The 72,089-nt window shown below is 35.8% G+C and overlaps 5 protein-coding genes across 7 annotated transcripts in view; 3 read left to right on the top strand and 2 right to left on the bottom strand.

Annotated features, from left to right (window-relative positions):
- Window positions 1-27,060: 27,060 nt before the first annotated feature.
- Window positions 27,061-28,632, bottom strand: LOC145591841 (FBD-associated F-box protein At4g10400-like). The gene has a single exon (XM_081648332.1). The coding sequence runs from the start codon at window positions 28,630-28,632 to the stop codon at window positions 27,061-27,063; it is 1,572 nt and encodes a 523-aa protein (XP_081504458.1).
- Window positions 28,633-34,557: 5,925 nt separating this feature from the next.
- On the bottom strand, window positions 34,558-46,714 carry LOC145593126 (uncharacterized). The gene is made up of 8 exons (XM_081649637.1): window positions 46,532-46,714; window positions 46,155-46,434; window positions 45,862-45,924; window positions 44,903-44,942; window positions 37,248-37,312; window positions 36,710-36,820; window positions 35,994-36,122; window positions 34,558-35,497 (listed from the first exon to the last, which is right to left on the bottom strand). Exons 1-8 carry the CDS (start codon window positions 46,579-46,581, stop codon window positions 35,393-35,395), a joined length of 843 nt encoding a protein of 280 aa, XP_081505763.1. The 5' UTR covers window positions 46,582-46,714; the 3' UTR covers window positions 34,558-35,392.
- A 3,516-nt stretch (window positions 46,715-50,230) lies between these two features.
- On the top strand, window positions 50,231-63,378 carry LOC145591518 (DDB1- and CUL4-associated factor homolog 1-like). Of its 2 annotated transcripts, XM_081647995.1 has the most exons (14): window positions 50,231-50,583; window positions 54,182-54,263; window positions 54,400-54,516; window positions 54,607-54,788; window positions 54,874-55,777; window positions 55,887-55,984; window positions 56,103-56,523; window positions 56,679-57,281; window positions 57,354-57,533; window positions 57,641-58,168; window positions 58,415-58,525; window positions 60,182-60,300; window positions 60,410-62,012; window positions 62,322-63,378. In XM_081647995.1, the coding sequence occupies exons 1-14, from the start codon at window positions 50,309-50,311 to the stop codon at window positions 63,003-63,005; spliced, it is 5,907 nt and encodes a 1,968-aa protein (XP_081504121.1). In that variant the 5' UTR covers window positions 50,231-50,308; the 3' UTR covers window positions 63,006-63,378. The 2 variants fall into 2 exon arrangements, with proteins under 2 accessions (XP_081504121.1, XP_081504122.1); XM_081647996.1 differs by lacking the exon at window positions 50,231-50,583 and having other exon boundaries at window positions 54,230-54,297.
- A 407-nt stretch (window positions 63,379-63,785) lies between these two features.
- On the top strand, window positions 63,786-67,406 carry LOC145591517 (protein NRT1/ PTR FAMILY 6.4-like). The gene is made up of 6 exons (XM_081647994.1): window positions 63,786-63,953; window positions 64,044-64,161; window positions 64,257-64,474; window positions 64,899-65,446; window positions 66,162-66,736; window positions 66,834-67,406. Exons 1-6 carry the CDS (start codon window positions 63,951-63,953, stop codon window positions 67,109-67,111), a joined length of 1,740 nt encoding a protein of 579 aa, XP_081504120.1. The 5' UTR covers window positions 63,786-63,950; the 3' UTR covers window positions 67,112-67,406.
- A 2,574-nt stretch (window positions 67,407-69,980) lies between these two features.
- LOC145593125 (uncharacterized) overlaps window positions 69,981-72,089 on the top strand; it is a 7,595-nt gene continuing 5,486 nt past the window's right edge. For both annotated transcript variants that reach the window (XM_081649634.1, XM_081649636.1), the window contains exon 1: window positions 69,981-70,160. The gene's annotated coding sequence lies outside the window, so the exon portion shown is untranslated. The remainder of the gene's footprint in view (window positions 70,161-72,089) is intronic.

Genomic DNA, 72,089 nt, shown 5'->3' with positions numbered 1-72,089 from the left:
GTTAAACTACAATGTTTATACATTCTTAAATTTTTTTTTTTTTAAAAAAAAAATAGAGCAACTGGGTTTTGAAGGTTGAAGGTTGAACATTCAACTCGATTTCTGGGCGAAACTCAGGTCGGAAGGTCCAACTGAATTTCTCAAGGTAAAAACATGCAACTCGAAGAAGTTAATTAAACTGAATTTATAGCGAGGGTTTGTGATTCGAACTTGAACAAACGGAGGTCTGCGATTCAACCCCAAGAACACTACAGCAATTCGTTCAAACGGAGGTAAGTGAGATCTTTGGGAGCCATTAATCATTGTCATAGGTCGTGTTGGTACGAATTCCTAGTAATACAACCAATTTTCAAAAATTAACAAAAATCAATCAACACATTTTCAGAGAACAAAACTGCAAACCATTTTCAGAAATTATAAATTGCATTTTAAACAAAATGAATGAGCCATTCTCAGCAACCTCAAACCCATTTTTACAGAGGGATTCTAATAATCCCATTACTTACAAAAGTATTCTGAGTTCTATCGCAATTATGACTTCAATTTCATGAAATGTTTTCGCATTACAGAAAAACAAATCAAAAATCAAAAACCCTAGAACAGAACTTACGAATTGATTAAAGCGACGAAAAAAAAGACAACTTCACTAACTTGTCACACTTCAATGAAATTAGACAACTTCAATAGCCGATTATTTCATCTGGTCTGGAATTGTCTGGAATCTCTACGAGTTCAGAGAGACCGCCATTGATAGAGAGGAGAAGAGAAGAAAACATGTGTAATTTTTTTTACCGTTTGCTCAAACAGGGAATCGTCTACTAAAGTAACGCCATCCAAATTTACTCAAACAGCTGGACACATAAACTGTCCCCACGAAATCCGACTCAGCAGCTTAGGAAGTGAAAAACTTGACATTATATTCCAAAATGCCATTATGAGAAACGCAAGTGTTTCTCATGATGAGGAACTGGGGTGCCCTCGTTCGGGTTGGGTTATATAGTCTTTAAATATCAAATCTGCATCCATCAAACTTTGACAAGACCTAAATAGATTCCCCAAAAACTTATGAGGGACGCCAACGATATATTTCAGCCTAATCTTCCTCAAATTCGGAAGTTGAATATCTGTATTTTCTGGTGAATTAAACTTGATCATACCTTTTAATGTCAAAACTACCAGATTCTCGGAAGAAAACAGAAACGAAGGAATAGTAAAGCAATCCTTAGAATAAGGGAGATCCGATTCAATAATGATCTGCTCCACGTTTCGGCCATAAACTTCTCGGAAACATGCGTCTGCAACACTAGGTTTACATAAGTTGGACAGCGAACTTAACTTAAGTTTGAAGACATGGAGTTTCTGAGAGGTCAGTTGTCGAACAATGTCGACAACAACGGTGGAGAATTTGTTTGAGGCTAGTTCGGAAACGTAATGTCCATCATTATCGTATTTGAAAGTGGTGACACCAGTCCAAAGGTAGCACCATCGATGGGATAAGACGGAGGTGGCAACGACAGAATCGATTTGGAGACGAGAGAGTATATTGGCCAGAATATCATCTGGAAGAAAACTCAAACGATCTTCCTTGCTCTTTATTCTTTTGTAGGCTTTAGCAGTGCACATACTGCAAAATTGAGTAGGTTTATTCTCCTTGATCTAAGAGTTCTATTATATAAGTTGAGGGCTAAGGTGATGGTATTAATCCTGCCAAAAAAAAAGGTGATCGTATATATGGATGCTAATACTTGAAAAAATAATCAAGAATTATTCGAGATTAAATTTATAAAATTACTAGGTTAAGTCCCGTGCCATGCACGATCATAAATAAATTTTACAACAGATAAATAATAAATAATGATGTTAATTCAACGATAATTTATCCAAAAAAATTATTTTTAACAAAATAACTTGAATTTTAATTAGTTTATACCAACACTAAATACGTAAAGGTTATTGAATTAGATTGTATAAATAAATAAATAAATAAATAAATATAGTAATAGAAACTTAGAAGCTATAAGGTTTTATATGAGAAAATTAAAATATTAGCTTAGGTTAGTACCCATACACAAACTCATATACATTTTTCCTTAAATTGTTGATACATTCTGATCGACATAATATGAAAATTTAGTTGAGTTCATTTTACTTTAGGATAATTAGTATTCAATAATTAACTTTTTAAACATATCTTTATTGAGTAGTAGGGGTTTTTATTTTTTAAATAATCACATAAATGTTTAGAATGACTAAATAATTTCCAACATATGTTGTGTGTTGTGTACGAAGTATACTATAACAAACTTATTTTGTTCTTGTAAATGTTACGTATAATTTTAAAATTAATACAAAGTATGCTACCAAAACGATTTTTCTCTTTTAATTAAATTAAATTTTATTATCAAATGATAAAAGTTGGAGAAAAAAAATTGATATTGATAATATTATAATAATTTTGGAAAAGAATATATTCCAATACATTATTTTAAATTAATGTTAGTATTTTTGTAACTAAAAGTTTCCTAGTATATTTAATTGAATATAATTGGATAAAATATGTTGGCAAAATACTAAAAAGGAAAGGAAAAAAAAGGCGGGAAAATTTTTAACCAGGAAATGACAACTGTCATTCCTGGTTTCGCCTTTAGTATAGGTTTATTGATAAACGTTCTATACCGTGGTTAACATAATTATATTTATTGATATAAATAGAGAATATCTACAGATATTACAAAGATATTCTCATACAAATATATTCTAAACCTAGAAGGAAAATATTCTACGAAAATTAATTTTCTATTAACAAATAAATGACATTTTTTTTGTCAAAAATAAAATCGTCATAATATTCTAGATTTTTTATCCGATCAAAAATTAACAAATAAAGTAGTAGAATTAATCAAATAATTGAAAAAACTTAGCCTCAAAAGAAAAAAAAAATATTTTCCTAATAAGGAAAAAAAGATAGAACAAGTGAATTGCTATATACCGGCAACGTTTTTTATCAAATCGCCGACCAAAGTAATGAAGGGACAAAATTACCCTTACTCATTTATAAGTCCATCAAGCTTCAAACTCAATCGTCAACCACCCCAAAAGCAACCACCACCACCCAAGCCACCACCAGCACCTAAGCCGCCACCAGCCATGCAATGATGCAATAACAAGTACTGGAGTAATTATAATACAGAGCACTTTTTTTTACAAATAAATAATTTTAATGCTAATAAATAAAAAAAATAAAAATCAAGCAATGAAAACCAATGCCGATCGGCGCCCAAAATCGGTCGACCATGACCAACAATCGAAGCCCAAAACTGGTTGGCTAGGGTAACCATCGATTTTGAGCGCCGGTTACCGGCGACGTCTACCGGTTTTGAGCGCCGATAGTGAAAGTCGGAGGTGATAAAAAAAAGGGAAGACGAACTGGTTTTCCCGACCACCGCAATACCAGTCCGTCACCTTCGTCCGCCACCGCTGCTACCCTTCCCCCTCAAATGTGCGGTCGCCGCTGCCCTTCAAGTCCAGCGTACAATCACTGCTGTAGTGATAGGTGGTTGGGAAATAGGTGATGAGAGAGAAGGAACGGTGAGAAAAGTGGTGGTTGTGGGTGATGAGAGAGAAAAAATAGAGAAAGAGGAAGAAAGGTGGGGGTATAGTAAGGGCATTGGTGTCCAATCACCTTAAATGTTGGCATTGTTGATAAAAATTGTTGGCGGTGTTTAACACCCCCCTAAAAAAAAAGAAAAGATAGAACTCATCAAGATATCACGTACAAGAATATATCCTAAACAAACTTTTAAAAGTTTAATGCTTTGAGTGAAATAAAGTGAATTATTTTCTTGTACATTACCAAAGTATATCCGATCCCAAAAAAACCGTTTCGGATATCCGAAATTTCGGATCGGATCAACGGACATCCGATCCAAATATCTCATTAACGAAAACAAGTACAACATCCCCACGTTTATCAGAAAAATGTCACCTTATTTTTTTTAATAAATATTACTCCCTCCGTTTCATAATGTTAGTCCCATTTACTATTTTGGGCGTTTCAAAATGATCTACCCATATTGAATCTATTCCTTTTTTATTTTATTTTATTTTCCTAATCTACCCTTATTATTCCATTAAAATTACCAAATTTATCCTAGGATACTATTTAGATTATTTATGATTAATTCAACTTCACTAAATAAATTCTTTCCCAATACACTTTGATTTTAACGTCCCTATTTTTCCCTCTTTTCTCTTTCTTCAACCTTTCACCATGTCTCAATTTTTTGAAGAACCCTAGCTTTCTCTCTCCTCTAAAATTAGGTTTTGTTTTTACAATTTCGATTTCAAATCTTCCTCTTTGCACCTTATGTGTTCGAATTGGCCGAATTACTCCGTAGCAACATCATTTTGTGATCGAAATATGCGAAGTACGGTAATTTGATTATCGTGTCTTTTTGTTCGAATTATTATGCGATTTACGGTACTTGTACGATTAATGCTTCATAATTTGAATTATCATGCGATTTACAGTCCTTGTACCAGTATTGCTTCATAATTTGAATTATCTAATCTTTTTGTTCAATTTGTAACAATTAAAATTGTGCTTAGTACTACTGTAATTCGATTACCATTAGTGCTTCATAGTTTGTTTGTTTGTTTTTTTTTTTTTTTTTTGTTTGTTAATTTCGCTGATTCATTTCGATTATTTTTTGGTTAATTTCGCTTGTTCAAAGTTTTTTTTTTTTTGTTAATTTCGCTGATGCATTTTTTTATTGTTTGGTTAATTTCGCTTGTTCAAAGTTTTTTGTTGTTAATTTCGCTTATTCGATTACTAAGTGACTCTAAATGTTCCATGTCCCCTATTCATGGTTATGCTAGTGATTCAGCAGAATCGAAGAGCAAAGATTATTCTACATTACTTCTAATAAACAGTGGAGTAGTATTATTGCTCCCTTCTTTAATTCAACCAATTTAAACTACTTAGCTTTTTTTTTATTAGAAGCAACTACTTGTCCTACTTAACTACTTCAAACATATGCAAAAACTCCGTGCAATTCAACATGCAATTATTAACTAGTTTATACCATTAGAAGTCCCTTCTCCATGAGGTATAGCCACTTCCCAATCTTCATCAAAAAAATGATTATCTTCTTGCATTACTTGATCTTGTGAGTTTTCTTGATTTCCTGTCCCCTCATTGTCTGATTCCACATTGTCATCATCATATGCCGCATTCACTATGTCCCAGCACTCCTTTACTGCCCACTGTGGTACTGTAACTTGCCTGTCTAAAAGTCCTTGACTTTCTGTAGGGAATATTTCAAGCCATTAACCCCAAGCTTGAACCCCACTGTGATCATACACTTAAGCATGGTGGCGTCCAAAGGGAAAGAAGCTAGAGCAAAAGAGTCGCCAACAAGTTTTAGGAACTTGTAAACCGTTCACAAGGTGAAGATTACACCCCTTAACGATCCAGGAGATCGTCAACTCCAAAAGGTCTTGAACCAAATAGGGTTCGGGGATGAAGGTGCAAATCCAACCTAAAAGAGATTGAACCTGCCCTAATAATAGGCCTCTACTTCATTCTTCTCGTATTCATGTGCGCTTTCTGACTAACATGCGATCAACAGATTAACCCTAAACCTGTTTATCTATGTTGGTTGAACTTAATGCACAAGAAAAACTATTATTGGCGATCACTTGAATTATAATCATATTAGCCCTAAATAAGATTATTAATTATCTTATTAAGCGTGATTACAAGTAAAAATTCCCTTTAAACATGCATAAAAGGCGTGATCAAGCAATAACAATAATAATCATCAAGCCACATAATAATAATCATCATAATCATGTTAATAATAAAGCTTAAATATAATAGCAAGATCCTAGGCATGATACTAACAAGATTAATAACAAACCCTAGCATGTCACTAAGCAATAAAGATCAAAGCTTTAGCCCTAACATGATACTAATATGATATTAGAAAAGAGGAAGCACCCTAAACATGATACTAGAAAGCAATAAAGACATCCTAACATGATACTAGGAATTAAACAAATTTAAACATGCTTTCCACAAGAATAGAGCAATAAGATTACATACTTTGATGCCTCGTACCTCTTTCTAATGACAAAATACACGCGTTAGTAACTTCAAGGAAAATATAAATCAAACAATCAAATCAAATAATTGAAATAGAGATTAGGGACCAAACCCTCAGAAATTATAACCTTTCACGTCTAGGGCGAAGGCAACTTCGAACTTGGCTAGGTGTGTCTAGAGCTCGTGAATGCGGAATTTTTTTAGAGGGAAGGTTTAGAAAAAGAGAGAGAAAGCTTCTAGCTTTAGAGAGAAAGATGATTGTTGTAGATGATAGATGAGAATTAATTGATTGTGGATGAATAAAAACGGAGGTTCAGGACCCTATTTATAAGAAAAATTCCGAAAATAGGTAGAATTTGATAAGGAATAAAACTCCACGCTGTTGCTGCAGGCGACAGGGTCTGTCGCGTGGCGACAGCCTGGATTTCTACGCACTTTCAACACGGAGTCCACATATGAATCAAAATCGATTTGTAAAGTCCGTATGAAAACTAAAATCGTATTTTTCATAAAATAATATTTTATTCCGAATAAAAGTTATCAAAATATAATTATTAATTCTAATCTTATTAGGATTAAAGGGAACCTTTTAGAGAATTCTAGAAGACTATAATTAATTCTAATAACTTTATGAATAATAATTAACATTGGGCTCTCCCCTAGATCATTGGGCCGTATGTAAAGATCAAACCGGGCCCAGTTTAGTGTTTTGGCCATAACTTCCTCATTATTCATCGGAATTGGGCTTATAACATATCGTCGGAAAGCTCTTTGCAAGCCCCATACAACTACACTATTATTGGACTCTTGTCGTGGACCAAACTAAACTGGATTGGTTGTTTTCATAAAATAGAGTTGTTTTTCGAAAACAGAAAGAAAGAATTTTAATAAAAACCAACCGCAACACTAGACTTTTCACATTTTCACCTCATTCGATAATGATTCGACGCAAAAGGTATTCATCACCGGGTTTGATTTTGGGGAGACACATTTGGGTGTCTACAGAAGCCCCCACTTTGACTGAGTTTGGAGAAACGCAAGTTTCAAAAACGAAAGTCAAAGTAGCGATAGGGACGAAGAATGATTCAGATCGTTCTGCGATCCTAAATCATTCTTGTAATGCCGATACCTGCAAACTATCGTTAGTTAAAACAGATAAAAGAGTTAAGAAACGCGTATCTTGCACCATCGAGCACACGTCTCTGAAGTAACCGATTTGTTGCATTCTGTTTTGACGACCTTCCACAAGCTAGAGAACGTCATCCCGCCGTTGTTGATGTTGTGGTCGTGCTTCATCGCCGTTGATGTTCACTCGTCTCTGAACAAAAGAGCTTCTTTTTGAGGAATGTTCACTCGTCTCTGAACAATGGAGCTTTTAGAGGGATGTTCACTTGTCTCTGAACAATGGAGCTTTGATAGGATACTGATATGTCTAGTTTATGTAGTATTTTACCCCCGTCCCTTGGTCATTATTAGTAGTTTTTTTGGCTCTTTAGAGCCACTTTTATTACTAATATGTGTTTTCTAGTGTTTTCGTAGTTTTGGTTGAGTTTTGTAGGGAATTGCACCTTTGGAGTACTTTCTCGGGATTTTATGGAGCAACTACGAGCATTGGAGGAGCACGGCCATCTTTCGTAGCCCAGGATCGGTTAGAGTAATCAAACCGGTGAATAAGGGCTCGACTTGTGTGAAGACGAGGCATTTGGACCGAATGATTAAAGCCCCAAAGAGGATATTTGGTTTGGGCCAAGTTACTAGCCTAAACGAGGAGCCCGATGGTCCGCCCGATGGTCCGCCCGGTGGTCCGCCCGATGGTCTGCCCGATGGTCCGCCCGATGGTCCGCCCGGTTGTCTGCCCGATGGTCCGCCCGATGGTCTGCCCGATGGTCCGCCCGATGGTCCGCCCGGTTGTCCGCCCGATGGTCTGCCCGATGGTCCGCCCGGTGGTCCGCCCGATGGCGCGCCCGATCGGGCAAAGAAGACTTATATCGCAACAGCCCTTCGCCCGATCAAAAAGGCGCGCCCGGTCGGGCGCGTGTCTCTGATAGATCTTTTAAGCATCGTTTAGTTTGTTTTAGTTTAGGATTCTTGCTTATTATAAATATATTTTTGTTAAGCAAGTTTAGGATTCTTTTTACACTTCCTTATTCTCTCTTTACTTTTGTAATTCTTTCTCTTAGATTTTCTCTCTCTACTTAAGCTTATTTTCTCTCTACACTATATACTTTGTTGTTTACTCAACTCTTTATTCTGATTACTTTGGTAACGATTTCTTTTCTCTTAATCTCAGTTATTTATTTTATTCCTTCTATCATGTTTTATTTTATTGCTTTGATTAGTTTAGATTTAATTATGTGTGAGTAGTTCTCTTTCTAGGGTTTATGGGGATCCATAAATAATATGAAGGGGTAATTTATTGTTGTTAATTATCAATGCTATATTAATTTCCTATTGATTGATTTAATGCTCTGTGACTAGATTAGGCCTGATCTTTTATGCATGAGTTTGACAATATTGATTCGAGATTCGAGAGATGAGAATTGATGTTTAGGTCTAGTTTCAATAGGCAGGTTAATCTATAAATGGTTAAGTCGAGATTCGAGAGATGAGATTTAATACCGGTAGATTAATTCTGTGATTGTAATACGTAGCGAAAGCCCTTTATTATCTGGTTAATTGATGCATTAATGATTGGTTATTATGTTTTACCTTGGAATATTATTTATTGGTGAACCTATGCCCTAGGTCTTTAATTCATTGATTCCTCTTATTTTATTCTCCCTACTTATATTCTTCGTAGTATAATCTTTAAATCACAACAAATTATTACTAATAATTTAGATTGCTATTAATTAATTAGGAATAGAAAGACTAGTTTCCCTGTGGATTCGACCCTACTTCCCTATCTACTTTAGTTAGAGGACTTAGGTAATTACTTTTGATTAGGTGATACGACTTTAGCCTGTCAGATACCCACGCATCTTTGATCAAAAGAGCTTTGATAGGATGCCCACGCGTCTCTGAGCAAAAGAGCTTGAATAGGATGCCCACGCGTCTCTGAGCAAAAGAGCTTGAAAAGAAATGTCCACGCGTCTTTTAACAAAACAGCTTGAAAAGAAATGTCCACGCGTCTCTGAACAAAAGAGCTTTGATAGGATGCCCACGCGTCTCTGAGCAAAAGAGCTTGAATAGGATGCCCACGCGTCTCTGAGAAAAAGAGCTTGAAAAGAAATGTCCACGCGTCTCTGAACAAAAGAGCTTGAAAAGAAATGTCCACGCGTCTCTGAACAAAAGAGCTTGAAAAGAAATGTCCACGCGTCTCTAAACAAAAGAGCTTTGAATGAAATGTCCACGCGTCTCTGAACAAAAGAGCTTTGAATGAAATGTCCACGTGTCTCTGAATAATAGAGCTTTGAAAAGAAATGTCCACGCGTCTCTGAACAAAAGAGCTTGAAAAGAAATGTCCACGCGTCTCTGAACAAAAGAGCTTGAAAGAAATGTCCACGCGTCTCTGAACAAAAGAGCTTGAAAGAAATGTCCACGCGTCTCTGAACAAAAGAGCTTCTTTTTGATACTTGAATGTTTGTTGCGATAATATTCCGAAGAAAACTTCTGAAGACCAACGCTTGTCGATCTTTAAAGCTCGCTTTGAACTTTTTCTTCCGCTATGCCAGTACGTCGGCGCTTTTGCTGCTTGTGAACCATTATGTCGGTGCCTCTGTTGTTTATGAACCAGTATGTCGGTGTCTTGCGATGAGCCAATGTTTAGGCGCTTTAAGCTAAGTGAGACGATCTTTCGTCAGGTCAATCACTTATTGCGATTGTAATCAAGCCGACTACTTAATCATGTCAAATTGCTTATAGGGGCTAACTGGCGTACCAAGGAACTCGAAATTGCTGAAAGAGGTTGAAATAATTGCTCTGAGTGGTTGAGCATTCTGTCGCCACTGCAATGCCTCTGGCGCCGCGATTTGGCTCTGTCGCTAGACGCTGGAATCTAGCTCCAGGCGCTGAAATCTGTTGCCAGACGCTAGATGTTGTCGTCTGGCGCTGGAGTAGGGTCTTCCCTATTCTACTCTTGTTGCCGCTGGGATGCACTTGTATTTATCTTTGACTATAGGACTTTGCTAATTTCTTTAATTATTTTAGGGTTGACCTAAGGTTTAATGTCGCTTGACTCATTGACTTGACAAGACTCAAGGTATAAACTTGACTTGCTGTGATTGAATCGACTCGGAGTGAAATGACACGTGTGACTCATGACCCGTGTGTGCATTGTATTGTGAAAAGCAAAAAATTTCCGTCATTTTTGTGGAGGGTACCGACTTTCTCCCGAAAAAGAAAGACACAAAAAAGAAAGAAGTTTTTGATGGTGCATGTTGAATGAGCTTAGTCCGTTAATGTTGTCTCTCACAGTACAAGGATTGTAACATATTAGACTATCCTAGTTGACTCGATAATGAAAGTATTTAGGTAACTTAGGCGCGGAGGCTAAGTACTTCATACTTTGTGATGCAATGATGATTGATCTTGATTTTGACATGACAAGGCATGCTCCAACGTTGTGTTAAGATTTCATGACAAAGGGTTCCTAAAGGTAGGATTATTTGGTCATGTATCTGTGATGTGTGTGATAGTGACACTAAAATTAGGCCGCAAGAGCTAAGTGTGTGGAAAGATATTATTTCAAGAAGAGTCAAATGATGGTGACTCTTAGGCTATGTAATCTAATGATATAGGGATCAAGCCCCCAAGTCTAGCTCTAAATGAATAGGGATGAGCATTGGAAATCCTTTGATATGATCATGGTGTGAGTGTGTGAATGTGAATATGAATGCGTGTTTATTACGGCCGCACCTCAATGTGAGGTTGCCTACGTATCCGTTAAGAATTAGGCCGAACGTAGCTCTAGCCAAACCTCGCACAAGTGTGTATACCTCAAAAAGGTCTTTTAAGGGTTGTAACGTGGTTAGGCTAAAGGTTGAAGAAGAAAGGGATAAAGGCTCAAGACCCTACATAAGCCCCCCCCCCCCCCCCCCCAAGGTGTGCAACCTTACTTTTGAATCTTTATATTATTATGCTTGAGGTTTCTCACTTTTGAACTCTTTATATTTTACTCTCTCTTTTTTGCTTTATCATTTTTCAAATTCAAATCTCTTTTTTATAAGCGTGGGCAATCCCGATCATGCAGTCTATCACTCACTTGGCATTCATGTTTCTCAGGCACGGTACCGAGCACTCGATAAGAAACGCAATCTGAGACGTGTTCATATCAAAGACATGTTCATGTCAATGACATTGGAACACTTGCCCTTTTGTACACTTTTATCATTTTTTCTTTTTGAATTTTTGAGTTTTATGTAAAATCACTCAAGCTTTCGTTCTTTGAAAATTGCATAAGTTGCACACCATCACATCCCAAGGTTAGGTAGATATGGGTTGAAAAATGAAAGGTCTATCGTTAGACGAGGCTCAAAGTGGTTTATCAAAAAAGGATTGCATATTTGGAGGGTGAAAGGTGATATGATGTGGCTACAAGGGGTGCCTCAAATCATTGGTATACCTTATGCGTAGTTTGACATGGATTTTTTTTTTTTTTTTTTTTTATGAATGCAATGCAATGCGATGATCATATGCAAGAAAATAAATGCTCATTTTATTAAAAGGGGAAGAAATAATGATCCTACAAAATAAATCTAAGGAGAATAAAACGGTGCATATGCTAGACTTATTGGGGAAAGGAATAAAAAAGAAATAGAAAAAGAGGTCATGAAATCTTGTCGTTGAAGCTCGCCTCTTGTCTTGTGTCTTATCATCACTCGGTCTTCTTGCCGACTGGAGATATAGGAAGCTTGTTATTGTCGATCAAATATTGAATTGCTTCCTTTAGCTTCCAACAACTCTCGGTAGTATGACCCCTACCTTGATGATATTTGCAATGTGCATTGGGGTTCCAGCTAGCCGTTCTCTTCTCGACAAGTGGGTCCCCAAACGGTCCTATGGGAGTTATAAAACCTTTTACATGAAGGCGATCGAATGTTGTGTCATAACTTATGCCAATAGGTGTAAAGGTTCTCTTTTGCTCTCGTTTGTTCAAGGCAAGGACCTCATCCAAGTTAAGCATGCTAACGTTGTTCGAGTGGGTAGCTTTGGAAGAAGAAGGATTGTCGTTCCTCTTTCCTTTCCAGCACTGTTATTATTGTTACTAATCCTGGTCTTCTTGTCGCACGGAGGAACATGAAGGAAACTTGAATCAATGAGGTCTTGAATACGATCTTTGAGAGCGAGACATACTTCGGTGGTGTGACCACGACCTCTATGGTATCGGCAATAAGATTTTGGGTCCCAATTGGGATACTGTTTTTCAGGCGGAGGGTCTTGACTGGGACCAATGGGGCGAATGAGACCTTGATCGTGGAGACAGTCAAAAGTTTCATTGTAAGTCATTCCTATTGGTGTGTATTCTTCAATGGTCCGTTTTTCCCGTGGCTTAGGAGCATTGAGTTCTTCATTAGATCCTTGGTGAGAATTTTGTTCAACAACTATCATCCGCTTTGCTAATCCTTCTACCACATTCAAAAGCATGGCAATGACATCTTGCAGTTTTCGAACGTCTTCTTTTAGACTTGACAAGTCTTCCCTGATATTATCTAAGATAATACTTTCATCCTCCTCAATCACGACCACTTCATCAAGAGAGGTTATATATGTTGTCTCGATCATGGGCTTACCTACAGGTATGATAAGGAGTGAAGGATCGAAGGATGTTTGATCTTCTGCGATGGCTAGCATCTCTGAAGTTTTATTGTCATCGATCAGATCTTGAATAACTTCTTTGAGTTTCCAACACTCCTCAGTGTCGTGACCCTTTCCTTGGTGATATTTGGAGTGCTTATTAGGATCCCACTTGGGTGGCCTGGCTTCTGGAACTGGATCTTTGATAGGCCCTATAGGCATGACTAGTCCTTTGTGGTGTAATTTTTCGAAAGCTGTTTCATAGCTCATACCAAGTGGAGTGAACACTCTTTTCGACCTTTGGATTCGTGGTTTGGAGGTGATAGTAGCATGTACTTCATTAATGGGAGAGGAAGAAGAAGGATGGTCGTTCTTCTTTCCTCTCGCACTATTATCTTTCAGAAGGTCATCTTCAATGTCAATGCCTATATTATACACAGCCTTGAAAGTATTCAAGTTGTGTTGATATTTTAAGTGCTTTGCATATTTTCCTTGAAGATTCTTGATAAACATCCTCACAGATTCTTTCTCGGTAGGAACCTTGACCATGTTAGCAGAAGTTTCCCTCCATTTGTTGAAGAAAGAAGTGAACCCTTCGTTTTCTTTTTGTTTTAACATCTCAAGTTGTCTGTGGTCTGTTTCGTCTTGAATGTTGCACTTATATCTATCTATGAAAGCGTTTGTTATTGACTCCCAACTAGAGGTTTTCTCTTTATCAAGAGAAAAGTACCATTGCTGACAAACGGTTTCTAAAGATAGAGAGAACACAAAATGAAAAGCTTTCTTATCTATTCCCTTAATATTCATTACAGTTTCAAAGGCTCTTAAATGAAAATAAGGGTTATCCATTGCCTTGAATTTCGGGATGTCGTTGGCATTGAACTTCTGCGGAAGAAGATCCTTGTCCACCGAGACCCCTTGTGAGCTAATGCCCTGGAATCTATAGTCATTGGATAATCTGCTCAAACTTTCTTGCATGAGCTCCATTTGTTGTTGTCTCACAGGGTCATTGATTTGGAGAGTCAGATTCTTCAACATTTCAACCATGTTAGCCACTTGTCCCTTGAGTTCGTTGACTTCTTCCTAACTTGCCATTATCTTCTTAGCTTTCCTTTTTCAACCGATTGGCTTATCAAAAAATTGAACTTGAATAAAGGTGTTGTCTTTGATTAATCGTCCTTCTCTCCTTGACCAAGTACTGTGGAAAGGGAAATTAAGGGATATTCATTGTTAATTATTTGACTCAACTCTATTCAACATGCAATAGATGGAAGAAGGTAGGAAGAATGAATATTGTGATATGGGGAAAGCATGTAAAGAATGGAAATATGATGTAGATGGAGAGATATGAAAAAATTAGGAATAGAATGTACCCCCAATTCAAATGACGGAAAAAACCGACTCATGCATGAACCTAAGACATGGTCATGGTGACATATACAAAGTGTGTGCTAATACTAGTGAGTGTAGGTGATATGTTAAGACTCGTGTCATGACCATGTGGCTAGACTATGTGACTAGACTCAAGCAAAGACTAAGTTAAGACCTCACATATGTGCACTAAACTGGACAGGCTGTGGTATTTTAGTCATAACTTTTGATTTGTGACTCTGGTTGGGACGAAACCAACGCCAAATTAAATATAAAACTCGGGGCTACAGATCCATAGGTTGTACGACTCGTAGTTCTTTCTAGAACTCCGGCTATGACCAAAACAAGTTGAAGTTTGTGCAGTATACGGGAATAAAAATCCGGGTTGACTCAAAGGAACTATGACTCGATTTTAGCCATATTTATTAGCCAAATTAATTAACTAATTAATTAAGCAAAGCCTTTTAGTCTTTGGTTAGTTTATTTAAACATATTCATAATTACAAGTCAAACTAAACGGTTAGTTTAATCACATGTAAGTATGCACAAGTAAAGAATGCACAAATAGTCATGATGCAATGAGTTTGCAACCTAACCATGGCTCTAGTTCTCTAAAGTTCGGGATATGGGTTAGTCAAAGAGGGTCCAGGGTTATGAGTCCGTATGCACCGCGCGGAAGCCTTACCTTTGGAAGGGTTGGTGCGAGTGTATGGGACCCCGCAAGTTTAAAACTTGCTTCCACGGTTTAGTGGATTCACAAACTCGGATGTACCCGTCGTTGCCAAGAGCGTTCGATTGGGTAGATGGAGCGTGAACCCCCAGAGGGTTATGGCCATATGTAGAACACATATGGGTTTCAGAAAAGTGAGAAAAACTCAATCAGGAAGTAGAATCGAGCCAACAGTGCTAGAAATGGTCAAAACAAGAAGGCAGAGTTCTGGCTCGGTATTGGAAGAACTTGGCGCCAGACTACAGGAACTGTCGTCGCAAAAGTACCCCTATCTCCAGGCGACAGAAGCACTTTACAGGCGACAAGCCCTGTTTTCTAGAAGCTAGTTCCTACATGCCTCAGCAGGTATCTACGCTCTTAGAATTTCCAGATTTCGCAGCGTTATTTCAATTCTAGTTGTGAAAGATATTTCTCAAATTTCCTACGTGTAAAAATCCTATGTTTTTTTACTCATTTCGGATGGTCTATCCAATGAGGACCTTTTTTATGCATATGACAATAATGCTAATCAAAATTACGCACATGAAATACTTAGAACTTTTCGAGTCTCATCCACTCATTCTAAATCATTACCGAAATAAATTTCAGGAATTAAAATAAAAATCCTCCCCAGTGGAGTCGCCAAAAACTGTAGGGAATATTTCAAGCCATTAACCCAAAGCTTAAACCCCACTGTGATCATACACTTAAGCATGGTGGCGTCCAAAGGGAAGGAAGCTAGAGCAAAAGAGTCGCCAACAAGTTTTAGGAACTTGTAAACCGTTCACAAAGTGAAGATTACACCCCTTAACGATCCAGGAGATCGTCAACTCCAAAAGGTCTTGAACCAAATAGGGTTCGGGGATGAAGGTGCAAATCCAACCTAAAAGAGATTGAACCTGCCCTAATAATAGGCCTCTACTTCATTCTTCTCGTATTCATGTGCGCTTTCTGACTAACATGCAATCAACAGATTAACCCTAAACCTGTTTATCTATGTTGGTTGAACTTAATGCACAAGAAAAACTATTATTGGCGATCACTTGAATTATAATCATATTAGCCCTAAACAAGATTATTAATTATCTTATTAAGCGTGATTACAAGTACAAATTCCCTTTAAACATGCATAAAAGGCGTGATCAAGCAATAACAACATAATAACAATCATCATAATCATGTTAATAATAAAGCTTAAATATAATAGCAAGATCCTAGGCATGATACTAACAAGATTAATAACAAACCCTAGCATGTCACTAAGCAATAAAGATCAAAGCTTTAGCCCTAACATGATACTAATATGATATTAGAAAAGAGGAAGCACCCTAAACATGATACTAGAAAGCAATAAAGACATCCTAACATGATACTAGGAATTAAACAAATTTAAACATGCTTTCCACAAGAATAGAGCAATAAGATTACATACTTTGATGCCTCGTACCTCTTTCTAATGACAAAATACACGCGTTAGTAACTTCAAGGAAAATATAAATCAAACAATCAAATCAAATAATTGAAATAGAGATTAGGGACCAAACCCTCAGAAATTATAACCTTTCACGTCTAGGGCGAAGGCAACTTCGAACTTGGCTAGGTGTGTCTAGATCTCGTGAATGCGAAATTTTGTTAGAGGGAAGGTTTAGAAAAAGAGAGAGAAAGCTTCTAGCTTTAGAGAGAAAGATGATTGTTGTAGATGATAGATGAGAATTGATTGATTGTGGATGAATAAAAACGGAGGTTCAGGACCCTATTTATAAGAAAATAGTCCAAAAACAGGTAGAATTTGATAAGGAATAAAACTCCACGTTGTCGCTGCAAAATCGACCTTGTCGCCAGGCGACAGGGTCTGTCGCGTGGCGACAGGCCTGTCGTCTGGCGACAGCCTGGACTTCTACGCGCTTTCAACACGGAGTCCACATATGAATCAAAATCGATTTGTAAAGTCCGTATGAAAACTGAAATCGTATTTTTCATAAAATAATATTTTATTCCGAATAAAAGTTATCAAAATATAATTATTAATTCTAATCTTATTAGGATTAAAGAGAACCTTTTAGAGAATTCTAGAAGACTATAATTAATTCTAATAACTTTAGGAATAATAATTAACATTGGGCTCTCCCTTAGATCATTGGGCCGTATGTAAAGATCAAACCGGGCCCAGTTTAGTGTTTTGGCCATAACTTCCTCATTATTCATCGGAATTGGGCTTATAACATATCGTCGGAAAGCTCTTTGCAAAGCCCCATCCAACTACACTATTATTGGACCCTTGTTTTGGACCAAACTAAACTGGATTGGCTATTTTCATAAAATAGAGTTGTTTTTCGAAAACAGAAAGAAAGAATTTTAATAAAAACCAACCGCAACACTAGAATTTTCACATTTTCGCCTCATTCGATAATGATTTGACGCAAAATATTCATCACCGGGTTTGGTTTTGGGGAGACACATTTGGGTGTCTACACTTTCCAGCTTTTGTTTGTTGTTATGAGGCAAAATAAAGTCATTCGAGCCCTTATGTTTGAGTATCTCATTCATCACATATTGAAGTGTGATCCATACATTGTCTAATGTTTTTGCATATAATTCATCAAATGCTTCCTCAACTGCTGCAATCATTTCATCAACATCCTTTGGCATTTTCTTGTGCATAAGGGACTGAATGCTTCTAAAAAATCCGAGGTCTAATATGTTTAGATCTGGACTATTTGGAGGTTGTTGTATGAGAATAAATGTGAAGTCATCTTGCTGATAAACCGTTTGCCATTCTGGATCATCTTGTGTTATGTGTGTTCTTGCATTATCTTGTTGGATTTGAATTACCTTAGGAGCATCTTCAGGCCACTTAGCTTTGTGATGTGAATGCAAAGGGCAATTCTTTTGAAGATCCTATCACTCTACTACTTAACCCTATAGGCTTTGATGTTGATAAGAAGCAAGCTTGGGTGACAAGACTCACATGGACAGCAAGTCAAGCTCAAGAGGCCGAAATCCTAGGTTCTACCTAGGTTAGGAGTCTTTATTCCTATTCTATCTTTATATGCTTTCTATTTTTAGCCCCAAGGTTTTGGGATCCACTTGGATTCGTTTTACTTGGTTTGGCTTAGTTTAATTACTTTTTGTTAGTCTTATTTTCCTTTAATTAGAGTTTGATATAATTTAGGAAAGTCTAAGATTCCTAAATCTACTAAGAAAACGTGTAAAGGGCTGATTTGGAGGTTTACTTGGCGTCCAAGGCTGTTTTGGCTTGCTTGGAGTCTAAGTTTACTTAGGAGTATGATCTAGGATGGTTTAGGAATATCCTAACCAACTTAGGAAATCTAATTCTAGTAGATTTTGGTAGATTCTTAGCCTATAAATAAGGCACAAAGGCTGTAATCTTTCATACCTACATTCGAAATAAAATTCAGACTTTGTGCATTGTTTTGCATTATTCTTGCGTGAGTTTCTCTTACGTACTTGCTTAATAATAAATTCAGGAGGTGAGTTGAGAGTTAAGGACGTCAAATTACTTAGTTCAAGGAGGTGGTCTAGGTATTTGATCAGTCAAGTAATTCGTTCCAGGAGGTGGTCGAGTTTCTTGTCATATCGGTTCGTTTTCTACGTTGAATCTTCAAGAAAGGGTTTAAGAGCGGATCTTTATTTCAAGATTGTGGGTTTTCTAAAAACTTGACTAAACAAGGGGTTAGGATCCACATCACTTTGATTGCTGGAACGACTTCATTTATGAGTACATCCCTTGTCGCTTTTTTGTTGACTGATTCAACAATTTTAGTGACCAATGTCCCCTTCTTTCTGTATTTTGAGTTTCTTTTCACTGCTTCAATGGTTACAAAAGGAAAGATTCCTATTTTGCCATCCCAACATAGTTCCTCTGCTGAATTATAATGTGGCCTTGCTACAACTGCTGTGAACATTACCTTTGGAATGAACTTTGATGATTTTCCTGCCCTGTATTGTCCTTTCTCATTCTTATGAAGATATACCCTTTGTGATTTCTGGTTAGATAAAACCATTTTTCATCTAAATGAACAAAGTCATGCATAGGAAAATATTTTTCTTTATCTTCCCATGTTTCTCCCATTAAAAGTCTTAAAATCCAAACTAATCGTTCAATTTTGTGTGAATCTTGTAAACCGGGTTGCAATGCGTTAGTATGAGGTTTTATGAATCCCCTTTTGACCATTCTCCAACATGTTGCTGGTGAAATTTGAAGTTTTTTTGCCAAATCTCGTATGCATGTTCTAAAACCCTTTGACAAGCTTGTGAGTGATTCTTCATTAAGTTGGATTCTTTTTCTACCACAATTATGATACTTGGTTCTGCATTCATACCTTCCTGTGGTTGTTCTGTGTTGTTTTGCTTGCTTCCAAATACGACCGACTGTCTTCCTATTCAAATTGAATTCAGTTGCAGCAGCCTTGATTGATCCATGGGGTAGTATACCCCCAACTTTTTTGTCCAATAGCTAAGCAACAATACCTAGCTTGTCTTCAACGCTGAGCCTCCTTGCCTTATGATGGGTCACGTTTTGATCTGCTTGTTGTGTGCCTTGTTGATGACCATTAGTTGTCTCTTGGTGATGTTCCTCACTTATGGGTTCTGAAGTTTGTTAATATTCCAATTCAAATCTGGAACTTCTGGTTCTTCTTCATCCTCATGCTGACTGTCCCTTTCAAATTCAGCATTTTCAAGTGGATCTTCATCAAAGACTTCAACAATAATGCAGTCATCATCATCTTCTTTGTATGGAATATTCAAATCGAAATCTGAAGGCATTATATTTTGGATGCAATGATGCTGTTTTTTTTTTTTTTTCCTTTTTTAAAGAAATGTTCTTGTTTTACTGTAAATTTCTAAGTATGATTTGCTTTCATTTTAAATAGGCATAGGGTATTGTTGTTTGGCGCTTAATTTTTCAGCTTTTGTAAAAATACTGTAAAAAAACTCAAGTTTTGAGGGAAACAAAAATTCATTTAAATACTGTAATGAAAAAATTCGATCTAATAATGTCTAATCCCATTAGTGGATTGATGACATGGCGGTAATTAAACATTCTGATTGGTCATCAATCCTAGTAGTGGATTGATGACATGGCATTTGATTGATATTCCTCACTTAAAACAAGCATTATAATTGATGCTTTCCAAAGAAAAAAAATCAAAATATTTAATAAGATAGCACTAATTAAAGCAGTTTTTGTACTAAAATGTAATATTCCAAATATTATCCATTCTCTTATTTTTTGTGACTGATTCTATATGGGACTAACAAAGTGAAACGGAGGGAGTATTTAGTATTCATAAATTTCATAATTACTACTTGAAAACAATTTGCTAAAGTTGAAAATTTTGCATTTTGGAAACTCCGATCCATAAGAAAAAAAAGCATTATTGTTTCCCATTTTCAATTAATTGATCTAAAGTACTCTAAAATGCAGCATATTGAAAAAATGAAAGAGAATATAGGATAAAGAACTTCAGATTTGTTGAGGGTAGTTGTCTGAACATTAGAACCCAAGTGGGCTATAACTTGTTGGGTGGCTCGAAGGCTCTGCTGCTCCAGTGAGGCGGTGGAAGTTGAGAGTGACTTTCACTCATTCAGACTTGTGGGGAGTTGGGGACAGAGGAAGTATATGGCTGCGGCCTGCGGGAATGTGTTAGAGTTTTAGGGTTTTTTGACATATATTGTATGATCAGATATCTTATTTTCCAAGTTTCGTGATCCGAATCTGATCCGAAAATTTTCGGATATCCGATCCGAAATATCCAAAACATAAAAACACCGGATTAGATATCCTAAATTTTGGATCGGATAGATCGGATCGTGGATCGGGTCAATCGGATCGGATACTTTGCCCACCCCTAATTGCAGCAAAATCAACATATTTGTCCACTCATTAAATCACTCCCATCCAAGTTCACTTCAAGACGGACTAATATATATTCAAAAACATGGGCGGATTCACATTCAAGCAAAGGGAATATATCAGTAATCCTGAACACCACTATCTCAAGGTTGCTAATACTAGACATTCCTCTGAAAATTCACTAATTAATCCTAAATAGACTCCCCCAAAAACTGATGTTGGACACTAACAAGATAGTTTAGACTAATCTTTCTCAAATTCGGAAGTTGAATATCTGCATTCTCTGGCTATGTTACATGGACTCGGGAACGGGTGTCGGACACGGACACATGTCCAAGTGTCCGATTCAACAAGTTCCAAAATTTTAGAACACAAAGACTCTATCCGATATTTGGACACGGGTACGGAGACACGTCAACAAGTCACTTAAATATATATATATATTACAAAAGCTTTAAATTTTTCATTATGTCTACCCTATTTTTTTAATAAATGACCATCTTCTTATCTCATCTTCTCTGTATTAATGGTGGTTTTCGAACAAGATATATTTTTCCTTCATGTTTCTTCTTTTTTTTTCCTCTCCTCTCTTAATGGAAGTGTCCGAGTGCAGAGTGAATGATCAGACACATGTCATGTGTCCGTGTCCGTGTCCGTGTCCGTGAAGTGTCTAGCCAAAAAACAATTTAAAAATTTTGTATATCATATGTTAAAATTTTCCATTATACTTCCTTTCCATCGTGATATATGCTAGACACTTCTAGTTTTCTAGCCAATTTAAAAATACACAAACACTTTACGATATTAGCCGTGTCCGATTAACATAGTTTTCTGGTAAATCAAAGTGAATCATGCCTTTTAATATTATAACTATCAAATGCTTGGAAGAAAACAGAAACACGGGAATAAGAACAAAGATGAATATTTAGCTATTTTAGCCAATTATCAACCATGTTATTAATATATAAAAAAAATTTATATAAGTGCAAACCACAAGCAGCTATGTTACTCAAGGGGTACAGTGTATCCGTGTATGGAAAGGCATTACTCGTTTCTACATCAAAAACGATGAAGAAAACTTAGATTCCGGAGTCACGGAGAACCTTCACACAATCCTACGATACCTCAAATCACCCAAAATCCAAATATTCAACTTAAAACTCTCTTCACTAACCCATTAATACAATAACCCAAATTTTCCATTGTGCCTCTTTCACCTAATTCTATGGCGAAAGGTTCAACAAATTATCATTGTTAAAAACTTTTACGATGGACTTGGAAGTCCGATGATTATCTTTCGTGTACTCATTTTCATGTTCCAGTCTCACTATTTAGTAACTTTGGAGTTACTTTGCAAAGATGCGATAGAATTGCCCACTGAAATGGAAATTCGACTTCCAATACTAGTGAAGTTATCCTTAGAAGAATTAACCGAAATTTCTCTATGGAGGATGGACCGTACTAGCTTGTTTGAAAATTAAGCTCAAATCGATACAAATATGTGGATTACAAGTTTTTGATGGTTCTCTTCATTATGTGCTTGATGTTATAGCATTTGTTTTGAAAAATGTACATGTTTCAGATTCGCTTTTGTTAGAGGTTAGTATAAAACTTTGCACAAGATCGCCTATACAAGTGATTATGTTAGGGTTTCAGAGAACAACGAAAGCAAATTAAATGGGTAGAGATTGAGAAAATGATTAAGGGATGAATAAAGGCAAGATAAGTACTCCGTAGTAAAAGAAATGGACACATCATATTTAATTTGGGACATTATAATATTATATTTTCTTGTCTTATGGTCCCCACTAAAACTCACTACTATTTTTTTTTATAATTTCTTTCCTGCATTACTTTTCAATAAATTATTAACCCTTTATTTTTTTACAATTAGGTGTAGTGAATTACAGAGATTCTGAGTACATAGATACTCCGATCATAATATACATAACTTAGAGAGCGTATATTTGTGAGAGTGAGGGATAGCTCAAGTGGTTAGAGCTTCCCTCCCGGTTCTAAGAGATCTTGGGATTAATTCTCACCCCCGCCCTTGTGGCTCTCTAAACACCAAAAAAAAAGAGCGTATATTTGTAGCATTGGAGGATGATGTTTTCCCAAATGATGGCCAACACCACTATTTATAAGTGATGTATGGAGGTGAAAGAAGTGTGTAGAAAATTCTGCACACATGATCTTTAAATTTCCACATAAATCTATAATCTTCATAACCATTCACCAATTCTACATTCTTCCACAATTCTCCATTCTTCCACAATTCTCCATCAATACCTCAACGTAGCAAAACTTGAGATATAATAAGTTGGGCGCGCTATGGAATTTGGACCACACACACGCTACTCACTATTCCATAGGGATCTTCAACGTGCAAGATAATAATTCATTCAAATGCGCATATTATTACGGTACCAAGCTTGGAATCCTAGGCTCGTACGCACGAACATGTGATCCTAGGCTCAATTTGATTCTTTAGTACAATACTAAACTTTTCCTAAGTATCAATTCTTTTATTTCAGACTACAAATTTCAATCAGTCTTTAATTCTAGGTATGATATGATATTAGTTAGTGTGTCAATAAGTATGATTACTCAGTTTTAGGTTGATATTGAGGTTTCTAATTATGCATGTTAGTGTGTGTGTGTGTCAGTCATCAATCAGTTTCTGTTTGTTGATCGATTTTTATCAGTTGTAAGTGTTTGATTTGTGTCAAGAACATTGCTGAGTTAGTTGATTTGTAACAAGTTTGTCAAGAAAATTGTTGAGTTAGCTGAATGTAATAAATTTAGTATTAAGTAAACTGTTTTTCGTTCTTTATTATAAGCCGTATCTGGATTCATAAGCCTTGCTTTTCGATTGTGTAATCTCTTAAAACTACTGTAATGTGAGTTAAGCACATCCTATATATATATCTCCAAGATTCCTAGTCATTAGATTTGCTAAATTGAATGTTTAGCTTGAGTCGGGTATATGTAATAATTAGTACGATATAATTACATATGGTTAGTCATGTTGTGTCATCAAGTATAGAGTTTATTTGAGTTAACTTGTACTTGGTATATATATCCATCCTTCCCTCACAATCAGCGCACAGTTAACCCAATTCTAAGCTTTGTGACTATCAAACTGATCATTGTGGCTTTGAGCTATCCAACAGCCATAACAAGTTCATTAATCAGGTGAGAGGCGTGATGGCCCGCTACCAGGTATGGTCCATACCAAGGGACGAAAACAGTATGAAAACCAATAGTAACAGTATAAAATTAATAATAACAGCATAAACAAATACAAAAATAAGTGCTTGGTATGGACCATACCAAGTATGGGCCTATATACTTACTCATCAGGAGACATGCAAAATGATCACCAACACAAAATACACACCTATTATTGGCTAGTCACAAATGTGATATTAACAATGAGGAGATCAAAATAATACAATAATCATTGACAAAACAGATAAATTATTCTGTTGCACAGCAGAGTATCATATATAAGGATGCAACAACCAAAATTACTAGAAGCAGCAGTAAAGTTTAAATACAGATGCTTTGAACTAGAGGAGAAAGAAATGGACTGAACGGAAGTAAATCAAAGCAAGACAATAAACATTGTCTGACAGATTTTTAACAACATAATAAATAACAAGAACAACAAAAGGATAGCTCTGTGAATAATATCAGAGATCATGCTTGGGACAACAGTAAGGGTAATACATCAGATACAAATTTTACCTATGTTACATGGACTCCTCATTTCACCTCAAGTACCCAAGTTGGACTCTCGACACTTGGACATGGACATGACACTTGGAAACTTCACTTTTGGTTCAAAATCATGGATTTTTTTTTTCACAAAATAGCCGAGTTGGTCGCTTGGACACATACTCATGTCGGACATGAGTACCCGAGTCCATGTACCATAGCATTTTACCAAAAGAGAGGTTCCGAAAGGCGGAAAGGGTCCAAAAAAAGAAAGGAAACATCCCTTAAGAGTAAATGACTCGAAAAATAATTGGCTCCTACAGAATAACAAGTGAATTTTCATTAAGAACACATAAAGCACCAAATATTAAAGTGAAGGTTTCAAGGGCCTGAAAGACCATTCCAAATGTGAATCCAAAGCATAAGGCGATGTATAGATAGATGTACAGTTGAAAGAAATGAAGTTAGTAAGAATCAATATCAGGAGTAAATCCTTAATAATAAGCCATAACAAAGAGAGAAAAAGGGGTTGAAATGACTTGCGCAAAGCAACCAACAATGCAAGACCAACTTCAACACAGATGCACAAACATTTTAGAACAGAATAACAAATCATCAACTCCAACTTCAAAGCTATCACTAGCCAATATTAAGGTGATTGTAAAATTCAGGGGCAGTTTTTAGTAAACAGAACAGCAGCTAATGCAATCTGAACAGAAATGGATTTATTAAATCATACAAGTGTGTACATTGCATTGTGATTGCTGTTTACAAGCTTTGCTCACATCATCAGTCAATCATAGATTCTTCACAATTCTTACAGTTCTTCAAGTTCTGAGGAGAATCCCTTTTAACACTACTACACAAAGTGTCAAGAACTGTACAAATTTCACACTGTATAAAAGGACAGACTGACAGTGTAAAATTTGAAAGGAATGAGCTAAGAAATGCTCAAGAAAGATACATCTTTGCGGACAACATATCTCACTAGCTTAGTGTTATGCCTTCAGAGATCAAAACCAACAATCTGAAATTTGAAACTACTTTGTAACAATCACTTATAAATCAATTGTATAGTGGCATTTGTAGTTTTAACTGAGCCTGAACCACTGAATCAGATTATTGTTTTGTCCTGTTTGTTGATCATATATAATTTGAGCAGGATGCTAGCATAAATTTCTGGACTGATACAAAGTCATGACCTTATAAAAGACTACGAGTAAATAGCAAGTTAGCAACTATGTACTAAGTCAAGCATTGTCTGTTGGTACATCGCACAAGATAAATACCAGGAAAAGCGACCTAAGAAGATTAATTACCTCAAAAGTAACATTAAATCCAATATAATGTATATTTGGCTCTTAAGAGCATATGCATGAGAAACTTATTTAAAAATCTCAGAATCTTTATGCTACACAAACTTCTTCCCATTTCCTCAGCTCTTTCTAAAGGAGCTAAGATTAAGATTAACCCCAGAGCAAATTACTCCTTGGACTCTTTCTAAAAGGAGCTAAGATTAACCCTAGAGAAAATTGCTCTTTCGGCTCTTTTCTAAAAGGTGCTAGGACTAACCCCGGAGAAAATTACTTCGTTGGCTCTTTCTAAAGGAGCTAGGATTAACCCCAAAGCAAACAATTTACCATTGTAATAATCATAGGATTGTCTTCTTCTTGGATATGAAGGTCAAATAACTATATGCAAAAAATCATGTGACTGAAAGAAAATGATTATTGCTAAGAGAATTTCATTGAAAAAAAAAAAAAATAGTTCTTACCAGTAGAGAAGACATGATGTCTGATGAAGACTTCCAAACACAAGATCAGAACCTGAACACAGAGATTAGCGAAGTACATTTGCTTTATACAGGTCCTAAATACCAAGTTAAGCAGCAAAGGATATTTTTAACAAAACACGGACACAGGCATAATTAGCAACATTTCAATATTTATCTACTTATGATTTTCAACGCCTCGTACCTGAGGGAGAAGTGCTATCTTGATCTGTATGTTAAGCTAGCTGTATGTTAAGACTTAAAACTGAGATAGAGACACAAATGTACCAGTCTTTAAGGATTTTTATGCCAGAAAACCTAATATACACCAAAATTAGCCTTTTAAACGATGTAAATCATGAGAAACTTCATTCTACTCTTGATTGACAGGTTTAGACAAAATAAATAAATCCTCTCAAACATCTATTAAAATACCAGGCTCAATTGAATGACCAAACCTGTGTTCATTTTCACCAAAATTAATATGCTTTGTGCCTGATAGTTTTGACAATTTATCACTAGAATTTAACATAAATTAATGATACACAACAGCAAAAAGGAGAAAATAAATCATTCATGAATTTATTTTATCAATAACAGGTTGGATATGAATACATATCAAAAGCATAAAACTAGTACATCAGAAGGGAATTGAATAGTCCAATACACACCAACCCCAATGCTCATCTTAGAAATCGCGTCTCATTCTCACCTCCATCCTTTAAATAGGAAGCAAATTGTAGATAAGTTGGCACTTAGGCACATATCAGTCAGTACCCTCTATTTTTAATTTCTTCAAAGTTGGCTTTTGGAGAGTAGCAAGAAAATAAATTGTCAACCAGCAACCTATGCCATTTGACATTAAGCTTTCCGTTTTCGGAAACATTCCTTGATAATGTAACACAATTACCCGAAAACACAACCTCACAAGTCAATGAGCTCCTAGGAAGCTTATACAGGGACCTACCAAACTTAAGTTCTGCTTCTTTAGAATATTCTTTGACACAATCTTTTAAGTACAGCTTTTTCAAAACTTTTGCATTAGCTAGAATGTAACTTAGCATCTCCAACCCACCATCATTCCCTTCCAGTCCCGTTATCTTAATCGTCTTGAGCTTACTTATTAAACAGCTTGGTACAATATTTGGTGCACGCCAATTTCTCTGCTCCATTCTTAGCTCATAAATATTATGTTTATTGAGGGTTACCCAAAGATGCTCTAAATTGGGGAAGCATTGAAGCGAAGCCAACAGATCCTCGCAACCATCAAGACCAAACAGATACAAGGTCACTTTAAGACTGACTATATTAAAAAACATGGGCTGATTCACATTCAAACAAGTGAATATAGTAATCGAACTCTTCACCACCAATAACTCAAGGTCGCTAGTATTAGAAATTCCTTTAAAAATCTCGGAGAACTGGTGATGATCCAACTCATTGTTATAATGGACTCCATATCCATATTCATTTATACATAGCCTCACCGAATCAATACATGCTTTGACTAATGCAGTTGGAATACTACGAAATCTATAAGGTAAAACACAACCATATATCACAAGGTTTGTCAATTGGGGTGCATCGATAGAAACCGGATTAATATCCTGCAACACTCTCCAAGGGAACAAATCTAACTTCAATGACTTTAAATTCGGGAAAAATATATTTACGGAAGGTATTGCATCTAGAGGCTGCAAAAAGGGTAGAGCAGACATGAGAGTTAAATCTTCTAATAAAGGGGAAGATTTATAAAAAGACTCTAACCATTGAGGCAGATAAGTAAGATGTTTTAAAGAAAGCTTCTTCAAATTCGGAAGTTGAACATGACCAACTTTACTATAATCATATGCAAAGGGACCGTACAACTCCAATATCACCAAAGATTGACAATTAAGCAAACAATCAGATAATGGAAAGACTATATCATGATCTAGGATATTGAAAATGAATTGTTGTACATTATGACAGCAAATATCATGAATGAGTGATTCTAATGCATGGTCACATACAAACCACTCGAATATCCATGCAACCTCAACTTTGAATACGTCGAGTTTTGGGGAAGTCAGTTGCAGCAGGATGTTGCTGAGGAAGTCGGTGAGGTTTCGTGTTTTAGCTATATGATGACCTTCACCTCGGTATGGTAATAATAATGGTTTAGTGCGGAATTTAAAGCGAGTGAGTCCGGTCCAGAGGTGGCGCCATCGGTGAGATAAGACAGAGGTGGTAGCTGCAGAATTGATTGGAAGGCGAGAGAGGATGTCAGTGAGGATTTCATCCGGAAATGAGCTCAATCGATCTTGGCCTTCGCCCTCGGGGATGTGGTCTGCCAACTCCATAGGCAATATCACTCTCTTTGGGTTTATCCAAAGATATTCAGTTTGAGCAAACGAATATGGAGGGGATTATTAGTTTATGATCCGTAAAATATGCAAGGATAAATTTTCAACGACTATTGAGATATTTTAGGGTTTTATATTTTTTTTTTTATATATATATTCAATGTTATCAATATATATCTTTTTACCTCATTTTAAACACAAATGTTTAATTAAATCGGATTTACACTAAACTTATTGTGTGCATGGTTCTCACACGTGCCATTCTACTGAGTACTACCAATTTCATAATTTGCTTTAGGAAAGTTCTCTCTCCTCGTTTATTTTCCTTTTTTTCAGAAATTTTTCACTCACTTCTTCAATTTGTTTCTTTCTCATCTACTCAAATTTTCTCTGTCTTCTCCTCTCATTTCTTCTTTGATTTAAGGGTTTCTTGACATTCTTCATTAATGGATTATACGTTTGTAATATCAAAATAATTATACATTTTCCTTAATTTATTGAATTTTCCGAACATAAACACTCGAAGCTTCGGAGAAGCTGAGCGAAGAATCGAAATCGGAGATTGAGGTTCAACTTAATTTTCGGCTCAGATTCCTTCTCTTCTACACAATTATAGAAATTTTCTGATGAATTTTTTGAGCAAGGAGTGTAGAGAGAAGATTTGAAGTCGGAAGAAGGTAAAGTGAACTCTATCTCGAAGAAAGTGTCGTCATCGTCGTCGCTTTGCTCGGTGAGATGGTCAGAAATGGTGGAATCGGCGATGGTTTCAGTGCTAGTGGTGGTTCCGGCGGCGATTTTTGACTTGTTTGAGTGATTGTACTGTTTTTTCATGACTAATGTTAATTTTGCGTTTATTTTTGTTGATTTTGATACTTTGTTTTGCATAGGTAGCTTAATTACTTTTGTGAAAAAATAAAGTACTTTTTTGAAAGAAAAAAAAGGGTCACTTTTGTGAAAAATGGGTTACTATTGTAAAAAAAAGGGTTACTTTGTGAAAAAAGGGGTCATTTTTGTGAAATAAGGGTCACTTTTGTGAAGAAAAAAAAAGGGTTACTTTTGTAAAAAAAAGGGGTCACTTTTGTGAAAATATGGGTCACTTTAGTAGAGGTGTCAAATCGGGTACCCAGATGGAGTTTGGGTTGACCCACGACGGGTCGGGATGTTTGGATCGGGTAATGATGGGTCATTTTAACTTAACAAACCAAATCAAATCAGGTTGAGCTTAATCAGATTCGGGTTAAAGTTGAGTTCAAGCATGGTCGGATACAAATCAAACTTGGCCCATATCAAATTCGGGTCGAGTCATACCGAGTTCAGAAGAACTCGAGTCCGGATTTTATCGGGTTTATTTGGGTTAAAATGGATTTATTTAGCTTTGGGTCGGGTCATTTCGTATTCGATTAGATCTCGGTTCAAATCAATTCACTTCCGGCAAAAAATTGAATCTCGTTACTTCGATAGTTAGCTCATTCTTTTGGGTCGAATAATTTGAATTCGGGTTAATCTCGGTTCAACTCGGCTTTTAGCTATATTAGAATAGTCATGTCATTTTTGTTGTTGGAGATTTTATTCATATAGTTCAGATCATTTTTTGGGTTTCGTTTAAGTTTTTGTATTGGCTTATCAGAATTGATATAAGATTGACAACTCAAGTTATTAAAGAAATTAAAATGATTATTTATCTCCTTGATCAGGTGATTATTACATATTATAAAATGTTTCCTTACGTTTTGGTTTATCATCGTCTTTGTGGCTATTTATCATCGCCAATTCATTGGCTACTCGATTATTAGAAGTATCAAGATTGTCTATTGTATATTAGCAACTAACTCGTGACTAAGAATACAAGATTTTTCATATTTTAGTAACGTTTGATTTTGTTATTGTTAATGAAGTTATACCCCTCCATTTCATAATAATCGCAACACATATTTACTTTACGTTGGTTTCATAATAATTCTAACATCTTATTTAGTAATTAAGGACAGGTTACTACAAATATTTTATTATTTCTCCTCATTAATCCTACCAACAAAAATATTTTATTATTTCTTACTCATATTAACAATTAATTATATTTCCACTAACTACACTTTATATTATAAAATTCTCAATTTGGACCATACCTTGTAATTTTCTTACAACTTTATGCAATGCAAACCCTAAACTAGGCCAATACGGCAATAAGATAAGATTAATGACAATCAGATGAAATATACAAGACTATAAGTTCAGCAGCCCATCTTGTGTGTGGCCAGCCACACCAAGTAACCACTTATTAAAAAGAAAGTAACCCATATAAAACGAACTGACCAAGTAACCCCTGTAATACAAACTTAGTAACCCCTATAACACTGAGTAACCCTATAGCACTGACGAAGTAACCCCTTTAACACTGATCAAGTAACCTCTTTAACACTAATCAAGTAACCGCGATTACACTAATAAAGTAACCCCTGCCACACGACGTAACCAGCCACATATATAAGACTTTGTGTAATAAGTTCAGATTATATCATATAATTTAGATAAGTTTTAATTTATTAAGATTAGTTAAGATAAATTCAAATAATTAAATTCAGATTATTTCAGATTCATTCAGATAAATCCATATATGTAACATGTGTTGAAATAAATTCAAATAAGTTCAATTAAGTTTAAATAAATTCAGATAAATTCAGATTCATCAAAATCGTGAATATAATACACCTAATCACATTAATATAACATATATACATATTTAATGTCATAAACTTCAAATTTTATACATTTTAGGAAGTATATTTCATGGTATAATGATAATATTGGATTGTTTGACATTAGAGTGCAAAATCATAGACTAATTGTCTAAATATATCAATCAATGATCATTGTACCGTCCCTAATCCATGCACTAATATCAATCAATGACAATTTGTACATTTTTATTGTCCCTAATATGTTGACTCCATTCAACATTGCTGAAGTGTTGATGCCGCTGCGTGATGAATCAGATTACATTCCCAGATTTTTAGTTTTTGTTATTGTGTGCAATGGTTTTTATAACTCTAAATAAATGTAATTTGATTTCGGTAGCGGTAGTGGACATCAGAAATAAAATTACATAATAATTTTTACTCCATGTTTTTCAATGCAGTATTAATTTTATTTTTGTTTATCAAATTTTAAATTCTAGCTTTTCAATACAATAATTTATTGATCATTTAGATGAAAGCAGTCAAGCAGATGATAAGTATTAGATCTATTGATGAATGCACAGGATAAGTATAGTATTAGTATTAGATGAATGCAGAGGATATATTCTAACTTTTTTTTTTTATTAGTATTAGATTTATTTAACTTATATAAAATATGTTAACACAAGGTCCATATCTCACTCTAACGAATGATTGGATTGATTTTGGCATTGGTGTTGACAAGAATAAATAATTAATTAATAATGTACATGCGTTAAATTTTTGGTCATCCATGAGCTTTTAGTTTGCAATGTTGTAGAAATGTAGAATATTTAGATGTGTGAAATCATGGGCTCTTGGATGTAATTATAGTTTGTTAGCTTAGTTAGACGAATGCAAAGGATATATAAGTAAATGTGATAGTGTATGTCTCACTTTTCCTAATTATAACTAAGCTTGAACCCCACAACTTAAAATGGTTGGAGAGGATGGTCATGAAATTTTTTGGATTAAGTTAATTAAAAGGGTCGGGTAAAAATTAAACATGAGTAATTTTGGGTCGGGTTAAGTTGGGTCAAAGGATGTTTCAAGTCGGGTAAATAGAGGTCGGGTAATACATAGATCGGGTAAAAAGAGATACTTTTAGGGTCAAAATGGTTTCGGGTAGATTTTGTTTCGGATTAGATCGAATTCGGATCTTGAATTATCGGGTCTTAATAGTTTCGGATTAACTATGAGTCGATTCCAAGTTGGGTTTGGACCATATATTACCAGGTGAAGTCGGTTATGAGTTAACTTCGGGTTGACTCCAGATCGAATTCGGATAAAAAATTCGCGGGTTAAGCCAGTTCGAAAACAGTTCGGTTTTAGATGAACCTTTCGGGTCGAGTGAGTTTTTGACACCCCTACACTTTGTAAAAGAAAAAGTGTCACTTTTGTACGAAAAAGGGTCATTTTTCGCAAAATGTTCGATGTACAATAAAATTATTATAAACCGGGGGCATGCAAAAGTTTTATCATTTTAAAATGTAGAAAATTGAATTTTTAACAAATGATTATGTTGAAGTTTAAAATAAAACTGTATAGAAAAGATAGACTGGAAGAAGAAAACAAAAAAAAGAGAGGGTAAAAAAAATTAAAAAAAAAATTTGCTGATATCATACACCTCCTCCCTATCCTACATATCGCTTTCTCAATAAAAAATTTCCCGTCAATTTAATATGTGATGTCATCAATGGTTTTTTTTTTTTTAATCTACCCTTTATATATATACCTTGGATAATGCCAACATAATTTATTTTGTTAAATAAGTTCAAAAAAAAATTCTCCTCTTAATATGGCTTCTCGTTATCTCTTCCATCTTCTTGATTTATATTTTATTTTGCGTTATAATTTTTTTTTAGTTTTAAAATTTTGTGATACTTTTATAAAACTGGAATCATAGCTTTAGTTTATTTATTTATTTATACTATTGTATATATTTTGTAGGTTGTTCGGTTTATTTGTGAATTCAAGAATATAGGCATCATCAATTGCTAGATCGAGTTGTTGAAGTATGTTTTATAATTTTTCTTCGAAATTTTATTTTCCTTTGTTTGGTTGTAAGAAGTTGTAAATATTGTCGTGATTAACGAAAAGATACAAGGAATTAGAATCCTATTTATTAGAAGAGTAGTAACAAAGAAGTCGTATAAGAATTTAGCTTTGATGGTGTAGTTATTTCAGGAATTTAAATTTATCATAATTTATTTGTAAATATTGATACCTATTTTGATTAAATTTATACCATGAATTGAATATGATGTTAAATTTATGTAATTTTATTAATGTTTTCCCATGTGCAGTACCATTTTTTTTTTTTTTTTTGACATAGCCAATTTAATTACTTGAATATGTAGTTATGTACTACGTAGTATATCTTTCCCCCATTAATGGATACACTTACTTGGCTGGGTCTTGGTGTCTATCATGCTGGTGTTCAAGGTTCCCTCTCCTTTTTTTTTTTTTTTTTTTGAATTTTAAAATTAATTCATATATATCTGTTTTTTATCGGTTGTTGTGGAAAATATGATGTGGGTTTGTTTAGATAATTTTATATTTTTATGTTAATTAAAAATCGGTATATCAAAGTCTAATCTTGGTTAGGTATCTTTTTTTTGTTAGAAATTAGGTGAAATTTTTTTGGGGATTTTGAATTTTTATTTTGCAATATTTGACCTGATAATTCAAATCCTAGAATTAGTAACAAAATTTGAAGGAAACCCTAATATTATAAGTAATACTCATAGATGCAATTTTCATATGTTGTTGTTTTCATTACTTGCTTTTATAATAGAAAAGTGTCTATATTGTTGCATATAATTTTGGGATGGTACTTGGGTACAAACAAGAATATCATCAAGCCTTTCTCCTAGGTGATTTGAGAAGGTAATTGAATTGAAAAAATTGGATAAATGTTGTGTAGATATTAAAAAAAATGATTATACACAGATGGTATAATTGGATATCATAGAGATTGTAAATGAAAATTGAGGTTGCATATGTTTTCATTTGGGCAATTTGAGTTTTGATCGACCAAATTCAATTGATTTTATTTATTTATTTTTAAATATTTTCTTATACCAGTCTTTTATTATTTCTTATATCGATTAACCACTTCATATTACTAGATGTTGTAGTACAGGTAAATAATGTTGTGATTGTTGAAGCACAAAGATACAAGGAACCATCCTAAAAAATACAAGGAACCAAAAGTCCATTTGATAGAAGAGTTGTCATGAAGTAATATGATAAGAATACATAAAATTTATTTATATCAAAGTAATTTTTTATGCATACCGTGCATCGCACGGGGCTAATCTAGTTTAAAACAAAATGACACAAGTTTTAAGCTTTTTTTTTTTTTTTTTCTTTTTTTTTCTTTTTTTTTTTTTGTGGTGCACTTAAGCAAAATTATATGGAGTACAAGTTTTGATTATTCACGTAATCATGTTAATTTTCCTTTGGACATTACATCTAAAACTCACCTTGTTAGAGACTCTGTGGAACTGTGGTCTTTAAGTGCATCCAATTCACCTTGTTAGAGAGCAAAGTATGCGTTCACGGACAGAAACGTTCTTCGAGTTCATTCCCTCTTTAACTCTGCCCATGTGTTAAACTTTATCTTTCCTGCTTTGATGTCGGCATGCTTAGTGAGCCACCGGAACTAGGCATTGTTTGATAGGTGGATGATTGCAATATCCACTTTTAGATCATCACTCAACCAACACATTCAGATGTACTGCTCCACGTCAAATTAAAGAGGAATTTATCTCTTCTCTTTTGTGTCTTTAGCGCCACTATAGTCGCCAGTTTGGTAGGTTTGATCTTCACCGCACCAAAACCACCGACGTCCACATTAGGACAGCACACTTCTCAAGTGCTTCCTCACCATGCCCTTGTGCACAATTCAACTACTCATAAAGCATCTCTCTTTCTTGCATTAACTCGTCAACCACACTCTCAAGTCGATCCATTTTTTTGGACTGCTCGATCATAACCTGCATGAGCTTGGTCCATTTTTCTGACATGCCTTCGAGACATCATACAATGGTTTCCATCATTATATAGCCCTCACTAGGGTTATCACATGGGGTCTTTGTCAATGAGGTTTGCTTGCGCAGATAATCTCTTGACCTTAAATCAGCCTGTGGAATAAGGAGAGGTGTAAATTCTTTTTTCTCATTGATCTTTAGCCAGTTACATAATGAAGGCTATAATATTGAAATTCCAAATCAAAAGCAAATAAGGGTTCTAGTAAACGGTAAAAGTAGAAAACAGCAGTGACAAATAACAAACTGCAAAGAAAAATTACACAAGAATATAAGTAGATGCAACTATGCAAGAAACCCATCAACCTACTTCTAAAGTCCTCATCACCAATTTAGCACTCAGTGAAAGTGTAAACTGTGAAGTACTTAATTTGTGAGTTATTTGATTAAGCAGTTCAACAACTTCACTTCAGCCTCACCTTAAATGTAACCACAGCTATCTACATCAATCCTAAGTCCTAAATATAATACTTTTGTAGATAGAAAAGGAATTTTCACATAAAACAATCTTTCTACAGCATGAACCTAGTGGAATGGTAGGAGTGACACAGCCCATACGTGTGACTGTGAGCAAGGAATAAGCAAGTATTACCTGCCTGATTGGCTCCGGCACACGGTACTTGCAAGTCAATTTTACAACCTTCATGGCCGTAGTAAGTGAAATACGATGACCAATTGAAATATATATTGGCTTCAAAGCACCCAAAGTGGATCTCATAGCCTGCAACAAATAGTCAAGACCTAAATTTTAAGACATGTCAACCTGGAACTAGATTTAAGCCAAGGGATCAATAAGAAACAGGTGTTGAACAGTTGACCTCGAACAACTCAATTTTCCACGAAAAGTTACAAGATATGAAGCTTTTATACTTCAAATTTAATCATTTTCCTACCTCAGCACAGCTAGTAAACTGGCAAGAGATGGCATGACCTGATTGCCACTTACCCTACTCATCTACATTCCCTATATACAGAAATTTTAAGTAAAGCTCACACCTGACCAGCCCCATAGATCAATGCAGCTTCAACAAATGACATATCTAGCGATATAAAAGGGCAGAAATCACAAAATTCCAGTGACATCGACATTAAATTTTGGAAGCATGAAAGCAAGACATTGTGATTTCTAATCAAATGTGGAGCTAAAGGAGACAATCGATCAAATTACTCCCTCCACATCCATCAAAACTCGCCCTTTATATTATTTAAAAAAATATATTTTTTTTAAAAAAAAAAAAGGAATTCTATAAAATGAGCTTTGACAACTAACTGAAAAGATGTAACCTTTGGTGTATGTTGCTTACTAACCACACCCAACGTCTGTCCAGAGTTTCCATTCAAATAAACTGATTCATTATAATCACCGGTCTTAAAAAGGTCTCTGACTTCTGAATGCTTTAAACCTTCAACATGATGTAACTGCGTTTAAGATTAAACAAAGTGAGCATCTTTTATTTAAATCACAAGATTGCCAACTCCTAAAAACACATATGCAGCAATGCATGGAATCATCCATGACAAAAGATGGATTATTGCCACAATTAACAAATCTAAGATACACAAAGTATTCACATATGATGAGCAGGTATATGACCAATTCCCTAAAAAATACTATCTGTCATGGTAACCCTTAGAAAGAAAAGCTTTTACACAAAGCTGGCATAAGAACATATCAAACAAAAGGCCTTAAAGTGGAACACTTTTTTTGGGATAGTTAAAACCAGAAAGTGTTAAAATCTCTAACAGAAAATTAGAGTTATCAGAATGAGCATATGCAAGTACTAAAGCCTTTAACAAAAAAAAAATCAAAAATGGATTCATGCAGCCATATACAGACAGAACTCACATTTTTTCCTATTCCGATTGTTGGAAGATCAGCCATAACTCCAAGGTGACAAGCCAATCCAAAACCTATAAAGTAACATTTCAGAATAAATATCTTGCCTTCAGCAGCAAAGCTACATCCAAATGCATAAAATGCATTTTTCACTAGCATATTCTACATCTGTTTCAAAATTAGGGAATGCCGCATGTTTTCACACAAGCACACAGCCAATCATACTGATAGCTTTTTTTTTTTTTTTGAAAGGATGGAAGGAATCATCCTGTCACCAAAAAAAAAACGACTTTCTCAGTTCATTGATAATAAATAAAAAGCCAGAGTCAAGAGTGCCACTGCTCAGTATATAAGAATTCTTGCAAATCCGGATCTGAAGATTTGAGAAAGTTGAGCCACTATTATGACTTATTTGTCAAAGTCTCATAAAATATCTTGGCTCTGAATTTCACACAATATGAGCAGCTAAGACCCTAAGCTTCCTTTCATAGGGCATAGTCTTTTATATATATGTAATGCAACATTAAGTAAATAAGAACAATATGTTTGAAGTATCTGTAGGGATCGGAAAGGGGTCACTACGACACCCACTATGTCACACACAAGACAATCAACCCAAATTCAATTCAATCAACCAAATTCTCACACAACCAAGATTATACAACCAAAACAGCAATAGGCAGTAGCAAAGCAACAATTACACCAACAATAATAGAAAGAAACAATAATCATCGACACCTATGTTACATTGACACGGGTACGGGTATCCAATATTGGTACGGATCCAAGTGTCCGATATGTCAATTTCAAAAATTTAGGACACGGGGACACCGTCTTAACTTTGGACTCGGGTACGGATACGGGGATACGACAATAAATTTTTCAGAAAAAAATGGATAATTAATATGCTCGTATTAATAATTTAAACAAAATTAAAAATCTTTTACCGTGTGTAGACTGTAGAGTAGTACGGAGTAGCTAGTAGTAATAATATAGCATTTGAGCGGTAATGAAAAGACTGTAAAAAAAATTAAAAAAAATAAAAAGTGGGAAAAGGGGTGGGTCACGGGGGAACGTGGGATAGATTGTGAGAAACAATTTGTATGGTTAAAGAAGTGGTGGGGTCAGGTCAAGAGATCAAAGTTAAAATAATACAGTTGTATCCAACCTACTCCTTTTATATAAAATAAAAAACTTTTTATTTGGCTAAAAGTCTGAGAAAAACTGCTCGACTTCCATGGAGAAGCCAGACAACCTTACCGGAAAAGTATACAGGAGGTTAAATTATGGCTTTTTTCTACGAATCATTGCCATGAAAATCATTTTCAAGACGACAATGCCGTACCCGAGAGCCAAGTGTCGTGTCCGGAACGGATTTCATACCCGGATCCGTGTCGGTCGTATCGACCCAGGTATGGCAGCAAAATTGCCGTGTCCGAGTAACATAGATCAACACACAAAGATTATATGTGGAAAACCCCTTTAATGTGAAAGATAAAAACCGCGTGACGATTTAAGGAGTCCACCCTTTCTTCTTCTCTTATTATGATAAAATTGAGGGCAAAATGAACCTAATTCAGTTCACAATAATTACAACCCACCAAAGAACATCATACAATAAGAGATTAAGAAGAAGAAGAGCAAAAGTGAATAATATCACCAAAACGCAAGTTTTTGTCCAGCAGCAATTTCGGACGAACCAAAGCTTCAAACAACGATCCAACCGTTCTAATAGAGGCCCTATGTGTCCTCAGTCAAAATTTCAGCACGATCTAACGGTTAAATTTCCGGCAACGGGCATTTCTGGAAGTTGTCTCTGAAAAACCAAACCTAAAGCACTCTCTTTGAAACCCTTGCCTCTCATTTTTTTTATGGCTTTTTTTTTTGTGTGTTACTTGCTATACCACGACTCTTTTTAATGACTTTTGGATACCAAGTATACATCCTTACAAAGCTTCCAAGAGAAGCCACCAATTAAAGACCAACATGGACTAAACACATGAGACTAAGTTTTGGGCTTCTCCCAAAACAAACTAGCACAAGTTTACAAAACTTATGCACAAAAGTGGGCTGGACCCCAACAAATCTTCCCCTTTAGCCCAACACGGGGAAGACCAACATGCTTCACTAATCACTTGAAGCTCATTCCCACAAACTTGCTACACACATCAAGCTTGCTCCCGAGAACCACTTTAGTTCACATATCTGCAGCATTCTTGTCGGTGTGGACTTTCTTCGGATTCAAATGCCTCTCTTCAATCACATCTCGTAACCAATGATATTCAACATCAATATGCTTGGTACAAGCATGGTATATTGCATTTTTACTCAAATCCATAGCACTTTGACAATCACAAAACACTACATATTCTCCTTGCTTCAAACCTAAAGGAACCTTTTAAGCCATAGCATCTCTTTGCCTGCTTCCATAGCTGTAATGTACTCTACCTCAGTTATTGACAATGCTACACATTTTTGTAGCTTGGATTGCCATGAAATGGCTTCCCCTGAAAATGTAAACATAAAACCTAAGGTAGATTTTCTATTATCGAGATCACTTGCCATGTCAACATCTGTATAGCCTCCAAGTAAAGGTTTGCCACTTCCATAACACAAACTCAATTTGGAAGTGCCCCACAAGCTACTTTACTCGGACACGGCAATTGACCCGACACGGATCAGGGTATGAAATCCGTTCCGGACACGCCACTTGGCTCTCGGGTACGACATTGTCGTCTTGAAAATGATTTTCATGGCAAAGATCCGTAGAAAAACCCATAATTAAAGTTCCTGTATACTTTTCCGGCGAGGTTGACTGGCTTCTCCATGGAAGTCGAGCAGTTTTTAGACTTTTGGCCACATAAAAAGTTTATTATTTTATATAAAAGGAGTAGGTTGGACACAACTCTATTATTTTAACTTTGACCTCTTGACCTGACCCCACCACTTCTTTAACCATACAAATTGTTTCTCACAATCTATCCCACGTGACCCACCTCTTTTCCCACTTTTTATTTTTTTTACTGTCTTTTCATTACTGCGAGTGCTCACATACTATATTATTACTACTACCTACTCCGTACTACTCTACAGTCTACACACGGTAAAAGATTTTTAATTTTGTTTTAATTATTAATCGGGCATATTAATTATCCATTTTTTTCTAAACAATTTATTGCCGTATGCCTGTATCCGTACCCGAGTCCAAAGTTAAGACGGTGTCCCCGTGTCCTAAATTTTTGAAATTAACGTATCAAACACTCGGATCCGTACCAATATCGGATACCCGTAACCATATCAATGTAACATAGCCCGCATGAAGATCCACTTCACTACTTCCCAATAAGTCAAACAAGTGGTATCACGGTTCACTGGGACCATACGGGTGGTGTTATGTGTGTGGGACATTCCTTCAAATGTGTGACCTCGAGACTAAGGTGCCTTGTGCTGAAAGTCCTGAGTCTCCTGACTTTGTGGCTGAGGCGGCGTGTCCTGTGATGATAGAGATTAGCAGCGGTGCAAGATAGTTTCACTGGAAGGGGAGGTCATGAGTTATGTGGTCCTTGGTCCAAGGGGAGGTTTGTTGGGGTTGTTCATCCCAAGTCCCACATGGAAGAAACAAGGAAAGGATGACTTCCTTATAAGTGATTGCACACTCCAATTAGTATGAGGCCTTTTGAGAAGGTGCCCAAAAACAAATCCGTGCGGATTAGGCCCAAAGCGGACAATATCATACTAATGTGGTGTGGAGTTGTACGTGTGACTCGTTAAGGTGAAATACGGGCATTATTTGGGACGATTCCCTCAAATGTGAGGGGAGGTTTGTTAGGGTTGTTCATCTTAAGTCCTGCATGGAAGAAATAAGGAGGTGAAGAGCTCCTTATAAGTGAGTGCACACTCTATTAGTACGAGGCTTTATTGGAAGGTGCCCAAAAACAAATTCGTGCGGGTTAGGCCTAAAGCGGACAATATCATACTAATGTGGTGTAGAGCTGTGCGTGCGGCCCATCAAAGTGGGTGACCCGAGCCCAACAAGTGGTATCCAGCCCACTTTTGAGCATAAGTTTTATAAACTTGTGCTAGTTTGTTTTGGGAGAAGCCCAAAACTTAGTCTCATGTGTTTAGTCCAAGTTGGACTTTAATTGGTGGTTTCTCTTGAAAGCTTTGTAAGAGTGTATACTTGGTATCCAAAAGTCAACAAAAAGAGTCATGGCATATCAAGTAACACAAGAAAAACTAGAAAAAGAAAAGGAGAGGCAAGGGTTTCAAAGAGAGTGCTTCAGGTTCAGTTTTTCAAGGGACAACTTCCATAAATGCCCGTTGTCGGAAATTCAACCGTTGGATCGTGCTGAAATTTTGACAGCTTGTTGAGGACACATAGGGCCTTTATTTGAACGGTTGGATCGTTGTTTGAAGCTCTGGGTCGTCCGAAATTGTTGCTGGACAGAAACCTGCATTTTGGTAATATTACTCACTTTTGCTCTTCTACTTGTTAATCTCTTGTTGTATGATATTCTTTGGTGGGTGGTAATTATTGTGAACTGAATTAGGTTCTTTCTGCCCTCAATTTTATCATAATAAGGAAGAAGAAAGGGTGTACTCCTTAAACTGTCCCGTGGTTTTTATCCTTCACATCAAAGGAGTTTTCCATGTATAATCTTTGTGTGTCGATGATTATTGTTTCTTCCTATTATTGTTGGTGTAATTGTTGCTTTGCTACTGCCCTATTGTTGTCTTGGTTTTGTAATCTTGGTTGTGTGAGAACTTGGTTTGAATTTGGGTTGATTGTCTTATGTGTGACATAGTGAGTGTCATAGTGACTCCTTTCCAATCCCTACAACTTGGGCACTATGTGTGGGACGGTTCCCTCAAATGTGTGACATTGCGATTGTGGTCCCTTGCATCGAAAGTCTTCCTGATATTGTGGCAGGCGGCGTGTCCCGTGGAGATAGCAGCGGTGCAAGATAGTTTCGTTGGAGGGGAGACCATGAGTTATGTGGCCCTTGGTCTACGGGGAGGTTTGTTGGGGTTGTTCATCCCAAGTCCCACATGGAAGGAGTAAGGAGGTGAAGAGCTCCTTATAAGTGAGTGCACACTCCATTAGTATGAGGCCTTTCGGGAAGGTGCCAAAAACAAATCCGAATGGGCTAGCCGGCTAGGCCCAAAGCGAACAATATCATACTAATGTGGAATGGAGTGTGTGTGCCACCTGTCAAGGTGGGTGACACGGGCCCAACAGTATTCAACTAAAGTAGAATCACATAGATGTTTGCTAACTGGAATCATGTCTTAAAGTTGACCAAAAGTCACCAAGCTCCAAGCCCTTCACAAAAAAAAATCATATTCTCATTTTAACCTCTATTGCTGCAGGCCACCAGAATCAAACATACTCAAGAAGCAGAGGCAGCCACAAAAAGTTTTCAAACAGAATCCCTTAATGATCATCACATCATACACAGGACAAATAAGACAGACATTATGCATCTCTTATAGTATAATGTTTTTATAAAGAAAATCTTGTAATACTTTAGGGCTTTCATCTAGAAGAATTGTCTTAATTAAGGTATTATTACAATTTTTCTATTGAGACTAACAGTTCCTACAGTTGGTTCATTAATTAGAGAAATTATTTAAGATAAAGTATTTGCAGTAACCAGAGCTGTGTGCTTGGGTTTAACCCTGTATAACAGGAAATCTTTAAGCAGGACATGTTATCATAATTTCCACCAACATAGATTTTTTTTTCTACTTGGTGTGCAAGTAAGTATATCTCTGCTCCATGCCTTCCAAATTGATTTTTTTTTTTTTTTTTTTGTTTCAACTTTCTTAAATAGAATAAAGGGTTTTTTTTTTGTTTCCATTTAAAATATACTGGTTATTTAACTCTTTCCTTTTGCAACGGTTCTAGATGAATTAACTAGACCAATTCAAGATGAGGTTCCATGGTGTATGCTGTTCGCAGATGATATCGTTTTGGTGGATGAGACTAAGGATGGGGTTAATGTCAAGTTGGAGCAATGGAGGCAAAGGTTGGAATCTAGAGGGTTTAAGCTAAGTCGGAGTAAGACTGAATATTTGGTATGTCGTTTTGGCACTCAGAGGGGGACAAGCAATGAAGTGGTGAGTTTGGATGGAAAGGATTTGACCATGAGTGAATGTTTTAAGTACCTAGGGTCGATCATCCAGAAGAATGGTGACATTGATCAAGACGTGACCCACAGGATTAAGTCAGGGTGGCTTAAATGGAGAGCGGCCACGGGAGTGTTATGCGACCGCAGCATTCCCTTAAAGTTGAAGGGAAAATTCTACAGGACTGCCATAAGACCAGTGTTGCTCTATGGTACAGAATGTTGGGCTTCTAAGAAAGAGCATATTAAAAAGATGGAGGTTATGGAAATGCGCATGTTAAGGTGGATGTGTGGAAACACTTTAAGAGATAGAATCAGAAATGAGGTTATTCGCAAGAAAGTAGGTGTGGCGGGCATTGTAGATAAATTAAGGGAAAATCGTCTGCGTTGGTTTGGACATGTAAGACGGAGACCCGAGGGTGCACCGGTGCGAAGAGTGGAAGAGTGGGACCATGGAGGGATTAAACGAGGAAGAGGGAGACCAAAGATGACTTGGTTGGAAGGAGTGAGGAAGGATATGAAGTGCATGGATTTACGTGAGGATGAAGTTTTGGATCGTAAGGGATGGAGGAGAAAGATTTATGTTGATGACTACACGGAATAATCAAATTTGGTTCATGTTAGCCGACCCCACTTTTGGGATTAAGGCTTTGATTGATTGATTGATTGATTGATTGATTTAACTCTTTCCTTTCAAGTGCCACTTTCGTCTAAAGTTCCATCTTGTAGAAAAGAACTTCATTTAACACTTCTCAAAATAAAACTTAACATATCTTCTTATATTGTTAGTTTGTTACTAAAAACATTCAAAAGGATAAAAACACTGGAGTAATTGATGCATACTCTAGAACCTGATTCAATTGATTCAGAGAATAAAAACAACACCCATCAATTCATCATTGACAACCAGAACTTGTTATTATAACCATAAGGTAATAAATTAAAGCCAGGCGTGGTTCTCTCATGATGGGGTAACAAATACAAGTATAGAATGTAACTGTGGGACTGTGGGTGGAGGAAAAAAGCAATTCAGAACCCAATAGCCTATTTAAGTTTTATAATCTTTCCTGACCACATATAACTTCCAAAGCCAGGTAAGAAAAAAAAAACATAGGTTTAAGAAACTATCGTATCAATAATAACCAATCTGGAGGCTGGACATCCTCAAGTACAAGTACCATGCATATTAGTCACAACAAATTCAAGCAATATAATATGTACTGGTAGGCTGTAACAAACATGACAATTAGAGTATCAAGGACCAAAAGGAATTAATCGATGAGCTTTTAGGTTCAAGTAAAATATAGGAATGGTCAGAAACATGTCAAGAACCAGTAATGCTAGTTTGAACAATGATTATGAGGCTCTGACCTATTTACGAATTACCATGATCCTGTTCACAATGGTCAAACTGATGCAGTAAAACATGCAGATGCTGCTCTACAGTAATATTAATTCAGATAGAAGATGACTGATTTAATTATTGCAATTGCATATGCATGTTCATGAGTCGGTGAGTGATCTAGGAAAACCTGCCTCGGGGATGAAGAATTCCATTGCCATCAACCATCAGTAGCTGTCAACAAAGAGTATAACGTCAATACAGTGAAATAAGCAGAATTTATTTGGATAGAAACAGCACAATGTTAAATGAGAGGGGGACAAAAAAGTTAAACTAGGACAAGAAAAGGAAGCATAGAGAGAGAGGCTTTGAAGCCTTGTAGGTTGTGAATAGTGAGCATCAGCAGGAATGTGATTGGAGAGATGAATTGCAGTATATCAAATTTAAATTAAGAACACTAAAGTGTTCTGTTACTTGTGTACAAGGTAAACAAGCCAGTGGTGGTGAAGATTTAGAAGCCATAACTAGTTCACAACGCAGTTCATTGGCTAAAACACTTATTTATAAACATTTGAAAACAATCGAATTCGGCAACATCCATCTCACTCCAAGTCACAGAGTCCCGACGATACTCATATCCATAAAGTTGAATTTAATCTAATCTCCATTATAATTTTACTAACTGGAAGCCCTTAAACTCCCATGTATCCCTTTAAAGTAATTTTAAAAAAATCATTAATACTTTCTCAATTTCTTTTGCATAATTCACCAAAACAAGGCTTATCCTTGATATAAGTTAACATGGAAGGTGATGAATATCAGCAGTTCACAGTAGCCAAAGGTACCCACACAGGTTTGTAATAATATATAAACAAAACAGTTAGGCAGAACGACCACAAATCAGCTATAGTGAGTCCCTCATATGCATTTTCCATAACACTGCGAACCAACTATAGACTTCAAATATATGCCCATCCTAGTACATCTTTTCAGATTAAAACCATTTTCATTCTCCAAGATTATGTTATCTCTCCCTAACATATTTTCAGTCACTCTTACATAATTGAAGGATGGATAACTAGTAAAATAAAACTAACTAATAAATATGATTAACAATCATTTACAGTACCAAAGAACTACAGCACATAAGTACCTGAGGGTAGAATGGGTGAGCATTTTTCTTCATTTTGTCCAAAAGATTCAAAAGAATAGGAGCCTACAATAGAAATTAAACAAATTCATATAACACCCAACAAATGCTCAAATGTTTCAAACAAGTCAAATTACAATTTTGCACTAGAAGTTGAACAATTACCAACAAAAAAAACCACAATGCTCTTAGTCATTCTAATCACAAAAACAAATCAGATTCACAAATAGGTGACTTTTAATTACATATGAAATACAATACACCCGTTGTATACAAGACCGAACACGAGCACAAACCTCTCTAAAAGCAAGGAAACCCGGAACATAGGGGATGTGAAGCTTGGCAACAGAGAAATCATCATAGACAACATTCAACGAGTCAAGTTCCAAAACCACAAGGGTCCCACAAGCAACAGAAGGATCTTCCTTCAGGAAGCTAATGTCAACCCCTCCAACATACTTCAACACCTCTTTTCTCTCTCTTTTATCGCCCATTTCCAATTCTACAGAAGATGATGGAATTTCCCATGAAAAATCATCCTCTTTTATTAATTTCTTTTTGAGTTCATCTTGAATCCTGAAATGTAATACCCAAATTTAAGAAAAATGCTAATTAAAAATACCCATTAATGATAAAAGGTGCAATAGTTGAGAATTACAGAACAACGACATACTCAATCCAATTGTTTTGATGATGAGATGAGGAGGAAGAACTCTGTTCCATGCCTTCTGTATAACAAATTTGAGGAATACAACTAAATTTTGTATTTCCTGGAAATGAATTTTTGGTATGAATTTGAAGTTTTTGAACAATTGATTGATAGCAACAAATTCAAGCCAATTTGGAATTAGTGTAATGTTTAGGGGCGTTTGTTAGTCATTGTATGTGGTATCATGTGCCGGACCGGGCTCGTAATAAAAGCTGATCCATATTGGGCCAAAGCTTCAGAACGGGTTCAAACCCACTATTTCGGGCTGAAACTCAGATTTTTTGGGTCATTTTGGGATTGGACCAAAATTATAACTATATACTAAGGTCATGTTGATCTTAAAAAATAATATTTAATAAAAATAATTTCAGTTTAGTAAATTTATGTTCAGCTCAAAAAAATTAATTTCAATTTAGTAAAATTAATTTCAGTAATTTTACAGAAAAATTTTAAGGCCCTGTTCACTTCACCTTAAAAAAATAATTTCAGTTCAGTAAAATTAATTTCAGTTCAATAAATAAGAAATTTAGTTAAAATAATTTTAGTTCAGCAAAAATAGTTTCAGTTCAGTTAAATTAATTTTAGTTCAGTAAAAATAATTAAGTTCAACAAAAATAATTTTAGTTCAGTAAAAATAATTTCAATTTAGTAAAAATAAGGTGAAGTGAACGGGGCCTTATAGAAAATCAGTAAAAATAATTTCAGATAAAGAAAAATAATTCCAGTTCAATCAAATTAATTTCAGTTCAGTAAAAATAATTTAATTTCAGCAAAAATAATTTCAGCTCTGTAAAAGCAATTTAAGTTTGGCATATCAAGAACATAATACTAAAACAGACACCGGGAAGACACATGTCACTTCCTGGTGTCGTTTTTTCCCTCCAAAAACCATTTTCTAAAAATAAATATTTTCTAACTTTATTTTTCTTTTTATATCTTATCGATTGACAACTTATTTAAGTCAATAAAATTATACTATGTATATATTTTATTTATATATTAAAATCAAAATTAAATATTCTAATTACTAATATAAATATTATATGCAATTTTTTTCCTTATACATTACAATCACATGGATTTTATTTATAGTATGGAAAAAAAAATCTATATTGCATCAAATTGACTTTAGAACATAATTCTATAACTATAATTATGTATTATAATAAAGGTGAAATCAGGAATGACATGTGTTATCTCTTTTATAAATATTTTCTCGTCATTTTTTTTTTTTTTTGCCAAAGCTTCTTCTTAGAGAATATTTTATACTATGCATGCAATAATATCCTTACTATTTGATAATTATATTTCATTTATAACAACAAAATATTATTTGTTTATTTATCAATATGGAGTAATATTTTCCTACATATAACTTTGTGACGTAATCATAATTATTATATTAGTCGTGCATGTAATACTCACACTATTTTTGGTAGTATGATATAATTAATTGTTTATTTTTGTAATAACGAATTTTTATCTTATTTTGCAATTTGATAATTATTATAAATACGTATAGTATTAAACTAATTAAATAGTGAAAATTACCGTGCATGGCACGGGACCTAATCTAGTATAAAGTGAAGTGGACAAGGTCTAAGGCCCCGTTCTCTTCACCTTATTTTTGCTGAACTAAAATTATTTTTACTGAAACAAATTTATATTTGCTGAACTTAAATTATTTTTACTGAACTGAAATTATTTTGCTGAATTGAAATTTTTTACTGATTTTCAATTATAATTCTTCTTTAAGATAACTGAATTTTACTGAACTGAACTTATTTTTACTGAACTGAACTTATTTTTACTGAACTTAAATTATTTTTACTGAACTGAAATTAATTTTACTGAACTGAACTTATTTTTACTGAACTTAAATTATTTTTACTTAATATATTTTTTTTAAGGTGAAGTGAACAGGGCCTAATTTTGTTTTTTTAATTGCATCACTTTGTATATATAGATTTAATAGAAGTTTTAATTTAGGTACATTATTTTTCTTTTTAGTAGACTTGATCAAAGTGTTGGCCCGGTTGGGTTCGAGCTAAGGCGATGCTAAAAAATCATCCCACTTCTCGAGCTGGGCCAAACTTCAGGCCTGACATTACATGCCAAAACCCTTCCTAAATGACCGGCCAATTTTTCAAGTCAGGCTAAAAAAATCAACTAAAATTGCATATATACGCATTCCCAAGCCCAAATTTAGGCTGGCCAGACTGACTTTGATCAGATATACTTTTTAGTTATTAAATTTTCACTATCTCTCTCATATCATATGGGTCCTTTTTTTTTTTTTTCCTTTCTATCTATTTCTCTCATCCATAAAAATTTGCATAGGAACGAATGAGAGTCGTGTCAAACTTAGAAATGAGACTCTTAGAGAATTTAATACTAATTTTTTATTTTAAATTGTTTCAAAAGTTTGATCAATAATGAATAATAAGCGACTAGTTGAACTTTTGGGAATGAAGGTCGGTTTAGGGGACAATTACCCACTTTAAGATTTGTAGATATGGAATATTATGGTCTATCCTTGAGACATTTGGTTCATAATTGAATAATTAGGGTATATAACTTGTGATTAGGGTTCTTAAGTTGGAGGTTTAGGATCCTTTAATAAGGGGTTTAGTGTCTGAATCATTTTAGGTGTTCATGATTCTTACTTCATGTGTTTTTAAATTAGTGCATTTCGACCTTGTTTAGTTTGCTTTTAATGAAGACATTTGGAATCAGGTTTGGAAAGTGCATTATAGAGTACGGTTTTTAAAAAGCTAAATAAATTATATTTTCACTTGTTTTATTGGTTGAGAAAAGGTGCGTTGTACCACTCGACATATGCAACAATTGTATAAGTAAATTGCCAATTGGTACTACCATTCTATTAGATAATTGGTCGATTTAGTGATACAATTAACATTTTAGGTAACTCTTAAGTTTCATATAACTATTTCAGTTAGCAACTTTATTATTATTATTATTTATTTATTTATTTATTTATTGACAGCAGCAACTTTATTAGTTTCATCTAACATATCAATTTCAGCTCTATTTCACACGTGTAGCCGAGCCCTAATGTTTTTTTTTGGGCAAAAGCCATAGTTTATTTACATTATCAAGTGATCAAACCTAAACCATGTTAATTTTTCAATGAACTTTTAGGCCCTGTTCACTTCACCTTATTTTTGATAAATTGAAATTATTTTTACTGAATTGAAATTAATTTTGCTGAACTGAAATTATATTTACAGAACTGAAATTATTTTTATTGAATCTCTATTATATTTCTTCTTTACATTTACTAAATTTTACTGAACTGAAATTATTTTTACTGAATTGAAATTACTTTTGTTGAACTGAACTTATTTTTACTAAACTAAAATTATTTTTACTAAATTAAAATTAATTTTACTAAATATTATTTTTTTTTTTAAGGTGAAGTGAACAAGACCTTATTCCTTTTAATTTAATAATAATGTAATGAAAAAAACAAGTGCATTTTTGAGAAAAGAACTGCTGGAACATTCCAAAAGTAGAAAAAATCAACTAGCCAAAAATAAAAGTCCTAACCCGAACACAAAAAACCCGACCCGAAAACCTAATCCCGAACATTCCAAATTCCCATCTCTCTCCATCCCTAAACATATTTCACTGCGACACACACAAACATAGACGCGAACCAAATTATATAATTAAGAGAGAGAAACTCCTCCTCAACGTATTTCTCTCAGCTATCCGTTAATGGAGGAACCGACTACGTCATCCATGGAAGAACAACAACAAACTCCTTCACAATCTCAATCGCAACCTCCTCCTTCACCTCCACCGCCGCCGGAGATTCCCGAGGGTTCCGGCGCCGGCGAAGATGTAGAAGATGATGATGAAGATGATGAGGAGGATGATGGGTTAGGTTTGAAAGCTCAGAAGTTTATGGAAATGATTACTTCTTCTCCTGATAACCCTAATCCTAAAGCTCTTCATGCTCTTGCTTCTCTTCTCGAAACTCAAGAATCCAGGTTTTGTTTGTTTGTTTTTTTTTTTTTTTTTTCGAATTTGAATTTGAGTTTTTGATTTTGTTTATTGTGAAGTTTGTTTTCTGAGGATTTTTGGACGTTTGATGTTGATTTTGGAAGTGGGGAGGTGATACTGTGAGGTGGGAAAGCTGGAATTCTTGATTTTTTTTATTTGTTTGTGAATAATTATATTATAATGAATAAACAAAGGGTTTATTTGTTTAAGGTTGTTGATTAGTGAAATTATCAAGTTGATGAAATTTTCTGTTTATTATATTATATAGCTGGTGATGATTGTAGTGAGCTGTATTTGAGGATCACCTGGGTTTTATTGTGACGTTCCAATGATTATATCTCTCTTCGGATTCTCGTATTTGAGGTTCAATTGGGTTTTATTGTGACCTTGCAATGATCGCCATCAAATCGATGCCGTTTATGGCTGGCTAGGCAATGCTTAGGAACAGAATTAGTGTTTTGTACGGAGTAAAATCTATTGGGGTTTTAGCATCTGCTATATGACTATATCGTCATGAAGATTTGAGGATATAATGAGTTTGTAGGTAGCCATAGTTTAATGAAAGGGATTTAGGTTACTTGTCTCCTTTTTTTTCATTCTAGTTGAACTATAAAAATGCTTCTTTTGTAGAAAATAGTTTTCTGATTTCATGGTAAATGAAAGCCTGTGAACGGCTTGGGATTCTTTTCTTACAAACAATTTTGAGGCTTCGGGCAATTTTTCTCCTTTATCTTGCTGTTGGTTGAATCCACCAAAGATGAGAGCTATAACTGCTTGAAAAAGTGATTGTAATTTCAGTTGTTTTCTCTCCTTATAAATACTTGGGTTGTTTGCTGCAAATACTGTTTGAGCCTTATGGTTCGGTGACTTGGTGTTATGGTGGAAGATAAGATAGAATAAATAAACGTATCCCAATGTTGCATTTATGATTTTATCACATTATTATCTGGGTTGGAATTCTTAATTTATCTCTTAATTCCACCTGGATTTGGATTTTGAGTGGTTTGTGAAGAAAGAAATTGATTTAATGACGACTGGTTTGATTACTTGAGCAACTTTGTTACTTAATCTTGTTTAAGATGTACTTATATAGTTATATATCAATAAAAAAATTCAGTGATTACTAATTACTGGTATAGGGTGCATGCCTTTTCTTCTTATGATGCTGAGAGAGAGAGAGAGAGAGAATTAAGCTAATGCCCTAGCAGATTTTTTTCTAGATAATATACATGTTTCTAGGAATCTAGGGTATTCTATCTGATGCAGTTCATTTTAATTGAGGTGCTAGATTTGATTTATGTAGTAATATCTCTTTAGAGAACTAAAAGTTGAGGGGATTTTGTTCCTTCATCTCTGATTTCGTGGTCAACATGATGAGCTTTTGTGGACGCGTCCATATTATGGCGATTTACCATTATATTAAAATGGTTTGGGGAATTTGATATGTCATCCAATAAAAATCTTGGTCAATTTTTCTGACTTTTAGCTCAATTATTTTTTTCTGACTTTTAGCTCAATTATTTGATGACTATAATTACCAATGTAGCATCTAAATACTTTGTTGATATGTGAATTTAGAGTTATAAAGCAGTTGCTGCAAAGCATGATATGAGATGTTATTGAATACATTGTAAAAGAGGGCATAGTATAGAACAAGTTACTACAAGCAGTGGCGGATCCACCCTTGTGCATGGTGGGTCACGTGACCCATCAAAAAAACAAAAAGTTTATAAATATTAAACATTGCAATTAATAATCATACATGTTCACTAGACTAGTGGTTGAGGCATTACATTTCTAGGCAATGAACATGGGTTCGATGCCCGCGAGCAGCATTTCCATTGTTTTTTTTTTTTTTAAATATTTAGTTTTTAATTTATTAATTAACTTTATCCTACAAAGGCTCGAATCCCACCCTATTAGTTTTTTTTTTCCTTATTAGTTCTCATTAGGCAACTTGTTGAAATTTATTTTTTTATTTATTAGCTTCATCCCTCAAATCTTACCTTCTTATTTCTCACTAGTTAGGTAACTTGTTAAAGCTAATCGTTCTAAATCTTTTAGGTAATTTCATTGGTTATTGGTCATTATTCGTCACAAATCCTCCTTCTCCTTTCGCACGAGATATTCAATATTTTTGGAGTGACTTTTTTTAATAGCTTTTAGAATATTTATGTATTAATTATTGATTTATATGCGGTCGATGGGAGAAGGTGACCCAGCACCCGTAAAATCCTGGATCCGCCACTGGCTACAAGCAAGAGTGTGTGACAAAAGTTATCATGTTGGCAGAATGCCAAGGAAATAGATTTTGTTTATTTTTGTATATAATAATGGCATTAAAAATCTAAATAATTGATTGTCTCTAATAAAGGTTTTGGTGTTTATGAACATCTAGTTAAAATTATTTAGCAACACACATGTTGTTACATGTTCATACAATAACAAAGCCTTATCTGGGTATCTGTTGTTACTAAAGTATTTTGGTGTAGACCTTTAGCAGGTTTTTGTCACAAGGCTGACTTTAGTAGGGCCAAATGCTGACTAAGCTAGGTTTCCTTGGCTTAAGTTCTAAACTCGGATTAACCTTAAGGTTGAGTTATAGATTTTCTTGAATTGATTCTGTAAACTAATCATTGGAGCGAGCTTGTGTTTTATGAAATGGAGCTACTTGTTGTGGGCCTTAGATTTTCTAATGACAGAGTTTTGCTAAGCTTGCTCAAATCTGGTAAAGCTCTTATTGGAGCTTGATCGAATTAGCTGATTTGAATTTTTGAAATGTTGAGGTTGCTTGACATTAGCTGTGAACTCGGAGATAATTTTGTGTTATACACTACCAATAATAACTTCATCCAAGATTTGAATCAAATTGAAAGTAAAATGAAGTTGAAAGTACACATACGGTTTTTCCCATCAATGAGACATAGTATCATATGATGATCCACTCTTCACTCTTCACTTTTTTCTTTTTTTTTTTTTTTTTTTCTTAAAACTTTGGTGCTAGAATGGTTCTTTTGGCTACCTAATTAAAACTACAACACAATTTAACATCTTATCATGAGATGTTTGATTATGTTGTCATGGTTTTAACTTTAAAATCATCTTAAATATGGTCAATTGGTACTTACGGTGATAATTGGAGGCATGGGTGTTCAGGAAGAAAAATTGATCTTTAGTTCCCATGTTAAACTTTAAAGCCTTGATTGTGGTCTGTACGACTGCTTTAGTGCTTGCTGTCTGGATGTCAGGGATTTTTGGCTACATGCTGTATAAACAGCTACTGTGGTTTCTTGTTTTCTCTCTCTCGCTCTTATTTGTGTGTGTGTGTGTGTGTGTGTTGGGGGGGGGGGGGTTCCTTTTCCTCATACTTCCGCTGGGTGTGGGCTTTTTGGTATATTATTTTGTTAATGTGCTCTACTGGGTAATTTCTTTGATTTTTTTCGAGTTCACTTACATTTTTTTTATTAATAAAGAGTGTCTACATTTAGTTTATTCTTGCTTTCCTGCATTTTATTGTGTTCTAGTTGTGGAAAATTTTCAGTACTTATAGCATTGAATAACTGGTTATCACACACATTGATACAGGTATATGGAAGAGGCAGATCATTCCTCCCCCAATCACACTCGAGCTTCACATAGTATTGGACGCTTGGGTAATATAATTCGGGTAATGGCTAGAGGACAATAGGAGTTTAGACGTCGTAATATTCTCCTTCATCAGAGCATCTACAATTTCATTATGGATTTGATTTTAATTTTTGTTTGAAAATTTTCTCAGCTACCTGAATTGTTATCTTCTTCAGGAAAATGATGAATTCTTTGAATTAATCTCATCAAAATTTCTATCAGAGTCTAGATATTCAGTATCTATCCAGGCTGCTGCTGCTAGGGTGCTTCTTAGCTGTTCACTAACTTGGATGGTAAATTGTTGATTGATTTAGCTCACATTGTCATCATGCAGCATCATATGGGTATTTTAATCTTACTAAATAGCTGTAATATATGTGCAGTTCCCCCATGTATTTGAAGATGATGTTACAGAAAACATAAAAAACTGGGTTTTGGATGACAGTGCGAAATGTTGCAGTGGTGATGATGGCTTATGGAAACGACAATTTGGTGAAAAAAAGTGCTCCGATTTTGATATGCGCAAGACTTATGCTACAGGACTTCTTGCATTATGCTTAACTAGGTATGTCAGAGATTCAATATCTTGTTTTGCACTGTGTTTTTTCCCCTAAAATTTGCTCACTAATTTATATACATCAAATTGGCAGTGGTAGTCAAGTTGTTGAAGATGTCTTAACATCTGGTTTGTCTGCTAAGCTGATGCGTTGTCTTCGTAATCGTGTCTTGATTGAGACAAGTAGTAGTCAAAAAGATACAAGTCATGTCGCTGAGAATAAAGGTGTTTCTACAGTAGGTGGTGGAAGAGGTAGAGATGAAAGTCGTACCAGATCACGACCACCTATGGAGACTGCTTCTCTAGATGATTCTAGGATACTAGAAGATGGAGGTTCGGCTGATCTAGGTGGTGAAAGGGATCATGATAGAAGCTTTAACAGGCCAGTGCATGGAGAAGAACGATGGATTATTGGAGAGCCACTTGATGGATTGGCTGAAGATGTTGACTTTTATGATGCCGATATTGATGGTGATGATCGTTGGCATGGGCGGGATATGCATGATGGAAGGTTGAAAACTGGGGAAAGAAATGGACCAGGAAGATCCTTGCATGATGAAGATAATGATGAAAGCGCAAGAGATGATTCAGCTAGGCGTAGGGTGAATCGTGGGTGGATGAGATCTAGGAGTAAAACCAGGGGTAATGAAAGCACTACAGAGCCTGAACAATCTATTATGTCTCCTGGGTCAGGAAGCCGTGGAGGGCAATTGCGTAGTGGTAGGGAGAGGAGTTCAACTAAAAATTTGGATGCTAAGCGAGTAATTGATAACAAGAAAAGCTCAAGTAGGACAACTGCTGAAGGTATTGCAATGGATAAAGAAGATATTGATGAATGCATCTGTGAGTGCAGAATTGGCTCCAAGGACATCTCAGATCTTGTAAAAGCAGCTGTTAGGGCTGCTGAAGCTGAAGCAAAAGCTGCCAGTGCACCGATAGAAGCTGTCAAAGCTGCGGGAGAGGCTGCTGCTGAACTTGTGAAAAGTACTGCAATGGATGTAAGCAAACACCCTTTCCCTCTCCAAGTCACCACCATTCCCCCTCCCCTTGAGCTTTGTCTTTCAGATAAAACACATTTTCTAACTTTGTATTTTTTTCCATTAATAGGAGTTCAAAACTACAAATGATGAAGAGGCCGCATTTTTGGCAGCTTCAAAAGCAGCATCCACTGTTATTGATGCAGCTAATGCAGTTGAAGTTTCAAGGTTGTCATTTTAGAATCATGCCATACAATACATGTCGCAGTATTAATTAATTGGTTTTGTGACTCTGTTTTATAGGTTTCTTTTAAATATGCTAAATGGTGTAATTGATTGATTGTAGGAATACTGACAGCGTTAGTGTGGATTTACCAAAAGATGGAGCTGCTGAGCCGGAACAGAATGAGGATGTAGAATTTTTCATCCCAGATAGTGATACACTTGCCCAACAAAGGGAGAAGTTTTGCATCCAGTGTCTTGTGCTCTTAGGAGAGTATGTTGAAGTATTGGGGCCTGTGTTGCATGAGAAGGGGGTTGATGTTTGCCTCGCGTTATTACAGAGATATTCTAAAGAAAAAAAGGAATCAGAAATAGTCGCTTCCTTGCCTGAAGTGTTGAAGCTGATATGTGCTTTAGCTGCTCACAGAAAATTTGCTGCAGTATTTGTGGATCGAGGTGGCATCCAAAAATTGCTTGCTGTACCAAGAGTCCTTCACACTTTCTTTGGCCTTTCCTCTTGCTTGTTTACTATTGGGTCTCTTCAGGTAAGATATTTCAGTTTTCAGTTTGCCTTGTGAATATTTTGGGATCTATTTTGTAATTTATCCTATTGAGTATAACTCCATGTCTGTTTGTACCTGTAATTTATTTTTATTTCCAAACATCTGACATCAAAATATATCTGGAATATGTGTTTTAGGGTATCATGGAACGTGTTTGTGCCCTTCCTTCTGATGTAATTTATAAGTTGGTTGAGCTGGGTCTTCAGCTTCTGGAGTGCCCGCAGGATCAGGCTCGAAAAAATGCAGCTTTATTCTTCGCTGCTGCATTTGTCTTCAGAGCTGTCCTTGATGTTTTTGATGCACAGGATGGTCTGCAGAAATCACTTGGCCTTCTGCGTGATGCTGCTTCTGTAAGATCAGGAGTTAATTCAGGGACCTTGGGGGCTTCTGCCCCAGGAGCACTTAGAAATGATCGATCAAATGCTGATGTACTTACATCATCTGAAAAACAGATAGCTTATCACACCTGTGTTGCTCTGAGACAGTATTTTAGAGCGCAACTGTTGCTGCTGGTGGATACTGTTCGTCCTAACAAAAGCAATCGAAGTATAGCTCGTAATATTCCAAGCATGAGAGCTGGCTATAAGCCTCTTGATATAAGTAATGAGGCTGTGGATGCAGTTTTTCTCCAGATACAGAAGGACCGAAAGCTTGGCCCTGCTTTGGTCAGAGCTAGATGGCCAGCAGTTGAGAGATTTTTAGCTTGTAATGGACACGTGACAATGCTGGAGCTATGTCAGGTGATCATCTTTCTCCCCTATTTGAATGATTCTCTTGAATCTTAAATATAGTACTAACTTTTATAAATATAGGCTCCACCTGTTGAGCGATATCTTCACGACTTGCTTCAATATGCATTGGGTATTTTGCATATTGTCACATTGGTACCATATAGCCGGAAATTGATAGCTACTGCCACATTAAGCAATGATCGTGTTGGGATAGCTGTTATTTTGGATGCTGCTAGTGGGCCTGGCTATATCGACCCTGATGTAAGTTCACTGTTGTTCTGTGCCAAGTATACAAGTGGAGATATTCTGATTAGTTCCTTGCAGCCTTGACTCCTGCTTTGCTAATTTTTTGTGTTTGTGCTTTTCAGATTATTCAGCAGGCATTAAATGTGTTGATCAACCTTGTTTGTCCGCCACCATCGATCAGTAATAAATCACCTCTCCTTGCACAAAACCAGCAATCTGTTTCAGTAAATCCTTCTACAGAGGCCAGAGATAGAAATACAGAGAGAAATGTCACTGATCGAGCACTTTCCAGTCAAAGTGAAGCAAGGGAGCGAAACGGTGAACCCAGTACTGCAGATCGGGGTTTGTCTGTTAATAACACCATGCAAAGCCCATCTCCAAACTTAGCCTCTGGATTAGTGGGAGATCGTAGAATTTCCTTAGGTGCTGGCGCTGGGTGTGCCGGCCTTGCTGCTCAGTTAGAACAAGGATATCGCCAAGCAAGAGAGGCTGTCCGTACTAATAATGGCATTAAGGTTCTTTTGCAACTCCTTCAAACCCGTGTGGTATTGCCACCAGCTACACTTGATTGTCTGCGTGCACTAGCATGCCGAGTTTTGCTTGGCTTAGCCAGGGATGATACTATTGCACATATATTGACAAAGCTTCAGGTAAGATACCTTCTCTATATAGGTTATTCTTTGTGGAAGGCACCACTAGTTCAGTATCATTTCATTTGTAGATGGGTGAAAATACGCTTGCTTTCATCTAATACAAGAATTAAATAAGTTGTAAATCTAAATAAAGTGGATATTAATGTGAGTAGAATGATGAGCTTTGTATATTTCTTAAAGCAGAAAATATGATAAATTGTCATATGATTCAAAAACATATCTTCTTTTAAACTGGATTTATAGGTTGGCAAAAAGTTGTCAGAAGTGATCAGAGATTTGGGAAATCAGAACCCTGGAACTGAGCAAAACCGGTGGCAAACAGAGCTTACACAGGCAGCTATTGAGCTAATTGCGGTATGTGATGGTCAGAGATGTACTTGCATTTTGCATATGTTGTATTTATCTGTTTCTCTCAACTCCTCCATTTTCTTGTTAGATTTAGCGCCTTCTTGACTGAATTTGATACTATACCTCTGAATTTCTTATGCACAATATTACTATTTTATATCATAGCTTATTTAGGACTTCAATGTTTACCTTTGGAGTATTTTAAATGCATTCTTTGACGCATCTGCATGTTGGGTCTGTTTTTTTTTTTTTTTTTTTTAATCAGTTGCATCTTGTATCCATGAGCTTAGTTTGGTAAGTTAACTTGTGAGTTGGCCTGTTCAAAGTATTCCAGGCAAGAGAAACATAACTTCATTGTTCAAACAATGAGACTAATAATTGATGCAGAATTTTGGAACAATCAAATTGTAGAAGAGAATAGAGAGGTGGGTGGAAAAATCAAAAAAAAATTGGTGTTAAACACTACAGTACTACACTGGCATTATAAATGTGCAACCAAAAAATTGGGATGTACTACTTAAATAGCAGAAGCCTTCCTACAGTAAACAGAAACCAAAATATAAGAGAATCTAATACTAACAAAATATGAAAACATTTGATGCATGTCTATGATAAAGTATAGTAAGATAAGATACATTGATATTTTAGATCCCAAAAGTAATCTAACATGTTAAGTTTTTTTCCCTCTCCAATGCTCTCCAACCAATAAGGTGTTTCAGTACAATGGTGTTGGGGATAGAGATTCTTTTGAGTTTAAAATCAAGCATGTTGTGACCCTTTGCTTGGAACTCATTCTAGTAATACATGAAGCAAAAAAATCTTGGCTTCTTTTTTGTTGCATAAGTTGGTTAAGAAGATTTCCATGAGAATTTTGTTCTCATCAAGCACCAACCATATTCCATTCTTGCACTTGTGAGGTTTGGGAAGCCTAGTGACCCGTGACTTGCAAAACACTAGTGGGTAAGGTTGGTAGGATCAAATATGCCTTGGTGGAGCTTTGAATTTCCATACTTATATTTGGACTAACAGTCAACATGTTAAGGCAAATCAAACAAGTTAGTCATTGGTCTAAGCGTCTGGGTAAATGGTATCTATGGCTTCAGCCTGCAAATCTTTGTTGGATAACACTGTAGTGATTGCATACTGTAACTTTGTCACCTTGATCAAGTTCTGTAGCCTAGTAGCCTAAAACGGACATTAGCTGAAAATAAATAGTTGACAGCACTCATGGCTTATTTATCTTTCCTTAGCTTGCAGATTCAGATTGTGCTGTACAAAGGTAGCTCTAGGTTGTGAAATACGAGTACATTTGGGGTAAAGGGAAAAATTCATCGGGTGTTCTTGAGGTATAAACCTGGTACATCGTCAAACAAGGACTCTTGCCAATCGATCCATTCACTGTGTGTTTGTGTGTGTTTTTTATTTATTTATTTTACACTGGAAGGAAACTTGACGATTTGCGTGGTTAAGTTCCAAATTATCTAGTTTGCACCAAGAATTTGCCTTAAGTGCTCACCTAGACAGCTAGGCTAAGTGTTCTTTACATACTTCCGGCTGTGAATTTGGTGTTAGCCATGCTTGTATATTTTTATAAAATGTTAACCAGAGTTTTGATTGTCTACCTATTTAGATTTGATATTATGTTTCTCTCTTGATCCACAGATTGTGACAAATTCAGGCCGTGCTAGCACTTTAGCTGCTACTGATGCTGCTACCCCAACACTTAGGCGTATAGAGAGAGCTGCTATTGCTGCTGCTACCCCTATCACATACCATTCAAGGTACCCTGTGTTTGTGATTCTGATCCTAATTTTGTCTCTTGTACTTGTTTGTTCTATTTATTTATTTATTTATTTATTTTTATTTTGTTTATTTGTATTTTATTTTCAGGGAACTCTTGCTGCTTATGCACGAACATTTACAGGCTTGTGGTTTAACCTCTAGTGCTGCTACACTGATGAAAGAGGCACAGTTGACGCCTCTGCCATCCTTGTCTGCACCGTCATCTCTTGCTCACCATGCTTCTGTTCAAGAGATGCCTTCTATACAGATTCAGTGGCCATCTGGTCGAGCTCCTGGTGGATTTCTAAACAAGTTAAAATTGCTGGCCCAGAATGAGGAACTCCCCTTGAAATGTGATTCGGCTGTCTCTTCAAAGAAGAAGCCTCTTTTTTTCTCATCTAGCTTCAGTGCTCGATCAAAGGGTAGGCCTTCATCTACTGAGCTCCAAACACCTTTGATAAGCAAATCACACAGTTTTTCAAGAAGGGCTCTGGGACCTGCTACTCTTCCAGAAACTTCTGCACCAACTTCAGATATGACGGCCGATGGCGATACTCATATGAAAACTCCAATAGTTCTGCCTATGAAAAGGAAGCTTACAGACCTAAAGGAGGCTGCACCAGCCTCATCTGCAAAGCGATTGAATGCCAGTGAGCATGGTTTAAAGTCTCCTGTATTCCAAACTCCTAATGGTGTCCGCAGAGGGAGTCTATTAAATGACCTTTCTGGTTCTGTTACCCCAAATCCAAGTTTCAAGGACTTTTATGGGAGACAAACGCCTTTAGCAGGCCAGATTGATAATATTGAGGATGGTCAGTACAATGAAACTCCTTTTGCTCCCAACCCAGGGCTTTCAGCTGACTTGCAACCTGCCAACTCTGAAAGGCTGACCTTAGACTCCATTGTTGTTCAGTACTTGAAGCATCAACATCGCCAGTGTCCTGCTCCCATAACTACTTTACCTCCCCTTTCTCTCTTACACCCTCATGTTTGCCCTGAACCTAGACGAAGCCTTGATGCTCCATCTAATGTGACTGCACGTCTCTCTACTCGTGAATTCAGAAGTATGTACGGTGGCACCCATGGTAGTAGAAAGGATCGTCAATTTGTGTACAGCCGGTTTAGGCCATGGCGAACTTGTAGGGATGATGCTGCTGCCCTTTTGACATGCATGACGTTTCTTGGCGACTCTTCCCAGATTGCTGCTGGAAGTCATTCTGGAGAGCTCAAAATTTTCGACACCAATAGTAATAACATTTTAGAAACTTGTACCAGCCATCAGACTCCTTTGATACTTGTTCAGTCGTATCAATCTAATGCAACTAATCTAGTGCTGTCTTCCAGCTCCCTTGATGTTAAGCTGTGGGATGCATCTTCAATATCAGGCGGGCCTATCCAAACATTTGATGGGTGTAAGGCCGCTAGGTTTGGCAATGCTGGTTCTTGTTTTGCAGCCTTACCAACTGAAGCATCTCAACGAGAGATTCTCTTGTATGATGTGGCAACCCACCGGTTGGATCAGAAACTCTCAGATACCTCTTCTGGTCCTTCTGGTCGAGGTCATGCATACTCTATTGTGCACTTTAGTCCTGATGATACAAGGTTGCTTTGGAATGGAGTCTTGTGGGATCGACGGGCTTCTGGTCCAGTGCATCGATTTGACCACCTTACAGATTATGGTGGCGGCGGCTTTCATCCTGCAGGAAATGAGGTGAATTATTATGCTATAACATAATCTTGTTTCAATTTTTTATACTTCTCCAAAGAGTTTCTAATAGGTCTTTTACCCATTTTTGACCATCCTTGTCTTGTTTGAATTTGTTTATTATTCCATGCTGTTATTTTAGAATTGCTCCTGATTTTGCTTTCTGTTTAATTGGGTGTATGGAGTTAAGTTATATTGTCCAGGTTTTGTGGCATACACCAAAGTTTCTGTAATTTTCTGATATTCAAGCTTCTCCTTCCTTTTGTTGTTTTTTATGTTCATCCCATGACAAAGTTCATTTGTATTATGTTTCAGGTTATTATAAACTCAGAAGTTTGGGATCTCCGAAAGTTCAGGCTTCTTAGAAGTGTGCCTTCTCTTGACCAAACTGTTATCACATTTAACAGTAGCGGAGATGTCATTTATGCCATTTTAAGGAGGAATCTCGATGACATAATGTCATCTGTCAACACTCGTCGTTGCAAACACCCACTGTTTTCTGCATTCCGCACATTGGATGCTGTCAGCTACTTTGATATAGCCACAATCCCTGTGGACCGTGCTGTTCTGGATTTTGCAGCCGAGCCAACAGATTCATTTGTTGGGCTGGTCACTATGGATGACCAGGATGAGATGTTCTCGTCTGCTAGGGTTTACGAGATTGGTCGCCGAAGACCTCCTGATGACGACTCCGATCCTGATGATGTTGAAAGTGAGGAGGACGACGATGACGATGATGATGATGAAGATGATGTGGATCTAGATCCCATATTGGGCCCAGATCTTGACGGGGATGGTGATAGTGACGGTGATGATATGAGCAACGATGATAGCGGGTCTGACATCGATGACGATGATGAAGATGACGGTGACTTCTTGGTTGATGGTGGCGGTTACGATGTAGGGGGCGGGATTCTGGAAATTTTATCAGAAGGCGATGAAGACGACGATGACAGCGACATGATGGGATCTTTTAGCAGTGGGGATGAATTCATGTAATGGCAATGCCTGATTGAGGGGAGTGGAGTTGTTGGGTTTCAAGGGTCCATCCAGGTACCATTATCTCAAAGGGAAAATGGGGTTTGGTACTTGGTCTTGTAACTATAGTTAGTTTAGGTCACAAATACATCACCTGCCTTCCATGAGTCATAGGAGAGAGAAAAATGGAGGCTATTCCTTTCCTGTTCAGGATTTTGATTTCATTAATCTAAAGTGTCCTCAATAATTTTCCTCATATGATTGTCGTTTTGTTGTTTTGTTAGTTATTATTGTCTACCGTTAATACTGAGTCTATACATACATTGCCACGCGTCGCGAACGCGTTACTGCCTCAAATGAAATTTAAAGTAAAAAGTTTTACGCAATTTGGATATTTCCAGTCATCATCTCTTTTTTGATGCTGTATCTCCAGTTGTTCAAAAGCGTTTTGATATTGTCTAAATGGAAGGAAGTGTGAATCACTAACCTCCCTTAATTATGACCCTATATGCTTAAGAAATTCATGATAATCTAAAAGATACGCAACTGACAAATAAAATGTCTTTTTCTGTTGTGGGTTCATTCATGCACCCTATAAAACTATAAGAGCCACATGAACATGCTATGATAAACAAGCTCTTAAGACTCTTCACCACTGAAAGTTTGTGTGGTTTACTAATTTTAAGCTGTACTTCCAAAGTTACAGTAATTTGTTTTATCTTTGGCTTTTCGGGCCACCGTTCAATAATTCATTTGCCCATTCATATGTTTGCTGTCTTTACTGCAACTGAATCCAGGACAAAGTTGCTTTCCTGCTGTATTATATAACTCTCTTTGATTCTTTATCTTTCTTGCTCCCACATTTTCTATTGGTTCATATATTCTCTCACTTCTCATTACCGAGTAGCAGTATCTTTCGAGTTTCAGCAGTGCTCTTTGAGACTTAAGCTCTGCAAGTGTGACATCATGGTAATGCTACATGAGTTTTTTTTTTTAACTGTCTTCTATGTTTGTGTTTTCGACTTTCCACCTGATATATTTCTGCATTGGTTACTGCAGGTTTTGGTTGGAGATTACGACAAACATGGTGATGATAGCGAAGCTGTAGTAGACTTTAATGGAAATCCAGCAGATACAACTCGTACAGGAGGGTGGCTTGCTGCTGGCCTCATTTTAGGTTGGTATACATGCAATTTTGAGCTACGTTCTTCCCTATCTTTTCTTTTTATTTGTGACGGCAGATTTTTGACAAGTTTTTTCTTGTTATTGTAGGGACTGAATTTGCTGAGAGAGTATGTGTTATGGGGATTTCAATGAATTTGGTCACGTACTTGGTTGGATCTCTGCATCTTACATCATCAAAATCTGCTACTATAGTGACCAACTTCATGGGAACTCTCAATCTTCTAGGCTTGTTTGGAGGATTTGTCGCTGATGCTAAGCTAGGGCGGTACTTGACTGTTGCTATCTTTGCATCCATAGCAGCTGTGGTGAGTTTCAGCTTCAGAGCTTACAAATCTAGTTTAGAATAACTGAATAAGCTTATTTTATATTTGTGTTCCAGCACAAAGTATGTCACTAACAAAGCATATTTTTTGTGCATGACATGGCTTCTAGAAATAGAATATTAGGCGTATCTAAACTGGATTCATTAATCAATATATTATAATCATCAATTAGATTCTTGGGTATCCCTAGCTTTAGGTATATGTTATACCCTGGTATATTTAAGAATCTGCAAAGTCAATGAGCTCTTAAAGGACTGATTGTGATTTTATTTTCTGATTGTGAATTTGCAAAGTGTTGGTGCTTTTTCCTCCTGTTTTATTTCTCGTCGAGACTAAAAACATTTTTTTCCTGTTATGTAATGTGAAGTATTGACTTGTTTCATGTAATCTTTTATGGATAAACTAGGGAGTGTCACTTTTAACATTGGCAACCTCACTTCCAAGCATGAGACCCCCTCCATGCAGCAACATAGGGGCACCAGATAGCGACTGCATTCAAGCCAATGGCAAGCAATTAGCCATGCTCTATGCCGCTCTTTACATCCTTGCTCTAGGTGGAGGGGGCATAAAGTCCAATGTCTCAGGCTTTGGCACTGACCAATTTGATCCATCAGACCCAAAGGAAGAAAAGGCCATGATATTCTTCTTCAACAGGTTCTACTTCTGCATCAGCATAGGCTCGCTGTTTGCTGTTACTGTCCTTGTTTATGTTCAAGATGATGTAGGAAGAGGGTGGGGTTATGGCATTTCAGCTGCAACCATGATGGTTGGGGTCCTTGTTTTACTGGCCGGAACACGCTTGTATCGGTACAAGTCACCTCAGGGAAGTCCCCTGACAGTTGTCTGGAGGGTGCTTTTCCTGGCCTTCAAAAAGAGGAAGCTTCCTCATCCCTCTCATCCCAGCTTTCTGAATGGGTTTCAGACTGCCAAGATCTCTTACAGTCCTTTGTTCAGGTAAACATCTTCCTTTTGACACATTTTTTTTTTCCTTTTTTACATAAAATAAGGGAAATCCAGAAATATCTTTTAATGGGGTCCTTAATTTAATTGCTTGGCATGTTTCTTTTTTGTCTTTGAATTATAAACTTTCAGGATATTCTTATATAATACTTACAATAATTGGCCTTTCTACAGGGTGGGGTGTTGGAGGACCCTATTATGGATAATTATTGGCTAATATTTGAAATTACAACTTTGCATGATAACAATAAATTAATGCAGTCTGGTATTTGTTATACCAAATCAATTCAATCATTGTCCTGGGATTCCAAATCTATTCGAAAATTCAGTATAGTAGATAGATAGGAAATAAGAGGATGTGAGGTTGATGAGAGAAAAAGTAATAGAGTGTGGGGATTGAGAGAAAAATAAACACAAAAGAATATCCTTCGGAAAACTGTGCGATTAATTTTGACAACTAATTTGATTTAGCAAAACTGAGCCGACTTAAAAGAATACGACCATAACCGAGATTGGAGAACCCAATTTTATTCAAATTTAAATTTATTCTAATCAACCTGAATATGACTAAAATAAGACAATTTTCGGACTTAATTGATAATTTTTAAATCTCTTCTAAATCTGTTAGAAAATTTGTGTTGGATTAGAAAGTAATTAAGCGTAAATATGATTATATGAAGACTAAGTTTGTGAAATTTTGAACCTGCAGATGTCTTGACAAAGCGGCCATCATAGACGATTTTGCTGCAAAGGACGAAAACAGGTACAATCCATGGATAGTCTCAACAATGACAGAAGTTGAAGAGGTGAAATTGGTGCTTAAACTGTTCCCCATTTGGTCTACCTGTATTCTCTTCTGGACTGTCTATTCTCAGATGACTACATTCACCATTGAGCAAGCAACTTTCATGGACCGAAAAGTAGGATCCTTTGACGTTCCTGCTGGTTCTTTCTCTGTATTCCTCTTCATTTCAATCCTCCTCTTTACCTCCTTGAACGAAAGGGTATTCGTCCCTATTGCCAGGAGACTCACACACAATTCTCAAGGCCTCACGAGCCTTCAAAGGGTCGGGATTGGTCTTGTGTCTGCTATGTTAGCGATGATTGCTGCTGCCATCGTTGAGATACACAGGAAACAGAAAGCACATCATGGAATTAAAATCAGCGCGTTCTGGCTTGTCCCTCAGTACTTATTTGTTGGTGCAGGGGAGGGATTTGCTTATGTTGGCCAGCTCGAGTTCTTCATTAGGGAGGCCCCTGAAAAGATGAAATCTATGAGCACTGGTAAGTATCAGAAGCTGTATATTTCATAGAGAAATTTGCCTACTACTACTATAGCTTAATATCGAAATTCTTAACTATCTGTTTTATATGAATGCAGGGTTCTTCCTGAGCACTCTTGCAATGGGATTTTTTGTGAGCAGCTTGCTAGTTTCGATTGTAGATGAAACATCACATGAGACATGGTTGAAGAGCAACTTGAATAAGGGAAGGTTGAATGATTTCTACTGGCTATTAGCCGGGTTGGTGGCCATAGACTTTGTTATTTTTCTAATTTTCGCCATGAAACATCAATACAAAGTAAAGCAACACATAGAAGTCTTGAATAGTGATGAGAAGGAACTCGAGAGTTGGGAGAAAGGCAATGGAGTTGCTTAGTGTAAGGATGCATAAAAGAAAATGTTCATGTACAATTGATTAGGGGAGTGTATTGTCCGAACTATGTAAATCATGTAGAGCTCGGAGCTCGATCCGATCCAATAGTTTCAATCACCTCTAAACCTCAAGGTACAAACCTTAGAGGTTAATTATTGTTAGGAATTTTAGTGTGCTTTAGTTAGAGTAGTTTATGTCTTGCACTAAGATTGTCGATTCTCTACAATGTATAAATTGCAAGTTCTCCATTTCCTTAAAGGGTTGAAGATATAGCAATGGTTTTTCTCTGATGTTTTCACTATTAACTTTTAGCTAATTTATAAACGGTTGATCACTAGGTTACAATTATTATACAAAGAAAGGCACAAACGACAAATTTTCAAAAATTGTTTAGTTATGAATGAAAGGAAATGACAACGAATGAAAATAACTTCATGTTTTATATAAATATTAACCAAATTTTATTATAACATTCCAAAAGCAAATCGATATCATACTTTAATTGGTGTTTTATATAAATAATGTGTCTTTTTATATCTTTTGAGGTGGCAATGTCACATTAGTCACTTTAATAAATTCTTGTGGGAGAAATGTATCAAAAAAAGATTGGGCACAAAAGATCAAAGTTAGGTTAAATGACATGACAATGGATAAATGGTGTGGGAAACTGGAAAAGGAAATATACTCCCTCTGTCCTTTTTTATTTGCACCATAGCTTATTTTATGTAAGAGTTTTATGAGTCTTTTTTTTTTTGTGAGTCATTTGACGTAAACAAAAGGGAACAAATGGGGAGTAGTAAGGAAAATATATATGTTAGGGGAACTCATGTTTCAAAATAAAAGTTAGCTTGATTTCTAGCATCCATCATTTTTCCCACCCTCATTTATTTATTAAATTGAAAAGGGAAGAAGAGAACAAAAATCTCAAACAAAGTATCATCTTAACTACTGCGCTTTCTCTTAAATGTATCACTTTAACTTATTTATTTTTACTAATATATAATAGGTAAATGGTATTTTGTAACATATTATTGGATTATTCACATTATCTATTTCAGTTTTTTTTTTTTTTTTTTTTTTTTTTTTTTTTTTTTTTTTTTTTTTTTTTTTTAAAAAAAATTCTTTTTTACTAATCGACAGTTTAACTATATTAATGACTAAAGTTGTATTTTTGCCAATTTGACCATCAAAGTTATGCATTTCAAACAAAAACATGGAGAACAATAATCTTGGCAAAACGCGTTTATCTTTTTTTTTTTTTTGGTTATATATAGACCTCAATTAATATAGGGTTTAATACACTCAAACCATATATTTGACAATGGTAGGGAAGGGAACACTACTATATACGGTTATACACTGTCCCATATTGAAGACATTTTGGTGCTTGAGACGACGTCCAAAAGCCATACTTGTACACCCTAATCATTATAGACCACATTAATTAGCATGTTTATTAAGAGGCTTGGCTATCTTAATTGCAATTACTGGGACCACATGTCAACTTGCAAGAAATTCAAAAAAGAAATTAGCAACAAAATATAAGAGTTAAGGAGGGAGCACAATTAAGCAATAAGAAAGTTTGAAGTAGTAAACAACAAAATCCATTTCATGTTAAATCCTTAACTTTCATCAAGATAATCATCATTAGCAACAAAAATTAATTAAATTTTTCAATATACGTTCATTCATATCCAACATGTAGCTTACTACATATCAATCATTATGGGAATGATCAATTAACGACTCTTTTAAAAATGAGACGTAAATCTATGAAAATGATACTTGAGTGTTATAAATAATGAGACTAATATTAAAAGAAATGCTTATAGAATTGAGATTAAATATATATAAATGAGACTCATACAGTTAGTATTTAAAAAAAAAATTGAGATTAGTGTTAAAAATGAGAAACTTGTGAGTTTTTGAAAGGTACACAATTAATATATAAAAATAAGGTCCAAGTGATATTTGAAAATGATATTTTTGAGTGTTCAAAATTGAGACCCACCCAAAACACCACCAATTTCAACATGAGTTTATTATGTCAAATGTCTTCTATATGAAGCTAGTTTTTTGTAGAGCTTGGAAAATTTATGAATATATGATCAAGAATAAATTAAAACATGTGCAATATAAGTTAGGCCTTGTAATTCTGTGTAAAATGTTGCACCTTATATTTTGGTGTATATAAAAGTTTTCAGTGAAAGTTTGGTGTACGACACATTGTTGAAGTTGATATTGTCATTGCTACTCCATTAAACAAGCACCTCTTGATTTTAGCTTCCTTCTTCCAATAATGTTTTGGATTCATTTTGGGGTTTGTCTTATTTAGGAAGATAAATTTATGTTGTTTGAAGAATAGGAGATAGAATGAATTATAAACGATACATGATGATTGATGTTGTTTAGGTCTTTGTATGTAGTTGCAAACGGCACAAAAGAAAGGGGAAGTATGTAGAAAAGATAGTATGATGGGTGGGTCAATTTGTATCAACGTAGGAAAAAAAATCGTTTTATACTTTGGCAATGACAGGGTGAGAATCAATTTCAGGATCGCCTGAAATAAGAAAAGAAGCTCATACCACTTTAGCTATCCCTCACTCTCAATTTATATACTCCGTACGAGGCTGTCTAAAGGGAGTATAGATATGCATTTGCAAATGCATATTGAGGGGCAATTCTGTAAATTCGCGCGCTTTAGTGGAATTCCAACTCAATTCACGTTTTGCTTTTTGTCAGCCCGTTTGCAGAAGTATTTCGTATTTCTTGAGTGTAATTGGGTTATGTGTACATCTTGTCTTCGTATTTTGTATTTGCCTACTTCAATGTACATTTTGTCTAGTCTTTTCTTGTCTGAGTAAAGGCCTCACTCTCTCTCTTCCATTTATTTTTTTCGAAACACACAGTCTCTCTTTCTTCCCTCTAGAACTCCTTCTCTCTCTTCAAGTGAGTATTCTCCCTCTATTCCCTCTATCTCCATTGTCGTTTCAGTTTGCCGCTTGGAGAATTGAAGCACTCTAGGCTACTTGTCATGAAGATTTGGACGAAAGTAAGTAAATTCTTCATAAATTTTTAATTCTTCCCCAAAATAAACAATTTTAGTATAAGAACTTTATCAATGTAATCGTTTGACAAAAATTGAGTAAGAGTTTGTAAAATTCGGGGGTTGTGGTGTATTAGGGTTCTTGGTTTAAATTGTCCCCCAAAATTTTTAGGGTTTCTATAATTGAACTTGTTCTTGTGTGCTATATAATTGTTAGGGTCAAAGAAGTGATTGAGCTTTACTGGGTTAGCAATTAAGGTCAAAATTTTTAGGGTTTCTATAATCGAGCTTTACTGTAGCAATTAAGGCCTTTGGTACCCATTTCTTCTATAATTTTAGTTGCTGAGCTTAGTAAAGATGGGGTCAAAGAACTGAGCTTAAGGGTTTGTAAAATGCGGGTGTATTAGATTCGACCAAATGGGATTATGAGACTGGATAGATTTTCGTGATACAAATAGAGAGCACAAAATGGTGGGTCAAGTAATTAGATTGATTAAGTGTTGTCGATATGTTTCACATAACAGAACACAAAATCCCTTGGAACACATAGAGACAAATCATTCATAGCTTTAGTAATATACCAAGTGCATAGATTACTCTAACAGAAGTAATTCACATGCAAATCCCTCCTTGCTACACTAAATTAGTTAGGGTCAAAGAAGTAAGCTTTACTGGGTTAGCAATTAAGGCCTTTGGTACCCATTTCTTCTGTAATTTTAGTTAATCTTAGTGTTAATGATGGGGTCACAGAAGTGAGCTTTACTGAGTTAGCAATTAAGGCCTTTGGTACCCATTTTGGTGCATTTGTTTCAATTGTTTATGCTAGCTTTAATGTTGCTCTTCTTGTTGCTTGTGTTTCTGGTATTGGTTCTATTGTTTCTCAATGGTTTCCTAGCTTAAACAATGTAGTAATTCATGGGATTTTCCCTTTTGTTTGTTGGGATTATCATTTGGTTCTTCCTATTCAAAATAATCAATTCGACTAATTGATATGTGCTTTATAATGCTTGTTTCTATCATTCGATCTATTTGTGGTGACGGTGTGACACCTTACCTTTGCTTCGTACTTGCAAGTATTTTTTTTTTTAAAAAAAAATTTCATGCATTTCGACAAATTTGGTATTGTTACCTATCAAATTGTACATCTTTCTGGGTTCTTAAATTAGGTCTTTACTCTTTAGTGATGATGCTGGTTTAGTGAACCTTGCTTGGCTCTTCTCACCTCTATGACATAGCAGGGGTTTATCGTTTATGTGTGTGGTCATCCTTTAAAAGTGGACTTCATAATTCGTACAGAGTATTAAGCATTATTTGATCTTAGGTCTGGGTATGGGGTTGATGAAACAAACTACTCTGTATGTTTACATTTTTACTAAATGTTTTTTGAGTTAATGCCTGTTGAGATCTAGACATAATCAAAGCATGAGGGGGTCAAATTCTGTTATGGTCCTGAAGGATATTAGCAGAAAACTTTTCATCAGTGACTGATGGTATGATGTATTGGGTTTAATCCGAAATTAGTATTAGGGTTTAACAATTACATACATTTTGCCCCAATTAGAATTATGTGTAGATTTGTTGTTGTTGAGGGTTTTGTATAAATGGTTTAGGGGGCTGTATTATTATGCGACAAGTTTAAGAATTATGTCTAATTTGATGTTTGTAAGGCGAATTTATAAAGTTCCCCAAATTCCTTTTTTTGATATGATTGTGCTTTAGAATATGTGAGATGAAGTACTTTTTTCCTTATTTGAGATTCCTTTTATTTTGACTTGATTGAGGTATTGTGTGTGACATGAACTAGTGTGTTCCCTTGTTTTGATGTAATTGACGTAGGGAAAATGTAGTCGTTATCTAATCTTCCCTAGAGCCAAACAAATTTATAAACACTTAACAAACCTAAATACGAGTATAGAGGCAAGTGAAGGGTCGAAC

The sequence above is a fragment of the Chenopodium album genome, chromosome 18, assembly GCF_948465745.1.
Source record: "Chenopodium album chromosome 18, dcCheAlbu1.1, whole genome shotgun sequence".
NCBI lineage: Eukaryota > Viridiplantae > Streptophyta > Magnoliopsida > Caryophyllales > Amaranthaceae > Chenopodium > Chenopodium album.
Note: the sequence above shows the minus strand (reverse complement) of the source record. Positions and strands in the feature narration are given on the sequence as shown.

Excerpts from the sequence above, each read along its gene's own strand:
- LOC145591841 (XM_081648332.1), bottom strand. The coding sequence starts at position 28,632 with ATGGAGTTGGCAGACCACATCCCCGAGGGCGAAGGCCAAGATCGATTG.
- LOC145593126 (XM_081649637.1), bottom strand. The coding sequence starts at position 46,581 with ATGGAACAGAGTTCTTCCTCCTCATCTCATCATCAAAACAATTGGATT. Across the intron at positions 36,821-37,247 it reads CAATCGGAATAGGAAAAAAT|TTACATCATGTTGAAGGTTT; the intron begins GTGAGTTCTGTC and ends TCTTAAACGCAG. Across the intron at positions 35,498-35,993 it reads TGCCGGAGCCAATCAGGCAG|GCTGATTTAAGGTCAAGAGA; the intron begins GTAATACTTGCT and ends CTTATTCCACAG.
- LOC145591518 (XM_081647995.1), top strand. The coding sequence starts at position 50,309 with ATGGAGGAACCGACTACGTCATCCATGGAAGAACAACAACAAACTCCT. Across the intron at positions 58,169-58,414 it reads ATATATTGACAAAGCTTCAG|GTTGGCAAAAAGTTGTCAGA; the intron begins GTAAGATACCTT and ends CTGGATTTATAG. Across the intron at positions 62,013-62,321 it reads TTCATCCTGCAGGAAATGAG|GTTATTATAAACTCAGAAGT; the intron begins GTGAATTATTAT and ends ATTATGTTTCAG.
- LOC145591517 (XM_081647994.1), top strand. Across the intron at positions 64,475-64,898 it reads TTGCATCCATAGCAGCTGTG|GGAGTGTCACTTTTAACATT; the intron begins GTGAGTTTCAGC and ends TGGATAAACTAG. Across the intron at positions 66,737-66,833 it reads GATGAAATCTATGAGCACTG|GGTTCTTCCTGAGCACTCTT; the intron begins GTAAGTATCAGA and ends ATATGAATGCAG.